Source organism: Brachionichthys hirsutus, chromosome 8 (assembly GCF_040956055.1).
Source record: "Brachionichthys hirsutus isolate HB-005 chromosome 8, CSIRO-AGI_Bhir_v1, whole genome shotgun sequence".
Lineage (NCBI taxonomy): Eukaryota > Metazoa > Chordata > Actinopteri > Lophiiformes > Brachionichthyidae > Brachionichthys > Brachionichthys hirsutus.
This window is the reverse complement of record NC_090904.1, coordinates 11,064,129-11,136,217: the sequence shown is the minus strand read 5'-3', so window position 1 is coordinate 11,136,217 and position 72,089 is coordinate 11,064,129. Positions and strand designations below refer to the sequence as shown.

The 72,089-nt window shown below is 45.0% G+C and overlaps 1 protein-coding gene across 3 annotated transcripts; it reads left to right on the top strand.

Annotated features, from left to right (window-relative positions):
• The first annotated feature begins 47,929 nt into the window (after positions 1–47,929).
• On the top strand, positions 47,930–70,353 carry chl1b (cell adhesion molecule L1-like b). Of its 3 annotated transcripts, XM_068742241.1 has the most exons (28): positions 47,930–48,029; positions 49,190–49,207; positions 49,765–49,873; positions 50,019–50,209; positions 50,776–50,898; positions 51,065–51,235; positions 51,566–51,592; positions 51,716–51,827; positions 51,924–52,105; positions 52,321–52,452; positions 53,065–53,205; positions 54,131–54,242; positions 54,495–54,661; positions 54,729–54,894; positions 54,988–55,112; positions 55,449–55,550; positions 55,811–56,008; positions 56,664–56,734; positions 57,614–57,836; positions 58,707–58,822; positions 59,290–59,494; positions 59,632–59,754; positions 62,434–62,610; positions 64,579–64,620; positions 65,349–65,408; positions 67,422–67,553; positions 68,650–68,722; positions 70,149–70,353. In XM_068742241.1, exons 1-28 carry the CDS (start codon positions 47,930–47,932, stop codon positions 70,351–70,353), a joined length of 3,603 nt encoding a protein of 1,200 aa, XP_068598342.1. The 3 variants fall into 3 exon arrangements, with proteins under 3 accessions (XP_068598342.1, XP_068598340.1, XP_068598343.1); XM_068742239.1 differs by lacking the exon at positions 51,566–51,592 and having other exon boundaries at positions 51,065–51,239; positions 51,690–51,827; positions 64,579–64,623; positions 65,358–65,408; XM_068742242.1 differs by lacking the exons at positions 49,190–49,207; positions 64,579–64,620; positions 65,349–65,408.
• The last annotated feature ends 1,736 nt before the right edge of the window (positions 70,354–72,089 follow it).

Sequence of the window (72,089 nt, the reverse complement as noted above, 5' to 3'; positions counted from 1 at the left end):
GATTTGGCAACCCTGGTAAAAAGAGGCAGCCAAAACAACACAGATGCAGCACAAATCTATCTGCAGGCCTTTTCGAGAAGATGCAAGATTTAGCGAAACAGCTGAAGAATCCAAAGATGTGTACTTTGGAAGAAAACCTCTTCAGAGAGTAAAAACTCACAATAAAGAATAAATAATAGGGCTAGATTATGATTGTGCTACTGCTTGATTGTCAGCTCCCATCCATCCATGGCACGCTCTTGTTTTTACAATCATAATACATTCCATTGAATCTTCCATTTTTTTCCCTGAAATGGGAATAAAGCAGTAATTATTACAATAATAAATACTACATTTTGACCTTCTAACTAAAGTGGATAACACACAAACATTTTTTTTTACTTTGAAAGCCTCTGCAACAGTAGATAGGTGGTCATAGCTAACAAATGCATCAGGATGGATCCGTTAGCATGAGCAGTCAGGGTGATGGGATGATCCTACGACTGAATGTCAGTCGTAGGATCACAATAGAAGTGGAAATCCATCACGTCTTCTCCACTCAGTCTACTCAGATGTTCACAGCATTAAAACAATGGCGTTTCCTGCAGGTAAATGCTGCAACCCTAGAACACTAGAAAAACAGATCTAGAAGCAGGGCGTCTGAAGTGAAAATGCATTGATCTAGCATCTTGTTAAAAGCTAAGAAAACCAGAGTTTCTACGATTTTATTTACCCATTATTAAGCCATTTAAACCCAAAACTTGTCTGGGACACACCCCACCTCTCACCCAGCATAATCTGGGATAGATTACAGTCTAATTGCAGCTTTGCAGTTTAACAACACGTCTCAGGTAAAGTAAATGCATGAATAAAAAAAAGAAAACATTTAAATGCATTGTCCACGTTCCCTTCCAGTGTTCTCCCCCAAGCAAATACACAGGCTGCATGCATTACATTTATCAAGTGCAGCACACCTGCGCGGGCAAATTTTGTGCTAATGCTAATGCATTTTCGTGGATGTGGATAGAGGATCATCATAATACAGACAAAAGCGCTGTGTGATCCGACACCAGACGGAAAGGTATGTGGAGCCGTGCTGTGAGGAAAAGGTCATCCAGTCTTTATTTAGGTGCCATCCAGATTTGTATCAGGATGGAGAGCACTGAAGGCTTTCCAGGGAAAATATTGGATTGGATGGTGGAGGAGGAGGGGGGGGGGGGGGCATCAATGGACAGGCTGGGTGAAAAATTGCACAATGGGCTTGTGGAAAAAGGGCGGCAATGGTGAAAGCTGCTGTAAGGACACCTTCCAAATGCTACTGGTGATAAAATGATGCACTAATAAGACTTGATAGAATCATAATAGCTTATTCAATGTTGCAGCATTATTCATCTCAGACTTTGCACAAGATAAAACACGTGGTGCCCATTAATTTGACCTTTTATTTCAAGTTCCACTCAATCAAGGACATTTACCATCTCCGTCCAAAGTCGTTCTGCTGGTGACAGCTATTATTATAATACCTTCTATTTGTGAGATCGCACAAAAGAAATCTGGCGCTATTGAATTCGTCTGCAAGATGAAGCCAGGAAAAAGAAAAACACAAACACAACAGAACAACCTGCTCTAAAAGCTTCAAAGCAAAACCCACATTGTCAGGATAAGCTCCATCGGAAATGTACACACTTTTACATCGACTGTGTAGTCGCAAAGACCGCTATAGCAATACTGTTCAGCCGAATACTGCATGGTGACTGACTTCTTTAGTAAAGAATGGCCGAAGCTGTTGAGGTGACCACACACCACAGGAAACGGCGTTCAAACTGACATCATGTCAAGGCAAGTCAAAAGCGTGCACACAGTTTGCCTTATTTACCGCGGTGTGATTGTTCTTTGAGTGGGTAGCAAGCTTCAGGGAAGTAAAAGACACGGCAATCACAATACCTTTTTAATCCTCGACATTTCCTTGACTAGCTAGTGTCACAGAAGTCAAAAAAATCTTTTCATTCCCCCTCCCCCCCCCCCACACGTCATGGCGAGATACGGTACTTTCATGTGACGCTGACATTTTTGTCATTATTGACACAAACCATAGCATTTCATCCTAAAACCAAACTTTCCTTGTTAAAATCACGTGCAAACTTTGAAGAGATTTGTCACGACAAAGAGTTGAAACGTTGTCGTGGCAAGAAACTCTGACTTTGAATTGAAGGGAAATTAAATGCTGTGGTGTGGGTTTTGGATTTGTAGGATGGTTTACAGTCTCTGCAGTGTAAACACGCCATGCTTAGCTCTTTAAACCAGAAAGCCAGTGCTCAGATTGTTAAAACAAAATGGGCGGATTATGCAAGGCAGCAATTGTCTTTAGGTGTTTATCAGTAAGATGCTGAAACACTAAAGCAAATGCTGGGAGGACATGAGCAGAAATCCAGTCGTCCCTTGCTATGTCGCGTCTCACGTTCCACGGATGCACTGTGTCGCAGATTTTCCGCTATATTGTGGGATTCTGCTGTGTGCATAAATGTTTACATTTCCATTACTTTATTGATAAAATAAGCATTATCTAGCCTAAGAAAAAGAAAACAGTAAAAGATATTGAAGAAAATAGATTAAAACACATATTACAACACATATACAGTATTGTAATATATAAACACAGTACCGGTAATGTACATATTGAATTAGAGCTGCGTTCGGAAAACACAAAGAGACGCACCTACGTGAGAATGCACACGGCATGCTATTGGCCGATGGATGGGAGACGGCCAATCAGAGCATGGTGTTCTGTATCCTGGGCGCTGATTGGCTCATTGATTGAAGCATCATTCTTCCAGCATCTTCCCTTGACACACCTCGCTCATCCGGTTAGCACCAGTCTCTTTGTGTCTATTTTGCGTCTGTGTTTTTTGTGAAAGTTTCATAAAAGTTTTGAAATATACACTAATGTTACCGTATTCGAATAAAAAAAGTACCCAATAAAAATATGGTGTTGTTACTGGGAGGTCCTGGAATGTAAGACCCACATAAACGAGGGACAACTGCACTCATTTTAGCCCAAATCAACATTACAAAGTCACTCTAAACCTAATCAGACTTTAAACATAGCATTCCTATTTCTGGAGATTTGTGAGGATTTTGGAAGGCACAGCCAGAATGTATCACGCCAACAGAAGCCTCAGACCAAACAACACTTCTCTGTATGGCTCCAGCTGGCTTCAATTAACAGTGTATTTGTTGTGTCACACTGTAAAGTACAAAAAAAGAAACTGTATTAACACTAAGTTGCCACTACACCACTTCAATCGCCGTGGCAATGTTCATTTGGTTGTAACATGTGCCATTGTAATGAATGTTCTCTGAAGAGGTCTTAGTATCAATGTCGTTACCTGAATGTACGTTTTTCATGGCCTCTTTTTTTATTTTATTTTACCAAAGAACAGATTTTGAAGACAACAAAACACATTTGAGCAGGATGGTTCTGGCCCAGGGAACAATCCATTAGATTTTAGGAGCAATTTCAATCATCAGCTGGTTCCAGAAGGGAAATCTAATTTAAAAATGTGAGATATGAGCAATTACAAGATGCTAAATTCATGTAGAATCTCTACATTGTTTGTACAAATGTGTGTGTGTGTGTGTGTGTGTGTGCGTCTGTGTGGCGCTGGCGACACATTCGGGGATGTACCCTAACCCTAACCCAAATTCTGGTTCTGGAGTGGATCCAAGGTAAAAAAAAGACCACAGAAGGTGCACTCACAGAGTTCGAGGGAAAATCAACGATTCCCTGCTTTGCTGGAGACTCCTGGGACCACCTCAGGTTCCTCTTGGGGGTCTTTGGATTCCACTTTGAAAGCCGCTGATTGGCGTATGTTTTATTTAGCACACAGCGAGGGACGTTACGGTCCACAAGCTTGATTCAGATTCAGTCTCAGTTGGCTTTTTTTCTCACATCTGCTGCGGACGCAGAATTCATTCAACGAATTATGCTTTTTTTTCTTTTTTTTCCCCTTCAAATAATATCTCCCAATGTATTTTTACACGGGACATTAGACCCTAGAAAATGGTTTGATAGCAGATCTAAAATAGTTATTGTCAAAGCATCACTCGCATATGCTTAACCTTGAAGCACGCACTTAGGAGCGAAGATTAACGGCTGCCATTCTGTTTGTATTTATTTATAAGCGTGCATACGTAACATATTATATGACATACTTCACATTAAGCGGTTTCCCTTTTTTTTTTTTTTGCGTATTTAAATACGCAAATTATTAGAATTCCATTATTCAACAGCCTACGCTCTCCTGGAAATAAAGTGATAGATGACAGAGGAAAGGGACGCACCAGCGTTTTTGCCCTTGGAAGACAATTTTCTTGTGTAATTTATATTACATTTTCTACTTATTAGTAATTATCAAGGGCCAAAAGGTAAGCAGCTGTGGCTCAGTGCGTGATGAATGGTGACTGTCTGTTATAACCTTTGCATGATTACAGTGTGCCGAACATCACCAATTAGAACCGTTTAACCCTCATAAAACCCGGTTTCTGTATAAGTGCCCTTTTTATAAATGTGCATTTTTGCCAGCTATTAATTTAAATACTGTAAGTTGTCGTATTTAAGCTCTGAGCCTCTGTGGAGTCTGCATCGAGCTCGAAAAGTGACTCGATCTGACCTCGTGTCTCAGGATTGATCTGTGGTAAAATGATTTTTTATAGTGATCTCGAATTTGACTGAGTCAAGCAGGCTGGATCGTATTTTCAAAATGACACTGCTGCGCTTCCTCCGCCTCAATACATATTCTGTCGCTGTCTTATTTTGTTTTTTCGACGTCGTATTGACCGGCTGATATTTAAAACTTGATAGTGGCTCTGCCATCAGCACAAACCAAGACGGGACTCAATCACGGGTTCCAGAGGGATATCAGGTTTGTGTTTTTTCCTTTTTCCATGCAACAATACTGTAGATCATCTCGATATTCCTTTAATATTCACATTGCAGGGTATTGGTTTAGATGATGATGCCTCTTTGCAGGCCTTGGGAGTATTTTATAACCGTGCCGGGCAATTCTAGCGCATCAGTAAATCAAACGGGTTGCCCAGTACTTATTGCCTGTGCTCTCCTACGAGGAATCTGACTCGGGGAACTTCTTCTCGTTTAGCCCTCATGCGTTTTGAAAGACAAGCTGAATGTCGGTTCAACGGGTGTGATGGTGGCTCCCGATGCACGCTCCCCCCGCCCGGCTGCAAATCAGTGTGCAACTCAAGGACGGAGGGCTCGACACGTTGACATGTGCACACAGCCGTGATTAGTTACCCCGCATGTGACGTATAAAGAAACAGCGAGAGTGAAAAGCAACATCTGTGCAACGATATGAAGCGTTAGATCCCTTCTTTATCCCGAGGTGCACATTTCTGCATTTAGAGGCGGCGGCGCCTGTGTGCCGTTTGGCCTGATACTAACAATGCGATTTAAATTTATAGTAAGTAGAAACTACCTCAGCTGAGGTCATCATGGGAAGCTGATTTGGCTTCAGAGACATTTCCCCGGTTGAGCCCGGCGTACACAATGCGGCTTCATACCGCAGTCTCTTTGCTGGCTGCAGTGCAGTGATGTAGGTGGACTTCCAGACTTGGCTCCTCATAGCCCGAGCTGGAAAACATGGTTCAAACATCAAGGAACATCCATTTTTGTCTATTCTCTTTATGTCTCCTGAAATGGGAAAACACAGCAAGGTGGAAAAGCCTCCTGGACACGGAGCGAGGAATCCAGTTCAGCCGCGCTGCATTGAGTCTGATATCGTCCGTCGGAGGATTGTTTTTGTGTTGTTGCAAGAGTGCTACCAGAACAGAGACAAAAAGTAGGTAAAATAAAAATCCAGGCAGGATCACCTTTGTTCCATCCTTGCTAAATATAAAATTTTGAACTTTGAACATGTTATCCTTTATGCCAACATCTGCTTGCGCTTTAAAACTCCTCGGAGGAAATTTAAGTCACTCGCTCTACCTCGAGAGGAGAACGCAGCAAAGTGGAATGTGTGTCGATGACAATTTGGGTTGCGATTGGAACTGTGACATGGACCTGCACGGGGACAACAGGCGGAGATTAGCATGACTTGAATGCTGAAAGTAATTTGATTCTGCACATTTTTGTAAACAAATCTATTCGCTCATTGTATTCTCTGTGCGTTCTTGTTTTAAGGGTTAAAATATAGCAAAGCTTAATTGAGCTGCTAAGGCGCCCTGGGGGGGCAAAAACAGATATGCAGCCTGACCCCAATTATGCAACCCTTCTTTAGCATTATTAGCATGTCACGCTACATTAGTAGACAGTATTGCTATTGGAATTTAATTATGTATTCAGAGTGAATTTTGTATTTTTATTTTTTGCAAATGAGAGCCTAATTAGGGCAATTGGGACAAACTATAAACAGGAAATGTGACTGTATTTTCTTGACAGTGACAGTCATAGAAATCAATCGCTGCCGAAGCTACACTGACAACGAGCGGAGCTCTGCTTGTCAGCTAACAGCAGCCCACGAGTTCGTCTTTTTTAACCAGCACTACATTTTTCATCGTCCTCCACATACCAGCGCCAGACGCGTTCATTAAATTTGAAGTAAAATCTCGGATTGCAACGCTGCACAAGTTTGCTCTCGAGCTGGTTGTGAGGAATTCCGTTTGTACTGAACGAATCTCTCGGGATTATTTCAGATGTAACCAGTTCTGTCACTAAAAGCTAAATCATAGCCTAAAACCGCAGGAACAGCAATACAAGACGAGTGCCTCAGTTGTATGTTGTACGATTTGTGAAATCAAAGTACGTACATTATCCTTCATTTTTACTCATTTCACGATCCTTTTTCGTTTTTGCCTTGTATGTCAGGGGGGCCTTTTTGGGACAGTACGGAAACTGACTTTTCAAAGGACTAAAACAGAACTTTTATTCTCTTATTTTCTTTTATATTCTCTTATTTCTCTTATTTATGGTTTCTCCAACATTTTGCCAATTTTTTACGTATAATATATTTTCACATGAAAACAATACTACTAGCACTGTACTGATTTACCACAACAAATCAACCTTCTCCACTTCACCCTGTCCTTTGCATCGTCCTCCCCAACACCAGCCACTCTCATGTCCTCCCTCACTACGTCCATGTATCTTCTACCTCTAGTTCTGTTCCCTGGCAGTTCCATCCTCCGCATCCTTCTACCGATATAGTCCCTGTCTCTCCTCTGGACGCGTCCAAACCATCAAAGTCTGGTCTCTCTGACCTTGTCTCCAAAACGTCTAACCTTCACTGTCCCTCTTATTGTCTCATTTCTAATCCTATACAACCTGGTCACTCCCGAGGAGAACCTCAGCATCTTCATCTGCTCCACTTCTAGCTCCGCCTCCTGTCTTTTCCTCAGAGCCACTGTCTCTAAGCTGTACATCATGGCTGGCCTCACCACTGTCCTGTAGACCTTTCCCTTCATCCTCGCTGACACTCTCCTATCACAGAGCACACCTGATACTTTCCTCCACCCGTTCCAGCCTGCATGCACCCGGTGCTTCACTTCCTTTCCACATTCTCCATCACTATGCAAAGTTGACACGAGGTACTTGAAGTCTTCTACCTTCTTTACGTCTAACAACATAGAAACCAACACAAAACACATTATTATGGGAAAGATATAGAGATTTATCTTTTTGTTTTTGCTGTTCTTACAGCGCAATCACTTCGGCCTCCTCTAACCTTCGGTGGGTGACACAGGCTGCATTACAAATTCCTCCTTGGGACAGAGCAGATGGAGTGAGCCGTGTAGCGTTTCCCTCTCTTTGGATTGCTGAACCATTGTTGTGTTCGCTCCTGCATTCTGGGAGCATCAAAACAAAAGAAAGAATGAACGCCTGGCTCTCTTCATGACGCAGTACTTTTATCCTGCAACAGGTTATTCACCGGCGATGTCTCTCCTCTCGAGTGAAGCGCCGTTCATTTGATTCGCAGCAGTTAAACACGGCCTACGAGGAAGCCGCAGCCCTTTCCAACTCATTTATCTGAAGTCTGTGATAAATAAGCATCAAACCGCCACGCCGTCTGCTCTTCGTTCCCGCCGCAGCCATTGGGCAGAAATGTTATTGCTGTGTCAGTTGTATCTCCCATTACCTGAGCTGCAGGATGCCACCACCGTGGCAGAGTCTCATCTCAGTTCTGGGAGGCCGGCCAGTTTTCAGCAGCGCGGCCGCTAATGTCTGCTGCGCTCCGACGCATTTACTTTTCTTAAAGGGTTGTCTCGGCCTGCATTGCGTCACTGTCTGGATCCTATCAGGCTATATTTGTCTGGCATGCTGTGAGTGTGAGCAAATGAATCCAATCCAATCCACAGAGATGCTCTATGACAGGAAATTATGAAAGGAAAGAAATTATAGACAGACACTACAAAGTGCTAAACTTGACTTTGATGAAAGAAATACTTGCAAGAAAACATTTTGAAAACTAACATTGTAAAACTTTACAGCACTACCTAAGAAGCGTTCAGTAGCTGTAGCGACTAGTTCCAGACTGCAGGCTGGAGGAGGGTAATTAATGTCCAAACGGCGCAGTGGTACAAACAGGCTCTCGGCCTGACACGGCTACGACGCACCAGCAGGCTTCATCGCCCTTCTGCTGTTCCGCTGGAGACACATTCCAGGAGACTGCACTGTTACAGCCCCCCTAATGAGCTTGGTGACTGTCAACACATTTCCTGAGCCTTTCTCTGCTAGCCAAGGTGCTTGCGCCTCCTCCTCCTCCTCCTCCCGCTAACCTGCTCCCCTCCGGGGGTTGCCACGGACTTTTACACTGGCTGCACCGGTTAATTAAACGGGAGGCCTTCTGTGGCTCACTTTTAATTTTTTGAAGACTGGCCTTGAGAAGTGGCTTTGGCAATTGTAATAATTGGTATATCTGCTGGCCTTGTTAGCAAGGCTGAAGTAGGGTGGCGAATGAGCTCCGGTGCCGTCATTAAATATCTGGAGCAGCAGCTGCGTGTGAATCACATGCAGATTCCGGACATGTTTGACATCAAGACACTTTGTTTTGTTTTTTTGTGTTTTTGGCAAGTCTGTCTCCGTTGCGTTTACAGCACAGTGTTTACGGCGATGTTAGAGACCAACAGCCTACAGCCTTCTCGTCGCACTCAGACCACGGGGTGAGTATTTAATTACCTCTAAATACCAAAAGAGGAGAGGACTAAACAGTTCTTAATCCATGCTGAAAGTAATGGTTCGCGCTGTAGCCTCACAGCGAGAAGGTTCTTGGTTCGAATCCTATCTGTTTCCTCCAAAAACATGCAATGTAGGTTAATCGATCGCTCCAAATTTTCCGTAGTGTGTGTGTGTGTGTGTGGTTGTCTGTGTCTGTTAGCCCCACAATGAGCAAAACAAGCAATTCAATTTGAAGTGAGTGGCAATAATATAAGAACAAATAGTTTTCAGCTTCAAGTAACCGCTGACTGTAAAAGCAAAAACACACACACACACAAAATAATGTGTTTCCAATTAGTCCAAATGAACAGAAGCGTCCAGACTCATAACGTACGGGCAGACAAGCGAGTGAAGTCAATCCCATGAAGCCAGAATCGAGTCCTTGTCGAGGTTTGTGTTCACCATTAAAAACACATTTATGACTACAGGGATTCAACCCAGTTTGTGTTTGACGTTTTTGCACCTCTCTGGGGAAGAGTCTACCGGGAGCGTGAGATAATATTTTAGCATCATTCCTGCAACAGAAAACGCAGATGGAATTATTTTGATTTCAAAAAAGCACTGTACACCAGAACTGTTTAAAAGTACAGCAGCGGCTGGCTGACAATTGATCTTTAAACTGCAATGCAAAACAACTTCAGAGGTGACGATGATTGAAATGTGTTTTCATATCCTAAGCTATGGCCAAATGTAGATGCCTCTCTCAAAAAAAAGACTTGCATAATTGCATGATGACAAAATCAATAAAGTTTTCTTGCATTTACCCAGTTTGCATAAAAATTATTCATTTTCTCTTCACTACATCTCAGCCGCTGCGTGCGACTGCGATGGTTTATTAACATATTCGAGCCTCATCTACAAATGAGAAAAGAAAAAAACGAATCCACAGATCTGTAAAAGATCAAATAATTAAATATCAGAGCCGAATTTTATAAGAACCCTCTGTGGTCCGAAAAGATACGCTGAGTTCTCTCATCTCCTCATCTGAAGATGGTGTCAGAGCTTTAAATGCTCTTGTCTGGCGGTGGTGATGTAAGTCTTTGAATTGGGAGATAACCTCCATGCTCCAGACAGCATCCGTAAAAGCGGGCGGAGGCATGAGCGGCAAACTGGGAGAGGGTTGTTGATGGCAGATGGTGTGAGGCGTGGGATTAGACTGGTATTGACACATGGCAAGAGGCTGCACTGGTGTGAAGTTTTGGGTGAGAGTGAAGTTCAGGGATCTTCTTGGGAATTAGCACTAGCGTTGAGTAGGAGTAGATTTACATGCATGTCTGCAGAATCTGCTCAGCTTCAGACAGTGTTTATACAGCACCTCGGGGGAGGAATGCTAAATGCAATATTTCTTTTTCTCTTAAAATAATCTAAGCAGTCAGCACTGAATACTGTATGGGTTTTTTATGCACCAGCTCTCCCTGTGGACTGAATTGAGCGCCAGAAGTATATATATATATATAGCAAGATAAATTACTAAGTAATCACTGACCAGCTCCTTTTTGTTATTGCGACCATAAAGTAGATGATACTTCTGCTGGAGTTCATGAATTACATTATTTGTTTTATACACTTTTAGTTTTATACACTGAGGAGCACATTGGAACAACTGTATTTTTTATTGTTATTTTTATTTTTTTACTAGGGAAATTAAGGACAAGAACCTTGGTCAAGGGCATGGGTACGAGTGGCTCTTGGATTCATCTTCCCAGTGTTAAATCAGGTAGTTCATTGACCCCGTGTAATACCCCCTGCTGACACAGTAGGAAAAAAGGGACTTATATATTCAGGAGAAATGGTGGGGGGTGGGGGGAATCATGGTATGCCCCAGCAGCAAGGCAAGCTCAAAGTCAAAGTGAGCTTAAAGAGAATATTGAATTAAAAGCATCACACTCAGAAGCACCGCCAAGCCTTCCTGTGGGCAGTGTTAAATAATTATACATGAGGAACTTCACCAGATAGTTCTTTTTTCTTCTTCTTACTGTCAGGAATCGTTTCAGCTGCGTAGGACAAGTACAGCCAGAGGATGGCGACTGAGGCAAAAAAAAAAGATGAGAGAAAAAGTGGGGTTTCCCAAAAGTTGTAATTCTTCACAGAACCAATAGAGGGAGGCAGAGTACAACTTTTACCAAAGGGCTTGTGTTTGAGGAGGGGGGCAGGGGGGCTGCTTTTTGTTCAATTAATCAATCTGTGACAGTCACCGATCTCTGAGGAGACATCTGAGATCATCTTTTCTCAACAATTCACCTTTATATTCCCATTATAGCCGAAGGATAAGGTGATATTAAACAGGAGGACAGGGCGAATACAAATCTACTAATGGAGTCCTGCTTTCTGTCAGAGCAGACAAAACATCGGAGGAACGGTCAACATTAAAAAAAGAATAATCATATGAAGGAATAAATTTGGAGAAGGTCACAGGTTCAAATCCAAGTTGGGGCATTTATGTGAGGAGTTTGAATGTTCTCCCCAATTCTGTCCGCGTTCTCCGGCTTCTTCCCTCCTCAAAAACATGCAAAAAAACGTGTGCTTGAATGATTGTCTGTCTGTGTGTGGCCTGCGGTGAACTGGCGGTTTGTCCAGGGTGTAACCTGCCTCTGGCCCATAGTCTGCTGTGATTGGCTGCAGTAGGTCCCGCCACCCGGATTTTGGATTAAGCCGGAAAAGGATTGAATGAATGCATGAATTGTGTCTCATTTCTCTTTTTGAGTCTGATTGGAGTTCAGTTTCCTTCGGTTACATCTAAACATCCTCTCAAATATTGGTTTGGTGGGTGTTTATCTCAGTAATAACTTTATTTCACACCATTTTTATCATCCTGCGTCAGCGTCAGAAGACAATTGGTTTATTCAGTGTTAGGGATGCTTCTACCACCATTTGGAGTCGACTGGTGTTTGTTCACAGCAAACGCTGCACAAATTTTCACCACAATCACTGTGGGAACATTTGAGTTTCCTGCAAGCAAACACAACATTAATTGCAGCGTGTAAGATAGAATCAAGAAAAATATTTCATTGAGATATTTATTTAATATTTTTTTGTCATTAATTCTGGACTACTTTGGCTTGTTTGGCATTTTAAAATTATTATTAAGGTTAGGCTTTAGGATTATGGGTTTAGGGTCAGGTTTTAGGCCTCGAGTTAGGGTTAGGTTTTATGGTTACGGTCTAACTCCAGCTGCAATCCTAATTCTAAACCCGACCTCTAACATTTGCATTTCTTTCGGTGAGTGAAGTCATTAAAGGGGGGGGGGGGGGGGGGGGGGGTTGTTTTATCTTTTTTGGAAAAAGGCCATTTCATTCCACTTATTCTTGGCACTGTTGGGAGAGGCCTGGAGCACATCCCAGTGCATCCCAGTAAATATCTTGGTCCATCCTGGACTGTTGTCCTGTATTGTCATGTGACTGTGAATAACAATCCATGCACACATTCACATCTATGAGGAATTTATAATCACCGGTTCACCCGTGGAACCCACAAAAGCATGCAAGAAGAGGCTAACTCTGCTAATCACTGACATCTTTTAGCATTTATTGACCCTGTTTAAGCGCCAACAGGCATAGAAATTGGTGAAAGTTGAGAAAAGTAATTAAATGATGTAAGCTCAGATACAAAAGTTGACTCTTGAATGCTAAAAACGGGCAGGAGGCCTTTGTCGATTAGTAAATAAAATGAAGCGGCTCTTAATTCTTCGTTTGAAACTGATATGCAGATACGATTAGAAAACGGATCCAGCCAGTTATTGCAGTGGAATGGTTACAATTGCAGAATTTTTGTGATCAACGTAATACTCAGGGCGTGCACTGAAGTGGTAAATAAGCAGACACAAGCATGGCTCGGGTATTCTATACAAAGAAGATGAGATGGGAGTTTCGAGGAGCGGGGTGAGGGGACTTCATCAGATCCTCATCTAAACACAAAGAGCCGACACAAAAACTCGATTACTGGGAAATCCAGGTCTCCTGTCGTGTGTTGGAAGGAGGGGCTGTGACTCCAAGATGATATCAAAGTCCTCTTTTCTTTCGCCTGATGAGGAAGAGACACCGCATTCCCAGAGCTGCCCCCCACCCAGGGCACGGTGATGTCATTCTCCTGTCACCACGACGACAGGAAGTCCCGCTGCCGCTGGGAGCTGCATGGAAATGAATAACTGGGGCGGACTCTGCCGGGGGATTCATCAGGTTTGGCAATGAAGCTGGTCAAATGGTCATAATGGACAGAGGATGCATTAGCAGCTTCCCGGATGCTTGACTCGATATGTGCTAAGATATATCCTGTGATGATATCTGTGCTGCCTTGAGTGAATGGATATTTCTTTTCATTAGTCTGGTGTGATGTCATTTGGAATTCATATCGCAGTATCTGAAGCTACTCTGGGCGTTGGGTTGGCGGTAGAGTTGTTCATCTCTAAGGCTCCACCCTCCATCCTCTGGGACACAAAAGACAAGCAACTCATTCAGAGTATTTTTGGAATTGCATGGAAATGAGAGAGTGTGGAGTGTGTGTGTGTGTGTCCACTGAGAACTTTGTTGCAGATATATTTATGTATTTGCTGGTGTTTATCTATCTGTGTGTTTGTCTGACTGTTAGCAAAATAACTCAATAAGTTACAGCTGGCAAATACAATAAGCTTAATCTGAACAATTAGCTGCTAATGCTATCAAGGACTAAAATAAGTGTATAAATGCAGGGTATGACTGTATGAGTACTAATGAATAAGATGTACAGATAAGATGTTCTTCCGAACACTGTCTATTTCTCACTTTTTTGTACGTCTGTCTGTCTTGTTGGTTTCAGGTTTCACCGCGGTGTAGCACAGCCCTCAATGGCACAAACTAAGAAATATAAATAAAACATAATAGGCTAGTCTGCCAAGAGGGCAGGTGATGGTCACGATCGCATTAAAAATAAATTGCATAATGACTCGAACAATGACTGACTTTATAAATGTAGTCATTTGTGAGCTTAAATGCAGACACGGTAAAGTGGGGGGGAAAAAAAACATGACAAGATTGTGAAAAGAAACCATGAGGTGAGGTCATTACAAGAGCTGGGGTGGGTGGGGGGGAGGGGGGGTCGGAGTGTCTGGCCCCCCCGTTGACATCAACATGGCCTTCTCTGTTCTCTGTCAAAGTGACATCAACCAGGCCTGAATCACTACCCACTGGTCTCCTGATGGCGCCTCTGTGAATCCCTTTCCCTCAATGTCACCCTTAGTCCCCCCCCCCCCATAGATCAGATAATGTGTCCACATCAGACGTGTAACAAGATCCAGGCTGTGTCTTCCTGCAAACAGGGACACAGGGAATAATGGCATGTTTGCAGGAGAGCTCTGCAGACGCTATTGCTCATCCAAACAAACGCTTGACTGTGAGCCAAGCTCAGACAACATCAAATCATAAATGTCCCCATTCAGTTGCACCGGAATTGTGTAATATTTCAAGTCTTGGCTTGAACGTGCTCATGTGCATCAGTAGGACATGAATGTACAGAGGAGGAGAGGATTCTATCTTCTTAGCTACTCCAGAATATAATGTGTTCTTCCTCTCTTATACCCAAACCAAAACATGATCTCCACTCCGGAGGTACCAACTGAGACTTACGCTGCTATCAAGGCTGTTCTAAATCAGTTAAAACCACCCTTTATTTCGAAATTAAGGCAAGACTCAATGGGGAGTTATTAATTGCTCTGTTCTCATCGCCTCTTCTGACTGGGAGAAGGAGGTTGGAAACTGATAATAGTGGCGTCGGGCAAAGCTTCTGATTCCAGACAAAGATCGTGGCTCTGAAAAGGTAGACGCAGCGCTAACGGCATAATTAAATTCCCTTTTTTGTCACTTGACACATTTAATAAGCCGCGATAAAGCAGAGTTCATTATCTTGTATTCGCTCATGCAAATGTATTCATATACTAGCACTTCATAATTAGGCAATAATCCTATATTCTAACTTCACACCATATAAAATTGTATTATAATTATGGCAGATTATGGGAGATTTCATTTGGATTAATTGGGAGACGAAGTCGTCCTGTATTAAAAGAAAAAAAAGGAAACAAGTGAAGACAGAAGAAAATGTGAAGAATGATTTCTATTGATTTCCATTGTTTCCTTTTAATTAGCTGAAGGCTGTGAGTCTTGATTAGATTGCATTCTGGATCTAAAGTTATTGATTTGTTGGTAGACCCCTTTAAAGCCGCTCGGCAGGTTATTAACAATCCCTCACGGTCCCCAGTGGGCAGCGTTTGCCCTTCTTCCAAAACATGTAGCCACCCCCCTCAAATGGCTCCCAAAGATGATTTAATTGCAACAGACAAAATAACGCCCCTGTATTCCCGTGGGCAAAATTCTATTACCTTGGTATGCCCCTCCCACACTAGTGCACTGCTCACACCTTCATTTTTCATGCTGGAATGATAATCCAACCTCCAGGGCAGGCTGAAAGCGTGAGAAATACTATCCTATTTGCAAAAAAGAACTACGCCTCTGTTTGACGCGTTCCTTATCCGCAAACAGATGATGCTGTTTATCCTGAATAAGCAAGTCAACAATAACAAATTAATATACAAGCATCGCCGTGTGTAAAATGTGTTTCCCGAAGATCTGATACGGCCGCGCCTCTCGACCCATCGTCCTAAGTATGAGCTGAAAGGCAATTATTTGCATGATCACACAGCCATTGTGTTACATCCAACCACACAGAAATGGAATTATCTAATGGAAAATTATTTCAGAGAGGGGAAGATCGGGGACTCGGCCTCATCTTTTCACGGCGCAGAGGGGTTAGTTGAATTGTCGTGCAAAGATAAACGGTTACGTGAAATCCGGGGAAGAACCTTAGCTCTTACAGTTGGTGGTCTTACACAAGTGGGCTTGTGTGAGCTGGTAAATACATCACATTTACTGCTATTCTTACCGCAGGTAGCTCTATTAATGCAGGAGGGGAGGGAAAGCTCTCCCTCCCCATCTCTTCCTTTGTTAAGTGATTGACGGCTGTTTGCCGCCAGTCTCATATCTCAGCTCAAATTTCTGAGCTGTAATATTTGGATTGCTATGGAAACTGTTACCTCCTCCCCTCTAAACAGACACTGGGGGGGGGGGGGTATCTCCCAGTGTTTATTGGTTGAGAGGATGTTCTTTGTCGCTTTCAGAAAGAGGAAATGATTCCACGAAAGGCAAAAGATGAAGCTCTGCCAGCAGAGCGATGCCTCGTCTCTGGGGAGGGAGATCCCACGCACAGAGCTGTCGTCTCCGGGAAAAACGCCCTCTCCCAACCTGCTGCTGATATTAATTACGAATCGAGAGCTACGGCGGTGCCTCGGGTGCTTCCTGTGTGACGCCAGGACGGCCTACAAGGATGCTTCCCAGGAGGGGGGGGTACAGATGTTCTTTCAGCAGACGCTGGGTTGCATAGAACAGTGTTATATATCGTAGACGTGTTTTCCTGATCGCTGCTGCAGGTGGATTGTAGGAGATGAGCCAATGGAATTCTGACAAAGACCCTTCATGCAGCAGTTGGTCGCCGCCCTCTATGGCCATGCAGCATATTTTATAACTAACAGACCCATTAATTGAACGCAGTGCCTTTTAACAGTATTCAAGCGCAGTTAAAATGCACGCATTGTGTTGGGTTTGCTGTGCATTTCCCCCTTTGCGGTCGCCTTCTCAGGAGAAACTTAACTTCCCTGCACAGGCTGCGTTACGCAGAAACAAACCACCGACTGTGCCAGAAGAGGCTGGAAGAAGAGCAACCGATGGAGTCAGTGATTCATATCACTAGACCCCCACAGCCTCAAAGGGCTCCTTCATTGATATGAGAAACACATGTTAACTGCGTGCCATTGCACTAGACAATGCAATATAACACATTAAATCGCCCCCTCCCCCCCCCACCATCGTACAGTCTTCAAAGAAATACCAGCAGCAAGTGTGAAAGGATAGAATCAGAACTCGCTCAATGGGAATTACTGCACATGTAAAGTACTTTGAAATCGGCTTTAGATAAATAGATAAATAAAACACTGTGAAGCTTTCTTGGAGTCTTTTGACGGCCCCAATCCGTCTTAATTTTTGATGAAAGCCTACGGGCCGGCTGGTATAGACAAGCAAACAGCACACAGCCTGCATATTTACTTCCAGCTCATTTATTCTCATTATGCTGCCTTGCAGACGTCGATGAGGGGGATTTCTACCCCACAGTGATATTCCCTGATATTCAGACAGAGATGTGGGGGGATACATCAGGACAGAAAAAACAACAACAAGACGGAAGAGGGGCGATGGGGGGTGCATTAATTCATTCATGCTCAGGCAGTGAACTTTGACACCTCTGACAACGTCGGGTCTGTTTTCAAAGCTCACTTTGACGGCACCAGCTCATTCTTTTCCACTCGCTCAGTCGCCATTGGAAATTTCAAATTCCGTGCCACGTAATGAGGCCCGGCCTGACTAGCTGGTGGGAGCTGCTGCGATTTCATATATTAGATTTTGCTGCCTTTGAGTAATTGCATTTATGGCCAACAAGTCACCCAAGAACCGAACATGTCAATCTCGGACTGCAAGTTTGTTGCATCCATCCGAGCTTAGGCTCACAGTTTTTAACCTGAGCTTCTGTAGCATGAGAGACCCGAGCCCGAGGCCACTCTGTCACATTCATTTCTTCTCGATGGGCTAGTTCCTGTTGAAAAGGAGGAAGCAGATGTTCTACCGAATCTAATTTGATTTGATGGAAGCACTCGCTACAACATGCACCTCAAAGATATCTCGTTACACCTCGTTCTCAGTCGAGCCATTGTGTAATCCATTCAGTGCGGCTATGATACTCTAAAATCAGGTTATTTGGAGTCAAGTCAGTCTGTTCATTTCCCTTCTCTGCGCAACAAAGAGGTCTCAGTCTTTCCTTTGTGGTGCATGTTGAATGAAGCCGAGGCCGCCGCAGACAGAGTGGGATGACGTCTTGGTTCGTAAGGCTGCGTCAAATAACCCAGCTTATGTCCTGTTGCGACCTGCACATGGGAGCCAGCCGGCAGTGGATTGACATCAGATATCAGATGTTTTATTCAGACTGTTTGGAATAAAAGTCTTTCTGAGACTACATTCAAAGATACATGGACGTAGTGAGGGAGGACGTGAGAGTGGCTGGTGTTGGGGAGGACGATGCAAAGGACAGGGTGAAGTGGAGAACGTTGATTTGCTATGGCGACCCCTCACGGGACAAGCTGAAAGAAGAAGAAGAGGAAGAAGACGAGTAATTGTATTATTTAAATGAGGATAACATCCTTGCGAGCTGTACTCACATATGTCCAGTCTTCTGATCATTTTATTTCTCTAGCGCCAGATCCTAACAGAAAGTTATCTCAAGGCCCTTTACACGAGTAGCAGAGAAAGATAAAACCCAACTTATCCCGCAAGAGCAAGCACTTTGGGGGCAGAGGCAAGAAAAAACTTCCCTTTAACAGGCAGAAACCTAGAACAGAACCTAAGACTCATAGTGGGAGGCCATCTGTCTTGTTGCATTGTTTAAACCTCATTCTTAACCCAATCGCTTGGTACAGTTAGCTGAATACAAGCAGACTTAAATTCACATCCCGAGTCGTCGCTGACAGACAATGAGCTTCCGAGTCTGACTGGAAATGGTGAGGATAGAGGCCCCTCCCACCGCGTCATTTCCAGGATTTGTGATCTGGTCCATTTCTGTCTGCGGCGCTGAGGTTATTTGGCAAATTGATTTCTAGCTGACCTTTACTGGAGCCTTCTCCGACACAGAGTTCTTAATGATCTTGTGCTGTCAGAGGTGCTGAAATCACAGCTCCCTACAGAGGCTATTAGCCAGCCATGCACAGTACAGCATTATGATGACAGGAGGGAGCAGCGTCGATACGCAACAGACTGACACAACAGGATGGACACTTGTTTCTGGCTTTGTGAATGTTCCAAAGATTGAATGGAGGATCTGGCTGGATGTGTGGAAGCACGGAAAAACGGTCACAATATTGGTTTTGATGTTTCCCTCGGATGTTTGAATGAGTCATTTTCACCGGAACATGTAGGATAACCGCCCCAAGTCCGATACAGCTGCTTACGTATTAGCCAGGTTTCATGAAATATTATTGAACGGTTGTTCAGCTACACCTCTGAGAAAACTTGTAGAGACAGCTATTGCATGCCTACAAAATAGTATAAGAATTATACAAAATAGATTGTGTACTAAGCACACTTTCTGCTATAGTGCAGGCTACCCTAGATCCGATGGGATTATTAGTAGTTATTATTAACTAGTTAATTAGTAGCAGTTAGTATAGTAGCAGCATAGCTATTAATAAAATGCTCTGCTGTGAAAATCAGATTTAGTAGAGGAAGCTCATCAAATGTCGTATCATCATCGAATTTCATTCATTTCAGCTTTCTCTATCAATACTGGCTTAATGAAGTATAAAGCTAATATAATCAATACTGGGATGTAACTGCACGTAACTTTATTGTCGCAATAACCCGGACTGATTTACGCTGAATTAAAGTGTTATTTTCACTCATTCATATTTGAACAACACCTCCTGCTGCCGACTCCTCGGTGCTCCCCTCTGCTGCGCCTCTGATGCTTGAGAGTAATGCCGCTGTCACTGTTCAGTGGGATGGGGGGTGAGGGGGGGGGCACGTTAACCCGGTCACAACGTGGGGAAGTTGTTCGCGATTTTTCGGCGTTGCCATGGGATAAAACCTATTGACCGCGATAGGGTCCCTTCTTTTCTTTGAGTCTGTCTTTGTGGAGGAGGAGGAGGCAGAAACCGCTATTACTTTTTCTTCCAGTGTGTGTGTGTGTGTGTGTGTGGGAGGGGGGGGGGGGGGGGGGGGGGGGGGGGGTGCAGCATCCGAGGGAGGCGCTCCGGTTCAACCCAACTGCGAAACGAAGCGGCGTCACGTTAACAGTTAAAGCTCCTTCATCCGCCCTCTGCGTCTTCCAGCGGGAGAGGAGAACTCAACTTTCTGAACGGCTGCCCCCACCAGAAGGTGAGTTTTTGCAATTCCACTGTCTTCATGTCGCCCGTGCGGGAGAGAGAGAGAGAGAAAAAAAACGAGCATTTTCACGTGCATTTTCAGTTGTTGCACTTGTTGTTAGATGGATTTACGCGCGGAGCTCTCAGCTTATCAGAGCCTGGGTGCGCACCTGCCTGCACGCTGTACAAGGTGGCAGGTAATTAAATATTAAGATTAAAAAAAAGGGGGGGATTCTGCAGCTGTGACTCCAGTTTTTCACGAGTGGAATAATAAATAGACTTTTAGTTTTGCGCAAGCAGAGCTCGACCGGACTTTATAGGAGGCAGAGTGATTCTGTCCTGTAGTTAATTAGCATTGACTGTCATTCTGAGTGTCCTTATCAATAGAAGTGCATGGCGTGTGATCTGATAATAACCACGGATTGTATCACACTTATTTCCCTCTGCGTTGTACATTACGCAGTAATGATATCAGCCCGCTCCTCATGCTGAATACTGAGCAGCAGAACTGAATCATAGCGCGTCCCCGAGCCGTCTTATCTCCTAGGTTACTGCCAAGCAGACATGCACGTCGCTTGTTCTAGCGGGCGGAACGCATGAGCGCACTTCTGCGTGCTGATTGTTTAAGCGCAGCAGTATTTTTGGGCGCAGATTTTATTGTCGGGAAACTACACGTGTCCTCTGTGCAGAACTGTTCTCGAGGTGTGAGGCGGGTAAAGTGGTGCTTTGAGGTTTTAGGGGAAGTTCCGAAAGGTTATTTTAATGGGACAAAAGCACAGAAAACGCAGAGTCGATCAGCACAACTGCTGTTTTCAGACAAATTACAGCGCATTTCTTCAATTCTAATTCTTTACCACTTTTTTTTCTGTCGCAGGAGCGCTAAGCATGCGTGACGCGAGATCAGAATGAATGATGAGGCTCCGATGAGCGCGATTAAAATCGTATTACACTGATGTTTAAATATGAAAACTGGTGCTGTGTTTGTTACTGTTGGTAATTGAGGGGGACGCGGATGGAAGAGTTGTGCGCGAGGCTTGCGCGCACGACGTGTTGCCGACCGCAAAAGCCACATCTCACATAGTTCTGTTAGTTCACCTAGTGATTCCATCAATATGAATATTCACGAGCATGCAGATGTGCCACACGGTGCGTGGAAGCGCCGCAAGTTCGCGTGTTCTCAGTGTTGTTTCTTTACAGATCAGGCCTTTGAGGGGAATCCCTAGGAACTAAAATATTTCATAGAGCCTCCCCTGAGTTGGATCTTTGTATTCTTTTTGATGCTTTCCTGTTTGCCTTCCCAACACAATCAGCTCAGTCTATTTTTTATCTGTGACATAATTTGTTAAAATTAATATTCTTGCAAACCCACCTCCACTCTTAAATGGTGCCATGCAGCAGTGCTGCCACTCCCAACGCTGGGCTGTGTGATGTTAGACACGAAGACCTTCTGAAGGTCAAGCTGCTATTAGGGAATGTAATCATCTCAAGTTGCTCTTGAAGAACTGCAGCTACTCAGTTTATCCCATCACGCCTGGCTATAAGCAACTCGCGTCTCCGGTGTTCCTGGCCAGAATTATCCTACATCAGGTGAGTTGCCTGAATTAAATTACGAGGCCAAAGAAAAGAGCCTCGAATGGCACTTGTCATCACACGTGGTCCCCGGCCTCTCTGTATTCAGGGCAGTGGCGCTTTGTTTTCCAGAAGTAGGTCGAATGCTTCTCACCAAACAATCTGAACAAGAGCCAGTAATGGGACAAGTAAAGTGTCCACCATGTCCCAGCTGGTCCATGTCAGCCGGCCCCTCTCGCCACTTAATATGCAACCCCGACCTGCGGCATTTCATGGACTTTTGTTATCCTGTTGATCATTTAGGCCGCAAAAGTGCAGGAAACTGAACGTGCTTTGTCACTGTCGAGAGTCTCATTCTTTATAACTCAGCGGTTGTTGATGAAACATTCCGGTTCCATATTTCAAACTCATACTTTTATAGGTTATTATTACAAAATTGGGGCTGTACAAGGATGGTATGCCACATCCTTTATCCGCCAATGTTCCTTTTAACCAGGAAAACACACACCAACCCTCAGAGAAAGCAGCAGAGGAGAGATCCCGACATGCGATAGATGTTGTTGGACAGAAACCACAAAGGCGGTTTGGATTTAAAGGCTGCAGCCGTCAGAGATGTGTGATGTCAGCAAAGACGGTCTCTTCAATTGGCAAGGGTCACCACAGAAAAAGGCCTCACAAGCACAGAGAAAGAGGTGGTTGTGGTCATTCCTTTTGGCTAATGAGGACAGTGCCAGCGCTAAAAGATGCATTCATGATGCTCAACATTGTATGCCCTTCTGGGATCTGCAATAAGAGCGCACAGTGTTGCATATCAATGAGGACTTACGCTGCATGCTATCTGGCTCATTGCTACAAACTGAGTGATAAAAGCATCTTCGCTTGCACCTCGCTGTGGGGTTTTGTTTTGTTTTTCCTGTCTGCAAACCTTTAATAGATTCAGCGCGAGGAAGTGAAGTGAAGAGCTGATAGCAAAAGACAGGACTGGGAATCCTGCTTGTGCCTCCGCTTCCAGCTGTGTGTCGACACTTGCATGTTTGTGCATGCTCCATTCTCGTGCATGAATGACATTGTGGTGTGAGAATGAGTCACAGAGGCAACCGTTCGTTGTGGCCGGAGTCTAATCACCTAGCCGTTAGCAAAAGCAGAATGAAAGACTTGTGTAGGTGTGGCCGAGGCGCCCTGCCCAAGCGACGCGTCAGTGCATGTTGAGCTATAGAAGATGACAAATCAAAGACTCCACTTTGATCTAAGTGGTTTTGCATCCGATTCATGCTTGGGTGCATGTTTGTGCATTTAAGCTATTGCGAAAGGCTTTTTGTCCCTTGTCAATACCGGCATTTTCGGACGGAAATTGGAAAGAAGCAGCCGGCCAATAGTGAATGCGAAATCAATAACATCTTTAAAATTGGTTTTGGTATAAATGGCCAAAAAGAAGGCACTCTCTCTTGGAAGATGCGATCTTTCAGATGAACCATTTAGTAGAGGGCGTAAATCTAAGCTGTGACAATGGCAAACGCTGCGTTGAGACATTTGAGCGTCTTTCCTCGGAAAGCCTGGCAGATCTGGCTGGAAGGTGTGAAGCCCGGCGAGCAGACAGGCCATAATTGAGGTTCAGCTCAGGCTTGCAGCACTACAAGCAATTACAGTGACAGCTCGTGCTCCCGGCGCCGCGGGCAGAGTCGATAGCGATGCAGCGTCGTCGTACCTGAGCACTCCTCTTTCATGTTTTCCGCCGTTGACGAACCGGAAAGGCCCAGCAAGCTCTGGAAATATATTTGGTTACATGAAATATTCATTTCCTCACCTGCTGTCTGGCGGTATGCATATTTAGTCACCAGATTTCATCTCATGATACCTGTGACTGGTTCAGAGGAGACTGGAAATGATTCCCCTCCTTGCAGCCTCTCCTGGGTGGGGGGAGGAGGAAGAGGAGCGGGTGGTGTGTGTGAGGATAAGAGGTGTTGATCATCAGAATCAAGGCCTATTTCTTATTTAACAGGCCACTGCATCACTAGGGACTTGATCAATGGCTTCTCGCTCTGCACGGACAATTAATCATAGAAGTTAATACTAAAGGACAAACCGGTGGAAGGGTCACCGTTATCTCATATCTTCAGCGTTCTCTTCCCAGAAGGAGGGACTGAGAGGCCAGTGGCCTTCAACACACACACACACACACATTCCCACCTCGGCGAGTTATTTTCCATTCCCTGTGGAGCTGAGAGATTTTTTTTCTCCCTGCAGGAACATTTTATGAAGACACATAAGCTACAAGATGCACAGACGTTTGTCTTTAATAATTGATCAGAAATCCAAGCAACAGCATTTACACATACACACACACTTAGGTGTTGTGCTTATATTGTTTTCTCCATTCTCCTTGTGTGAATGTTTTTTTTTAAATGAGAATCTTCCATCTCCTCTATTGGAATCAGTGCATAGCGGGTGATATATTATTTTATTTTGTCTCGTTCGGCACCCACGTAGTAATTTTTTTTATGCCCAATTAATCAATTTACATTAGGCTCAAACCAACAGAGATCCGGTGAGACAGTGAATGCTCTTTATGAGAATGCTTCTATTCCCTCCGTGCATTGCTGTCGGCGTCAGACTTATTGTCCGACCGCATTGTCCCGACTCGCGCTCAGATTTATCGCCGCTACGATCCTGTAAATTTGGTGTTGGTGTGAAAACCCCGGCGAAAAGGGCAACGCAACCATATGGTCCTCCGAGGACAACAAGCAAGGCAAGTTATTGCTCTCAAGTCACCGGGATAAAAGGATGATTTCCATTTCAATCACGGCCTCTATTTAGGATAATTCAGGCATACAGAGGCACATCGAACAAAGAACGTTGGAATAAAAGTGACAAATGTGAAGAATGGAACAGAAGAGGTGCAATATCACAGGCTTTGTGTCCCATGGAGGCTATTGTGTGTATGTGTGTGTGTGGTTTTGTGGATAAGGTTGCAAGGGGACCCCAGGGACATGAAAGTAAAGGGAACCGAGAATGAGGGCGGACAAGAGTGACAGGCAAGGGACGTAGAGGACGCACTTGAAATGCATCTCGTACTCTGATTCTGGTTAACTGTTAATTTGATGGAATTGTCCATCTCATTTTCCCCATTCCACAAATTGCATGCATTGTCCAAATAGCAGCGTACGGTCCCCCAACCGTATGGAACGGGGGCTTTCCAATTTGATTATAGAAGCGGGAAATATTTATTTTCCATCTCTGACGCAATACTTGAGAATTCCATGCCATAGTGACATAAAACGATCAAACTTTCTTTAATTGCTACTTTTGCTACTTTGATTTTGTATTTGGTTTAACTTTCAAAGAAAGTCTTTGCATTATAGCATCCACCGAGGACAATTCCCAAGCATTTTACATTTTACTGGTATAAAGCGAACCATGTTCACTTCATTTTTTTTAGTGCTGATTAGTACTGAAGGGAATACCATTGATTGACCCCCAAGGAGGGTATTTGGTTCAGTTATTTGTTGGATTATTGATGATTTCTGTAAAGAATTGTGACCAGATTTGCAGCAAACTTTCTCCAAAGATAGAGCCTAAAACATCCTGGAGGTGACATTTAACTCCAAAATGCAATCTGTCTTAGTGGACTGACGGCACCAGATCCAACTCCTAAGAGGCCGGGATTCCCATCCACTGAGCTGAGCCGCCGAAACATTCCGACATGTCGAAACAGCAACAGCACAGGAGTAGATAGGTAGATTTGTATGTGGCAATGTGGTCTCGCAGCCTGTCTAGGGGAGAGGCGCTCCATTTCCGGGGGCTTCCTTTGGGACCTCATTACACAGTGCTGGGCTTCTGTTGGGTGCTGCAAGTGGACTGCTGGGAGCCCGAAGCCAGTGTGGCTCCATGCATGTCGATTCGGTGCGAACATGCACGCCCGTCTGCTTTGCATAGCAAGGCTCTATTTACTGGCCCAGTGAGGCTTGGATTCAAACAAAGCACCATCCTCCAAATTTAATATTAGAGAGGAGATCAAGCATGATTGCAATCATCAAAATAAAGTGGATGTGCTTCTGAGCGGATTTTTTTTTGTCCCAAATCGTCGTTTAGCTCTGATCGTAGCTGGATGATGTGCATCCAACAAATGACCTCATCCTTATGGGGATAGACTGCTCAGCTCGGCCCTGCAGCGTGCTCTCTTATTGGCCATTAGATCCAACATTGGCGCATTTTGCTGCAAGTGTGCCGAGGTCCTTTTTGATGTGTAGGAACTTTCATCCCCCCCCCCTTAACCAGAATTTTCTGCAGTTTTTTAATGCTGCTAGAGTTTGTGAAAGTCTCGATTGTCTCCCTTTTGTTTATTTGACAAAGTGCCAGAACTCAGCATGGCCATTTCTCAATGTATTCTCCCCCCAGACAGACCAAATGTCGAGGCAAGCAATCTTGCCAAACTGGTAAGAATCCAAATTAATTCATCAGCTTGGGGGAGCTCCACTCTCCAGTTTTACAAGTGTGACCCACACACCACCAACCCTAAACTGCAGGCCTCTATGACCTCATTATTCTTTCTTTTTTTTTTTGGGGGGGGGGGGGGGGGTAGTAGGCGAGACATCTTGCAGAGCACATTTTTACAGCCTAATATCGGATTGCAAACGATCTCACCTTGTTACATTTTCTGCTGTCGGAGTTCTAGCGAGCACTGAGGGACCGAATCGGCCGACAAAACGAGAGTCGCAAAGCATGATTCCAGTTAGACCAAACGATTATGATGTTGAGGTTCGAAAATAGCTCGGTGGTAAATTACTAAGCAAGTCACAAATGGGCTCAGTCTCACCCACACGGGGGGCCAATGGCCGGGCTAAATGAAGTTTAATTGCATGAGTGAATCAGTTCAGGCTTTCCTGACAAAAAACAACTACTAGAGAAATTCTAAGTGGAGCGCTTACTGTGAAATGCCAACCGGTTTAGCAGCCACTATCGTTTGGATCCTTTTCCTTTCAGAAAGCATCATGCAAGCGGTGTCACCTAGATGACAGCGTAGAATGGAAGCAAAGATTGTGTTTGCATGCCAGCAGCAGTGTTGTTCTCATATACAGTTGTTAAGCGTTTGACTTTTAATTAAGCTCTCTAAGGAATATCTTAAAGTAGCATCCATGCGTTGTTCATTTGCGTAAATATTGCAAGGTCGCAAGGGTCACATTTATGCAGACCAGACATACGAATAAAGAATATCTGTAATAAAGGCAGTAAAGCGAACTTTGCACAATTCACAAGCTAAGAAGAACTCCCTCAAGAGAGTCGTGCAAGAAAACAAGGATGGCATCGTTCTGCCGCAGAGGCAACGTGTGATTAACAGCCCCAATGCTAATTTCCTGCATCTGTGTATTGCACATATAAATAGGGAGAAGATGCAGATGTTTGTTTCCGATGAATCTGAAGATATAAATAAAAACAATACTTTATAGATAAGAGTAGAGAACTGCAACTCAGTAATAACTTACTTAGACAGTTCTCATTTGTAGGACTCCTACTCCTCCTTTCTTTTTTTTAATAAACTAATATGAAAATCTAGACTTGATATATCTATAAATATATATAATTTTGTGACTCACCAGCTAACAAGTGCTATTTGTTTTGTTTTTTTTGAGGGGGGGTTATACCAATATTTCATTTCAAAGCCTTTTTCAGACAATACAGCTGATTTTTATTATAGGCAACAAATAGAGATTGTTCTTCAGCATGAATAAAATTGCTTCTGTTGGCTAGTCTTGGATTTGTGCGTAAATCTGGTTTGAGTTAATCACATATTTCTTCCTCAGTCCAGGATTCACAGAGGTGAAAAAAATATAAAGAATAAAAATTAATCCATATCGTTCCAAGCCAGAATTTTCCAGCTTTGTTAAAAGTCCGTACAAACAAAACCCGAAACACCGTTTCAGTGTAGAGAGCTTTGCAAATTTGAGATGGCTCAAAGGCTCAAAGGCTCTGAGAAACAAAAACAGATCAATAGACGCGATCCCAGAGAAATCCTTCTTTGATATCCTGGGCTTCAACCTGGAAATGCTCCCATCAGTTTTTTCTTGGGCGACATGCAGAGCAGGATTTTTTCGTTTTGTCTGGATGGATGCTTCTTTCTTTGCGACTTACTGCTGACCCTTCCCGTTTCCTGTGGAGTGTCACCACCAAAAAAGGTCTGTCTGTCATGTCCCCGGCAAGGACGTCTTCTCCTCTACGAGATACTGCAGTTTGTTGTTTTAAACGTTTGCATTTGCATTTAAATTGACTTCACGCTGCCTTGATTTATTTTCTGGAGTGAGTGAGAGTTGTGACAGGGGGGCTTTGCCGCTAATTCTCTTACATCCGTAGCGAGCGTGATAACGTAAGCGGGATTATTATTTGGCGAGTCTGAGTCATAGTTTTCCAAACGTAGACCACTCGCGTCCCTCAAAACCACAGATTAAACTCTTGTCAGTTTCTGCTGAATGACTTTTTCGCCTGAATTAATTGGAGCGATGGCGTCATCTTAATTGAGAGAAAATTGAACTCACGAAAGCGCAAAACGGAATAGCTTTTTTTGCATTTTAAACAAATTGCTTCTGGTTTCAGTGCCCAAGTGTCAGTGTTCTCTTGTACTTAAGGTGATTTGCATGTTCCATTTTTTGCAACGTTTTACACCGGCTGCCATTCCTCTGCATTTATTCGGGCTTTGGACCGGCTCAAGAGAGATACTGCCGATGCTACGCTAGCTCCTGCTAACCGTGCAGCTGCATTTACTGCTTCACTTTCGGCTTGTCCCGTGAGGGGTCGCCACCGCAAACCAACCTTCTCCACTTCACCCTGTCCTTTGCAGCGTCCTCCCCAACACCAGCCACTCTCACGCCCTTCCTCACTACATCCATGTATCTTCTCCTGGGTCGACCTCTAGCCCTGTTCCCTGGCAGTTCCATCCTCAGCATCCTTCTACAGATATAGTCCCCGTCTCTCATCTGGACTTGGCGTTAGTAGACTGAGTGTTCTCTTGAAACACTTCAAAACTCCTTGACGCTGCAGATTAACATGCCTTCACACTAAGCTGCATCGATATCAACCCCTAAGGTCAAACGACACCTGCTCAGTGAATGTTTCCTCTTGGAAAATACATTCATTATAGAGAAGCTGATGTTACGTCTGTGATTTATCAACCTTGCAAAGACATTTCAGCAGGGGGGGGTCATGCTAATGTGAGGACCCTTCTCCTCGTGGGATGACAGATTGACGCAGGGCGTTGGCAGAGATCCCTTTGGGAAGCACGTATAATTGACACCATTAGCCTTGAGCTCTGTCAGTTTTCTGACAGCTGACGAATTCACGTGTGCCCTCACTTCACCGTTGATAGCAATTTTCGCCCTCCTGTTTCTAAATCATTTTACACCTCGGTGATCCCTTCCTCGCTGCTGCGTGGACCAGCTGAGCCACAGTTTGCACCGCATGTCATGGATTTGTGGTTAATCTTTTCAGAGTGTGAAGCCCCCGACGAAGGTCTGTGCAGGACTCTTGGAGCTCCTGGGGTGCATATCCTTGTCTTCTTGTTGAACCTATGCTGTATGGGCCCCCAGGTGCCGCTGAGTGGCGTAACTCACCTGCTGTCGACACATTAGGATCACATCCCCGATCTGTGAGGTGTCCCCAGTTCCCCATTTGCAGGACGAGCCGAAGTTCCAGATGGCTATGCAAACCTTTTCACCCCAGGTGAAATGGGGTGGAAAAGTTTGAAGGTTGCAAACAGGTCTTCCTCTACTTGACTGTGTCAAATACCTTTACTGAAATGCGGAGGCCTCTTTAATACCTGAGCCCCTCTTTTATTACGCACCACCTGCAGTGCGGTGGGATTTTAGCTGGGGTCGAAAGTGTGCCAGAAGCCTTTGCTGTTAACCCCGTGCATTGTGTCGCATAGAGCAGACTGCCTTCCCCTTCACTGAGCAGGGACATATGTTGCTGGCTCTCAAAGAAGCGTCATGCAGATTTCGCAAACAGCGCTCAACTTTTCAATCCGTGCACAGACCTCAATTTTCAACACTTTAAGAGAGAAAAGCTGCAACTCCTTTGGGCTGGTTCCAACTGTCTCCGTGTTGAAGTAAGCAGCATCCTTCATCTCATCACGGCGTAAGAGAACTATTGGATAAGAGCGAGGAACAATCCGTTGTGTGCGGTGTGGGTGGGAGTGCGTCTCAACTTCACAAAGACACACTGAGGCTTCGTCCGTAAGCTGACAGAGGCGCACGAGGATCACAGTGACGACGGTGGGATTCTCTGGCAATCACAGCAGCCGGATTTTGATCGGCTGCACAGGGAAGATGTAACGCACTGGCGGGGATGCCGTCTGCACTTCTTATGTGAAGGCACAGTTTGCGAGAGCGCTTAAAAATCTGTACAATTGTGATGTTTTATTTAAATATGCTGCTGCTGTCTCTCCAAAAAACAATTTTGCGTGTCAAATTTCGGCAACATCTCTTGATGTCTGCGCATTAATCTGGATTATATATCGCTGTCAAAAAAGTGATGCCCCCCCCCCAAACCTAATACCTGGTCGACCCAACCTTACAGCGCTGTGGAAGAATTTTGGCGCTTTGTCTTTGCAGTATTGTTGTAATTCAATCATGGACACAATCATGGGTCGGGGTCTCTAGCTCACCCCTGAATTTCACCCGGATCGGATCCAGAATTAGGTAAGAAAAATATATTGTATACTCAATTTATGGATTCAAATATAAGTAAAAATATTACACTTCAACGCTGATTCACTTTCACTTTTCATGGTTGGTGTCTAAAGATACCAAGAACAATTTAGAACCTCTTGATGATGATGCAGATCACCATGTGGACGGTGTAAATCTGATTAGGAGGGGAATGAGCTGCTTGGCGGACGTGTGGGTTCTCTGAGTGCTTTTGATTATCTGAAACATTTACATGCGAAAAACACCCCCCAAAAATAGAAATCAGGATGGCTGCAAAGACCTTTTCCACAGCCTTGGTAGAACAACTTTGATTGAAAGAATCTGTCAAATAAAAATCCTTGCCACGTCATTTGATGACTCAAAAGACAGAAGAATAAAGACCATGTGGTGTGAGTAATAGACTTTTATGTACCGTCTATGAGGTGATTCATATTGCAAATGGCTGGAGATTGCAGATGAAGTCACGTCAGTCTCTCGCTTTTCTTTGACTCGATATGTGGGTGCACAACTGACGAAGCCAATCATGAGAGCTCTAGGTGGGAGATCTATTATGATGCTCATGCTTAAAGAGAACCCACGCTGGCTACGACAGCAACCAGATGTGGATTTGTGTTGCTCATTAAGTGGTATCGAAATGTTCCTTCCTGACACAGCCTCAGATTTATACGTTCCTGCTGCTGTGTTAAAGCAGGAAGCGGAGTCATTAAACCGGCGACACGGCTTCGCTGCGCTGTCTGCGCCAGTAAACAACACGGAATTTGAGAGCCGGGATTGGTCACTGTTGTGTGCTGATTTCTTATTGAGTTTTCAAGTGGTGCGGGAAGAACCAGAAAAATTAGCTCCCGACTGGGAAGATTTAGATGAAGGCGGCGTCTAGTTGAGACAACTGGTGCACTGGTGTAATCAGTATACGGGTTTCTGACTGTGGTGGCTGGGTCCAGTCCCACGGCAGAAATCACAGAAGCACGACAGATGAGATTTATCATTTTATTATTCGTGTGTGGTATAATATTTTACTTTGTCATGCTGGTTTAGGTCGGAAAAATATAAAATAACTGTCTTTAAATCATTTTGTGGGTGTGTGTGTTTTAAATTAAGACCATTAAAAGTGTGAATGTACCAGAGCAGCAAGTCTGTGCTTTCTATAAATAAAGCTTGAAAATTCTGTTTAAGCACACTGTGCAATAAACTTCAGCTCGGCTTCTTTATATCGGCCATATTGTCCCCACACTCACGTCGAATCCAGAGGATTTCCCAACTTGGATTTGGGTCAGAGTGGGAAGCATCGTTTGAATCATGCAGATTTATTTGTAGATACTCGCTCTTTGAATGAACTGCTTACTTTTATAACAGAAAGATGCAGCTGGAGGTTTAAACAACACTGTAAAGCATTCACACAGAATAAAAACCCGGAGTGCATGAAATGCATGTTGTTCTGGGCCACTTGGATCCTGCCTCGATGTAGGCAGGCTACCCTATGCAAGACATGTGGGGGGGTGGGGGGTGGCGGTGAATCCTTCCCCGCCTGGTTCACAAAATGCAGAGCACAGCAAGTCCACAGCCATCATCATTAGAGATCTACTGCTGTGGACAATAATGGCCATCCCCATTCTGCTGCCTCAACACATTCAGAGGGCTCATCTGAGACTTGAGGGTGCGAACGCATGAATTAATTCAAGAGAGATGAATTCGCTGTCCCTCTTCTGGCTTTTGGAGAAGGATAGAGCGAGGAGGCATCACAAGTGCGATGGTGACGCCCTCCTTCGTTCAACAAAGGAGGCCAATTGGGAAGCTTTTCCTCGTTAATCTTCATTTGGAGGCCGGCGTGGAAGGTCTTGTTTCGTGGTTTCAGTTTGTACAGCAGGAAGTGCCAACGTGAACCTGCGGGATGGGGCTAATCATTTCGATGTGCTATTCCTCGACTCCAAATTGCATTTTAAGATATTAAATATCCCCGTAACCATCTTCAAAAGGATAAGGATCCCACATTATAATGTCCAGGAGGTCGCAGATTTCAGTCAAAGGAAGATTTATGTCCCACCATATCGTCAAGAAAAGTGTTAAATGCAATATTTAAAAATCAATACTGGGGGTCACAAAACGGCACATTCGTCAAGTTTGTTTATTGGTTCACTCACGGTGTAAAGCAGGACACGACATTTTCATTCCAATTGCATCCGAAGGCTCTCGTAGTGTAGCCTCCCAGTCTTTTGTTTTTGTGGCAGCGGTATGGATTTCCAGACACCAAAATGAGCCTTTTAGAGCCTACAGCCACTGTGCTCAGCTCCTTCCCTGGATTTCGGCACAATCGCTCCCTCCTTCAACTGTACACTTCTGAAATCAATAAGCTTTCGCAGTAATTTAACTCTGGTCCCCGGAGAGCTTGCAGTAAATTCGCAAAATATCACATGTGGGATTAAATCAATGTCGTTCCTTGTTGCTCCAGCAGGCAAACAGGCTGATTCATTGATGTCATGGCAGATACTTTATGTTTGTGTTGCGTTCTTAGAATTTTATTCCATTTCAGGTCCAACACAGTAAAGACAGTAGATGCACACAGACAGCCATTTAGATGCAACAGTGATGAATCCAGTATAATTTATTTATTTATTTTTTGCAAATAGGGCATTATTGATAATGATTAGATCAATGGCTGTTTAGTGTCCTCTCTGATCAACACTCTCATTCCAGGAAATCAATCTCCCCCGTATGGAGCAGAGGCAGCTTATTGGGTGGAGCCTGAATGAAACAGGATTTTTATGGACCAATCCTTATAATGACTTTGACCCTCTGCCATGATGTCATCCCAAATCTTCAAAATTATATATTGAAATGAGTTTTGCCGAAGTGGCAAAATGTAGTTCACTTTCCATTTTCATCAATTTTCAACCACCGCAATCTGAATTAGCCGCTGAATCCGCATGCATTATGGAATGAGATGCGGTCATTAAAAAAAAAACATGGGCTTTGTTAAAACCTTCTAAATTGAAAGCAAAGATACCAGAGAGTGAACAGCCTCTTGTAAACTAACCACACTTTCAGCTGTGGCCACAGCACGAGATGGGGATCACGGATCAATCAGAACTTCCGCTAATGGCGCCGACAGCAAAAAGGCTCGATTCTATCAAAGCCTCCCTCAAAAACATTGAAAAGATCCATTCTTAACAACATCATGCCAGGTGAAGGGAAACGTATGAGTATTAAGGGTCTGTTCTAGAGTTCTGTCCTCATGTATGTGACCCAGAATGGTTCGATTGATTTATTCTATTTGCCAACGCAGCGATGTTTCAGTTTAGGTACGGGAAACGGCTCTGCAGAATGTCTATCTGTTGTCATTGTTTGGTCTTCTAGAAACTCTTAGATGAAGTTTAAAAGACAGAAACATGTCAATATTTATTGTAAGTGGTATATTTTATATGTTAAAATACATATAAAAATCGGGAACTGTGTACAATTAAACAAAAAAAAAAGCAGCAAAATGTTTTCCAAGAAAATCGACTGTGGAAATCTTTCTCTATGCTGCCCCAAAACAGAGCAATTCCTAAACCTCCCTTTAATAGAGTCTTTCAGGGAGGCACAGGAAGAGGAACAAATGCCTCTATTCATCCCCGTCCAAAATGCTAATGCCTCCGGCTCTTAACACGTTTATAAGAGTTCCCATGTCACGACATATAGCATAGTCCCACCCAATGGCCACTGTGGCTGGGGAGCGCATGAAAGAAACAGACACATTAGAGAACATGGCAAATATGACAACAAGACTGCCCGTTTCCCGGGGAACAGGCCGTCTCATTCCCTCCTCTATTCTCCTCTGGAAGATTCGTGCAAGCGTGTTATGTCACGCCGGACGTCACGCACGACGTTTTCCTTCACAATGACTGCAGCCAGTCATCACAAGCCGTGGCATTTAAAACATCTATAAAAAGTTAGCGACGAGTGCTTGTGTATCTGGAACAGCCCACACACACCAGCGTAGTCTTTGTGGGCAACAAAGTGACCGATAGGTGCCGATGCACATTGCAGGGGGTGTCATTGAATTCCGGTAACTATCTGCTCTCCAAATGTAAGTGATGGTAAAACAAGGCTGGCGCTGGAGAAACGTTTTACAAGCAAATAAATGAAGGGCAGGCAGGGTTTTAAAGATTGTACCGGCAACTAATTAAATATTCCTTATCTGCATGGATGCCGCGAGGTGGTCTGCAGAGCTGATCACAGAGCCCGAGCCCCGTTTGAATTGATATTATGTCGGCTGTTAAAAATGTATTCCGATCAACATTGGGAACACTTTTGATCTCATACTAACCACTTTGTAGGATTAGGGCAAGATAAAACATTCTCTCCATTCCATCTTCAATATGCCATTTACTGACTGAAAGTGGCTGCTTCAAAGATTGACATTATGAAACTATTCTGAGGATGAGATGGAGTCGCTGGATTGGACTCTCATGGGCAACATCAGAAATGGACAACAGTGTAAAGCTCCCAATAATAAACCTTAAATCCTTACATTTCAGCCTTTTAAAAATGGGAGCAAAAACGATGACAATGCGACCAGTAGTTCAGGAACTGGAACTGTTCTGTTTCAGGTACTATTGAATTCCACTGTTCCCTTTTAAAAGTGATGGATAATTTTCTACATGCAAATAAATGAAGGACAGGCAGGAATATAATATTCCATGGCAACTAATCGTAATAGTGCATGAGAAAGTTGCCCCATTATGTCTAAATACCCCAACCATTATAATTATAACAAAATGTTCAAATATTTATCGCTGTGATCATGAACAAGCAGAGTGCTATTGTGCCACAATAACAATCGCTTCCTTTTATACTGAGGCGATGCTTTCAGAAATCCTTTTTGATGACCTTGGTTTGTTGTCCTTGCCAGTGCTTTTCTTGCAGCGTGCACAACGTGGGTCGATCACGCCACATCACTGAGGCGGATTCTGAAGTTTGAACAGAGAACGGCATTGTCTTTGCTGATGCCTCTCAGCCCGAAGGAGCTAATCGCATATTGTAAGCATTCGTGTGGGCTGTCACGAAGCTCCCGCTGCTGTATGTGTAAGAATCAGCACACCTGATTGCCCTGCAGCCACATGGAGCTAGCATGTCTGCTGTGCACACGGATCGCCTTCGGCAAAAGCCGTTGCTGGGACGTGATCCCAAAAAACAAAACAGTCCTTCTTCCTATCTTTTTCCAAGGCTGTGGGCACGGAGAGCTTGGCTCAGCCGGTCCTGCTGAAGGTTCGATTTTATGATTAAACAAATTCAATTTAAGCCCACTGAGTGCAGATGCTAGACCGCAGCATGGAAGCTAAGTGCTGCTGCTGCATTAGAGCTTGAGTTGGTACTGAAAAGCTGAGGATGCCGGTCTCCTCTTGCATGAACCACTTGACACCTGAGTTGACTCCCTCCTTGCTCATTTGACCTACAGAGCTTTAGCTCTCAACTTCCAAGTGCAGTATATAATAAAACTAAATGCATATTTTGATCAGCCTTTCTTGACGCCACATCATTGTTTTACCTGTCTGTCCGACTGTTAGAAATATAACTCAAAAAGTTACAAACGGATCTTGATGGAATTTCCAGGAAATGTTGGGAATGTTACCATAATGGTTGGTTTTCATGGTTAAGGAATCTAAAAATATAGACCAAATAAATGTAGGACAATCATTTTTGTGCGCTCTCAGAGTGTTTTTCTTTTATGGGCTGGATTAGTAAAACTTGTTTCAACAAAATGACTGAACGCTCGACATTGTCACTGGTCATGCTCATCGATTCCGATCACAGATTGCATTGATTGGCCTCCACAGGGGTCCTATAATCTTCCACGCTCAACCTCACTCTGCTGTTAGGTATCGAGCTGTGGCATGCAACGTAGATATAAAAAAATAAAAGTTACAAAGCCATCCCCAGCTTGTTCTTTTCATTTGGATCGCATTAAGAGAATATTCATGTATCGCCATAAGAGGAGCTCTTTTATTTGCTTTGTTCATTGCCTTCCGGCATCAGAAAGCACCAGGACCTACAAACGTGTGCTGACATCTGCAATCAATTATATATATATATAAATACAAAAGTTAATTCTCCTCTGTGTGACTTTTAGAAAAGCAAAACGCAGACCTCTACCCACACAGAGGACACAAAGCTATATTCTGTCTGATGGGGCTTTTGATGTTAGCTTGACAAAGGCACCAACTCCAAAAGCCCCATTCACTGGACTCTTTTTTTTATTTTTCTATATCCCATGCATCCTTTCAAGTCATGAAAAGATAACTTTCTGGGTGTGCCCTGTGTTTCAGTTTGAAGCAAGCATCCTTTCAAGTGGAAACGCACTCTTGATTGGGCGAGACAGTCCACATCCCTCACAAGGGTTTGCCGTGGGCCAGATATTTCAGGTTACCTACAACATCCCGCGGTTACGTTTCATTTGAGCATTTCCATGTTTTAGGATCGGTTATTTATTATTACATTATAGTCACCAGCTGCTGCCGCATACTCGTCCATAAATTTCTTAATTTATTGAGAAGTACTGAGGTTGTAGGGAAATACAAGGTTCCACAGCCCCCCCCCCCTCCAGGCACAATAAATAGCTTATATTTATTTTAAATGGTCATAAGACACCGCTGCCCTGAATGTCCAGCGCTGTTCTCGGTTGTCCTGGAACATGCATGTCATAAAAAAATAACCAGACGCAGATGAGCGCAATCCACCAAGCCAGAAACTGCATTTGCACAGAGTCCAGGTACAGAGACTTCTGCGTGTGGGTTTGCACCTCACACCAGCTAACTGGCTTATCGGTACCACGCGCCGAAAAGATCAAGAACAGTGAAAAATAAAATCTAAAACTGTTACAGTTGGGGCAGAGAAGCAGAACATAGACATGAGATACAGAGGAACACGAGTTAGAAATTAGGAAAGTGATCATAATCTGGTGCCGGAGCATTTTCACCTTGTGAACGAGATCCTGATCTCAATGTTTGTTTGTTTGTTTTTAAATCTGGTTAAATAAAGGTTAATTAATAATAATCAGCAGGACAGGGTCTATATAGCAAACATTTGTAAGTAGTAAATGAATGGCAGGTGTGTCTCCAGGTGTTCAGCCCACTCACCAGCGGCCACGCCCACCGTGCAAGACAAGGAAAAAAAACAGTCAGAGAAGCAGATCACAGTGGATATGATGGCAACCATGAAAGAACCCAATGCGTCAAAGTTTATAACACACAAACCTGTCTGTGTGAAAACCCCTCACCTCTAACGCTCCCCTCCCTCCATCCCACCGCGGCCATGCAGAGGGCTTTAATTTGTTTCAAATGTCGCTCTGCCCCCTCATCTCTCGCTGCACATCCATTTGTGACGGATCCCACCGACGTTTTCCACAGCAGGATTAACTGCGAAGAGGAAACGGCCGCTCTGCTTCACTGCCCCCCCGAAGGGCTGACCCCGGCAGGCCACTCCTTAAAAGGCCATTAGATCCTTCAGGCCTGTTATGAGTGGGCATGCAACTGAATTATCTGCCCTGCTTCCCCTTGTCATAGGACTATAGGCGGAAAGAATCTTGTTTTATGGAAATAATTAATCCCACGTAATAATATTGAGGAGACTTTCCGGTGACTTTTGAGTGTTTCCTAATGAACCCTTTCCGTGAGGGTGGCCGATGATGGAAATGATCATCTGTCGAAAAGAAGCTTTCAATCATATTCCAACCGAGCCAGCCTCTCTTGAGAAGGGGTCGGGGTTGGGGGGGTTTGACTCATGTATTTGTAAGATCAGCTGTGTGTATTTGTGTGTGTTTGTTTGTGCACTACACATGTGTGCTGATCCCTCCAAACATTTGGAATGCTGTGTGTTTTCTTCGGTGTATCTGGAACCGGAGCAAAGTCCGGTTACCATGCCGACACATTTTTTTCTACAACCGCATTTTCTTAATGAATTCATTTCAAGCTTATGTGTGCCGCTGTAGTCTCAGTCAGCTGTGTACACACTTTAAACGGGTGTGGAGAAGAGCTTTCTTCTTCTTCTAATGCTTAAAGTGACCTGAGGGAAATGGCTTATTGATTCCCGTGGGGCGCGGGGGGGGGGGAGATTAAACTCAGGTTTAAGTGGACACTTATTCTGAAAGGTTCACGTCTTCCACTTCCTCTTTCGATTCATTCGTTGCTTCATTCATTTCTGAGAATGTGGCATTGCATCTTCCACTCGAGCTGAGTCAAACTTGAACGTGGAACTATTCTACGATTAGTAATACAATCACGTGTTGCAGGATTAGTGTAGCCGGGAGTGTAGCAAGTGCTCGCTTGCTGATTGTTGCTGCCAGTGATTGAACAGACGTTGTTGTGCACGTTGTGCTCAATAGGTGCGTTAATCCGGCGCAGCATCCACTGATCACTGCCATGATCTCCGAGAGCACCATCTGTGATGATGCAGCAGCGGCCGGTAGTCTGGCTGAGTGAGCAGGACCCGTCTGCTCCGGTGCCTGACTGCCTTTACGGGGGGACAGAAAAGACCTGGAACCACTTAAAGCCTCAGAAGTACAACATTAAACATTTTGTCGTCCAGACATAACATAACGTGTGCACATGTCCCCTCTGGTGCTGTCGATTAGTTTGATTTACGCATTGTGCGATATTTGTTTCTGGATCAGTTACTCTGCTTTGTGCCGCGCCAAATGAATCAGCCGTCAACGGGGATCTGGAAATAATTATCCATGCGTTATGGAGCCACTGAAGAAAGAAAAAAGTGGGCATTTTCATCGTTGGAGATTTGTCGTTTGCACTCTCGGGTCACGGATGACGCCAAATTCAGTTTTTAAGATGTAATTCTTGACGGGGGGATTTGCATAAAATAGATTAAAATGCATAAACTCGGGGCAGCAGACGGCTCCACCACGCATCCGCGCTGGACAACTTCACACCGACGCCTACGTGATCACTATGTAGATGCGCACACCTGTCGCCATGGCAACTTATGAGCAAAGCCATACAGAGAACTGCATTGGTTTTCATTTGGATTCAGAGCTCAGAGAATACAGCACTTGGTATCAGCCTGTGGCAGGTTGTGGCACTTCTATCTGCAAGCGCCAGGTTAGAGGCTTATTGACCTTTTTTTTTTTTTGACAGACTGACTAGCAGATGATTTTTGGGCAAATGGGCCATGCGCCCAAAGTTCAATTAAAAGCCACACACTGTGTCTGCTCGACGTATTTGCCAAATGTTCCATCGGCCTGAGCTAAATCTTCTTGCTGCCTCAGCATCTGGGTGTCTCGGATACAGATGGCATAAAAAAAGTCACCTAATAACTTCAACATGACGGGGCCAAGGGGATGTTTCCGGTTTTGTGGAAGCGCACTCTGCTAAAGTTCGAGGTTTGAGTGGGGCCGTGAACTCACCTGCATATTTTTTTTTTCTTCTCCTGCCGCAGCACTGAGTGAGCGTGGGGGTCGTTGGAAAGGGCAGCGCTGCTTTCGTTCTGAATGAGACCGCTGCCGTTTGTGCTTTTCCTTTCATTCAGCTCGGTCTCAGCAGAAGAGGGAAAGGGGCGGTACCATTTGAATTCCACTGGCACGCCACGTCTGGAGACCTTTGTCTTGTTGAGGTCAGATAACATTTTGCCATTGCTGCTTGGAGGAGATAAGACACGTGTCATAAATTAAAGAGGTTGTAAACATTCTACGGTGGATTATCTCCTTTTTTTTTTCTTTCTTTCTCAAATCGACTTTTTAAATGCATCCAATTCAAGTGAGCTCGCCACCGGAAAATCACGTCAAAAACCGGAAAATGAGGTGTGACGCATCAGACGCGGATGACGCTCTGTGGCAGCAGAACAGAACCCCGGTCGCGTTCCTGGTCCTATCCAGTTGCACGACGTCCTTCCCCTTTGTCCTGGTTTCCTTGACAGTGTCTTGACAATTGGTTCTAAGTGTGAATGAATGTTTTCCATTGGTAAGTCATGTCCAGATCATTGAATCCACCGGGCTGGAAGTGTGAATGAGCCGGAGTAGCGGAGAGAGAAAGGGAACGAGGCTTTCCCCGGGCCAGTGCCAAGAACAATGGCAGTTTTGTTTTCCTGCGTGCACGAACACTAAGCTTTTCGGAACTGGCAGCCCGCCCCGGTACCCACCCATCTCCCTCCAGCTTCCAGTCCAGAGCTGTCCGGTCCCGGAGCACTAAGTATTTGTGCAAAGTTCATAAGGCTTCCCTCTGTTTGTGTGGCCATAATGGCAGCTTCCATCCTGTTGTAGCTCAAAGAGTGCTTCTGGGGGGCTGAGGGCCTAGCGCTGGCGCTGCAGAGGCGGGAGCGTTCTCAGTTCCTGACTTTGGCTCAATGCTCTCGTCGTGAAAAAGCCAGTGCGCCCCCCCCTGCCTGATAGCTCAGAATCTAAGCCCCCAGAATCAGCTCTCTCCCTTCATTATGTTCCCCGTCTGCCTTTTAAACCCAGCTTGTTAAATAAAGACCTCAAGCGGGAAGAAAATAAAAAAGAAAAAGGAACTCTCTTCACTTAATTTACGCAACGAGCATCAGAAAGTTAAAGATCATTGGTTGAGATGAGTCTCTTCTACTGAACTATATATATATATAATATATATATATATAAACTCATTCATAGCAGATTGTTAAATGGAAATAGACTGTATATCTATAGATTTATTTTCACCATTTTCACCGCCACCGTTCCCCCCACTGTCAGCATTTGTGAAGCCTGAGCGATAACGACCTTGTTATATTGGTGGCTGCAGGTTCCTGTTGAAGCAGGTTGGTTGGTTTTCCACCGGAATTATTTCCCCCCCCATCAGCATAATTCAACCATGACCCTTCCCCCCCCTTTCATTTTCTGCCTTTCTCCCAGTTAAAGTCCAAGTCTCAGACTCTGGTCCAACGCCATACATCATCCAGACTGGTGCTGCTTCCTCCCTTCCCCCCCTCATGTGTCATGGGAGAGAGATTGCAGGGCCGTTGTGTGTGTGTGTGTGTGTGTGTGTTGTCTTGGAGGAAGGCTCTTATTCTTATGTCCTTTCAAGTCCATCTAGTCACGGAGTTGTAACCCCGATCATGTGGTGGAACAGTGAGATTAAATTGAATTTGGTGGCGTATTAAAAACACCTTAAGAGAGGATGCTTCAAAGCTCTGACAGCAGTGGGCTAATGCCGGGGGGCGGCGGCATTAGCCCATAAGGAGATTCCCACAAGCTGACAGAGGAGCGTTGCAGCAGAAGCCAAACTTAACAGATCTCCACACAGCAGGTGATCTGCGTCCTCTCCCGACTGTAATCGTCTCGTCTGCGATTGATCAATTCAAATAAATGCCCCCCCCCCCCTTCGCCTTCAGATGCAGCAAGAATCTTTCACGACACGGAAGAAGTGGGGGAACTCGCATTCCTGCGCTCTCCTTTGTGGAACGCTAGTGAATAGCCTTTACATCGGGCTTTACGAGGATGATTGTTGGTGGCTTAATGAGCGTCTTTGCCAAGCTTGAGGCTTTGGCAACATATGTGGCTCTGTTCCCCTCAGTCTCCCGTCGGTACGGCAACGCAGAACTGGCTCAGCACTTTCCATGTTTCTGACAAAATGGTTTGATTCCTTGAACTCGGGGTTTGTTTCATTTTCTTTCCTGTTTCATCGTGGATGCGGATTGGAACAGCTCCACGTCGGGTGGGGGCCAGGGCCGAGGAGGAAGTAGCATCCAGTAAGTATCCCATAGCAACTTGGGCTGTGTGAAGCTGTGACGGCAGGTTTCAGGCATGTTTCTGGTCTTTTTTTTTCTGTGTAGGAGATGCTCAGAGAGACATTTACTGGATCTTCTTTCAGGGGGAGAAAAGGAAATACATTGTTAAAAATACATGTCGGTCAATATTCCTGTGTTTTGTGAACGTGAAACGCTTGATGTGCTGCAGCGTACAGCAGGAAGGGCTTGTGTGTGATAGTAAAAATTATCATTTTCATTATTAGACTCGTTACTTTTCATGACATTATATTCAGAAAAAGAAAGAAAGATTGCTTTCATGGGATGTCCTTAAAATTGCCCACATAACTTCCTCCAAATCGCATTGTCGGAGCTACTTCAAACCTTGAAACTGTTTCAACACAGATTTATCATTAGAGTTTTAATGCAGGGCTGTTTGTTTCTGCTGTGGTTCACTCTTCGTGGTTTTATTGGTTTCTATTGTTCCGTTCTGGCTCTGTTCCCCTCTTGTATTGTTTTTCCCACCCATCCATCCATCCAATCCATCTTCTTGTGGATGAGACGATCGTTTCATCCACACGGACACTGGCGGAACATACAAACGCCGCACAGATAAGATTTGAACCTGACAACTTCTTGCTGTAAGGCGACAGCGCTAACCTCTGCGCCACTGTACCGCATTTTCTTTTCCTACCCAAATTTGTGCAATTGATAGGATTTAGCCGATCTGGTCATTTATTTCTCTCCTCGATTTTCCGCGAGATGCTACTTTATATTCTTGAATGTTCTCAGATGACAACTGGGGGTCTGCACAGGGTGTTTAGCTTTTGGATTAAACGGCAGTTGTTCCACTGTTATGTCCACAGAGCGTTTTCCTTGTCATATTTAAAATACTGAGCTCCTTTGCCTCCCCTCAACCCCCCCCCCCCCCCACGAGCCACACAGATATCCAACATCTTTGTCAAACTGCTTACCCTGTAGCGACAGTGTCCAGACACCGGGCTCCAGCACGGAACAGGAAATTCAAATGTCGAGAATCTCTCATTTCATGAGGTGAAATTATATTTTCGACAGCATGCATATTGAACACCTGCAGGGATTAAAAAAATGGATGAAGCAGCAAAGGCATTTCTGTAAAATGTTTGCTCTGTGCGTGCTGCAGGGACATAAGAAATTCTTGGTTGTTGGCATAAATAAATTGCTTTGGGGTGTGATGGAGGTAAGGATTTGGGGTATAAGAGCCATCCATCATGTCCTTGCTGTTGCGCGGTTTCGTCTGGGGAAATTGCCAACATCAGTCAGACGTAGTGAATGAATGCGGAGAGGAGCACACTGTGTTAGTTCTCAAAAAATAATATCCCCGCAGTCCAACTTGTGAATTGATCTCTCGGCTGGCTCCTCGCCGAGGATCACACGCTAATATGGTTATTGTCCCTGGCATGGGGGCGGGGGGGGCTCACCTGTGGGACATCAAAAAGGAGCAGATCAGAGAAAAATCATCATTAGAAAAAAAGGATGTGTTGCACAAATGTGCAGCGCTTTGTTTCCAGCCTTTTCTTTTGCTTTAAACATTATTAACAGGTTCAAAGCTGACAGCATCTGTTAGCTCGTTTTTAGCCGACAGCGACGCACACATTCAGGCGGACGATTAATCATCACGTCACCTCCTGATCAGTAACGTGGATTCATTCCCCTTGTAAATTATGCAGCACATTGGAACTGGATGTCATAAAAAATTAAAATGGAGATGCTGCCTTCTGTTTAAATCGGTAATTCGTTTTGCGCCTGAATAGTTTGAGCAAAGTTTCGTGTTTTGCAGCTTTCACGCACACACATACACACACACACACACAGACACAAAAAAGAGCCACTAATTAAAGGCTGAGGAAAGCCTTCAAGCTCTTTGCTACCAAAAGAACGAAAAGCCTTCATAAAAACGTACATTTACGCACTGACAACAACAAGGTTGTGCAACACCCACAGCTGGTCGCCACCAGAACTGCGTATGGCGCGAGGTGTCCCTCAGGGTCACGGGGATTACCTGTCCTTATCATCCCCATTCCTCCACACCCCAGAGCTTCTCCTCACCCCACTTCCAACCTCATCCTGCCACCTCCGCTGCCCCGCTCCGGCTCCCCTTAATCCCTCTAAAGCTAAACAGACTCCCTTAAACTTTAACGCCGTATAACCGGAAGTGTCACGCTGCCTGAAGTGCTGTAGAATTGAGTTACATATCAATTAGATATTAATTAGCTTATTATTTAATATTAGTTCTACGTCCTAAACAGGATTGTTTGTGATACATTTTCTTTCTTGTTATTAACATTTTAATAATGGATGAGTTGCACGGCTAAGCTTGTAATAGAACACAATAGGTCGGAATGCGATCTACTTTTACTATAAGATCAACGCGGGGAAAAAAACTTTTTGAAGGAATTTAATTAAGCGCCACATAAAACGTTTATGGAGTATTTATACAGCCGTTGTTCTTCACTGAGATGCAGACGGAGCTAAATGAGCAAAAGCCACATTAGGAATGCGAGTCAATTTCCGCTCATTGTTAATCAGCTCGGTCGTTGTTTTAATTGTTCATGAATGGGAATCAGTGTGGAGGCATTAACGGGGCTGCGAGAGGCGAGAGCAGAGCTGCCGTCTCCCCGTCTCAGGTCTTTAGCAAAGGGAGTCTATTAATCCAGTCTGACAAGACGAGGATCTTCTAAATCCTATTACAAGGTCGCGCATTAAACTACAGTGCAGGCCCGCACTTTGCAGGCTGTTGCGTGGAGAAGAAGGAAATGGCGCCAGCGCGGGAACCTTCGGTTGCGAGCTGTGAATGGTCGCACTTTGACCCGCCCATGAGGAAGGTCGGTAAAGGTCAAGATGCTTGTGGAAGAATAGCTGGTCCCCCCACCCCCCCTTTATTTTATTTGGTTTGTTTATCTGACTGTCTGCACAGTGATTGGAACACACAGCAGCAAGCGAGTCGAGCTGGGTGATATAAGCGGTACGATGGCTGCTCGCTGTGGTCGATACTTTTTAACAGCTCGTCCAGTCCCGTCAGTCAAAAACACACCGACGCCTCTGAGGGTTTCTTTTCTTTTCCTCTGAAACTGAGCTTTTAAATGTGAAGAAGGGTTCAAAAAAGAAAGGAAGAAGAGTGTCACGATCGTGATGAGGCTCTGAAAGGTGACGACGCTGTAAATGAAGATTGCGTATCTTTTCGGGGGGGCTTTTGGGTGTGTGCGTGTGTGTGCTGTATGAGAAGGTGTATGCAATAAATATAAGTGTATAGATACGTATACATAGGGGGAGGTGAGAGGGTGTGTGTGAATAAAGGTGCATATGGGGATGTATCTATGTATAAGTATGTATATGTATTTATATATATATATATTTACATATATATTTATATGGATGCGTGTGCATGTCTAAGGATATACTGTATGTATATTTAGGTCAGTGCATCTTTGCATCATTTGGTCGAGGCTAGCGCTTTGCTGTTGTTGACAAGAGGCAGATTTCCCTCGGCCCCCATCGATTCATTTCCCGCTCGGTGCCACCTCCGCCGTGGCGCCTCTGCCCCTCCGAGCCTCGGCTGAATGAGGTCAGGGTTCATGTTGAGCTTCCCACAGTGAGCAGCTTTTAACCTCCTGCCAGCTTCATCAGTCCCCGGCTGGTGTGATCGCTGCTCGCAGGGGCAGAGGATTAAGAACAGCCTGGAGTCCGTAAATCAGGCGAACCCTGAGAGGAGGCCCCTCTCGTGTGAGTCGCACAGGTCCGGTCCGCGCCGTACCCTGACGACTTCGATGTCAGAGATCGCTCGCGGCCGTCGAGCCCTCAGAGTGGACCTCCCTCGTCCCAGATGGCAGCGGCCAGGCTTCTGCAAATGTCTCACAAGGGGAGGACAAATTAAATCAGAAGGCGAATGATCATGCACAGCGTGAACGTAATCCATCTGAAGTTGCGTTTGGGCGGGGAAGGATTTCTGTTCGCACAATAGGGCAATGAGAACACATTGTCTTGAGGGAATTGCCCCCACCCCACCCCACTCTATCCTCTTAACAACAAAGCACCATCTAATTAGCTCAAAGCTCTCACCTTTTCATTTTAATCTGTGTGTAGCAACATAAATCTTTGCGTCTGTGGGGGAAACGTGAAACAAAGCGAAGCCTGATATGTTCTCCGGATGACTCTTACCTCTGACACACAAATCTTCAGTGTGACGTAAAGTCAATAGGTCTGAATTGTGGCCGAGTTGTCGGCGATGCAGCAGGTGGGCGGGGCAGGGGTCAAGGGTTGTTTCGGAGAGGCCAGTGCCGAGTTAATACCGTTAATGCGAGGCACGGTTGAAAAGTTCAGAGTGCACATTCATTTGAAAACCGATCTGCACCGACGGCGTGGAAGTGACTCTTTTATTCCCCGGTCAGTTATTCAATCTCACGGCTGAGGGTCTGACCTCGGCGATTCCCAGAAATGCTAGCGACAAGGTTAGAAAAGAGATAAAAAAAAAATCAGACCCTCTCTGCACAGCTGGATGAACACGGGTTAGTTATAGCAAAACCAACACGCGCACATTCTTTGGCGCCAATCGGACCCCCTATCACCGCCGATGCAGTGATTGGAATTACTGGACCGTCATCGGGACGCTCTTTGCATGTTAAACCAGCTCTGTTTCCCACGAGCGGCAGCAAATCCCCCCGCAGACCCCCAGCGACATTGTGCTGTCTCTAATGTGTTGCTATTATTTGTTCTTTTTTTTTTGTTATTATGGCGCATGTTCACAGCTCAGGTAATTACGCCAACATGACCTCTGGAGCTGGGTCAGAGCCTACATGGAGCGCTAATGAAATAACACTCCAGAGGATTTGCAGCGCCCTGCTGCAGACACCGTGATTCCCATGCATCACTCTGCTCGCTCCGCCCTCTCCTATCATTCCGGAGCGACCCTGTGCTCATTATAGTCTCGATTCAGGTCCGTTAGCTGGAAAACGATCCGACGCTTTGAGCTCTGCAGCTCATCAGGATGTGAATGCAGACTACTGACTGTCTGATTGTTAACTACGAGTGCTACGTACTTCCCAACAGCCCTCAGGCTGCAATATCTGTAATAATAGCTAAATGCGTAGCTGCATCGCTAATCTCTTTGAGTCATTGTCATCAGAAATATGCAGGCGGGGATCAAAACAACACTGTGATTGAATTGAATCTTAGCTTGGATGGTAATTTTGATTTCAATCTTAGTTTGGATTCAGAGTGAATGCCCCCCCCCCCCCCCCCCCGTAACGCTGAGCGTCTGCCGCGCCTTGGTAAATCCACAGCCGCCGTCACGTGTTTCCGTATTCCCATTGTCTGGTGGAACTACAGTTCCTGCTGCACACACCTTCCACAAGCATCAAACTACAAAACAAATCCAGTCCCATGGGAAAAAGTTGGGGGGGGCGGGGGTGATAAAGAAGCTTTAATGTGAAGATGTCAAAATTTGAACAAGTGCAAACCGAGGTCGCTTGTTTGATGCAAATCAAAATGCGCGGCGTTCCCGGTCGTGCCTGGCTGAGCAGAGCGATCCAGTCTGGCTCCGAGCCGCGAGGGATTTCCCGTGTTTGGGGTTTGCCTTGTCTGTCTGATGGCGTGTGGGCGGATTTCACGGGGGCCTTTTATACTGTACGCCTGTGTTGCCTTCTCAGGTGCCCCTGATCCTGAGCACGCCCAAGAGATGAACTGAAGGTGCAGGGAAAAAGAAAGAGAGACAGAGAGAGCTCATTTCTTAAAGGCATCCGAGAAAACACTGTGGAAGCCATGAGGCTGCAGAGGAGTCGTGGATTGGTCGCCATGCTGGGCGTGGTCACCTGTGTCTGTGCCTTCCGGGCAACAGCAGCCGTTGACATCCCGTTGGAGGGTGAGTGTTGATTTGAGTGTTTGTTTTCCGCCGACTGTTTTCCCATCTGAACGTTTCCTCCACGCCGTCGGCTTCAAAAGAAACAAAGAAAAGGAAAGTGAGAAAGACGTTATTTGTGTGGAAACAACCGTATAAATCTTTGCTCGCAAAATAACCATCATAATAATTTGAATTCCAATGCGCTGCTTTACAGAGTAAAGGAGAGGAAGCGCCTGAACTGAAACTGCTGTGTCGGCTGATGAAAAGACAAAAAAGCTCCAGTGAAATGGGCTTCAGTGCGTTTTTCAGCTTTGCCTTTCGCTGAGAAACATTTTAACTGTCACAACCCGAGTTCCCTCCTCACTCATGAAATTCTACCAGCTCAATACATGCATAACAGAAGAACTCACGCAGATTATTCTTGACGTTTTGCGAGTCTGGCAATTTAGCAGATCGACTCTGGCGATGTGACTGCGGTGCCCACTCAGCTAGAAGGTCAGCGGTTCGATCCTGAGCCCCCCCTCCCCCCCGGCCGCCTGCAGCTGGAATGTCAAAACAGAACCTCGATACGCTCCCCGTGCGCCTTCATGCTGGCCCGCAAAGTACGAGTCAGTTAACCTTTTAAATGAAACACTCTTTCTGACAGACTCATTATGAGCCACTTCAAGGCAAGCCATTGATGAAGCCATGAAGGAACCGGGAGGTGTTGTAGAAGGACTCTTATCTAGAAAGAGACAATCCCTAATTCAATTTGAAGTGTCCTTAAAAAAACAAAAACACCTTTTGGGAATTTAAAAGGAGAACAAATAACAGCATATGTGGCTGATAGGACACTTGAGGATTCTATGAATTGAATCTACTTGCAGCTATTATCTTGTCTGAATTAAGTTCCCCCCCCCCCCCCCCCACCCACACCCGTCCCCACCTTTTTTTCGTCGGAATCTCATGTGTCCCCGTTTCCTTGGAAACACGAATCAAACCTCAGTCGTATTTCTTAAGGTGCTTCAAACGGGTTTATAGATCGTTCAGGGAGAACGTCGCTCTGATGCCGCCTCGTGCTCGAGACTCATCGGTGTATAAAGTGCTTTGTAGAGAGGATGCTTGTGATGCGACGCAGTCATTACCAAACTGACTGTTTGTGTTTTGTTTATCTCCCCTCCCGGCCGCCGTGGATTTAGTAGTTTTAGCTCGTGTAAACAGTAAGTTCACTCTGCCGCACCATAGTTGCTGTTTAGCATCATCCTCCACTGTCTTGTGTTCGTCTCCTCCTCGCAGATTTACTTTAAAGCCACATGCGTTGCCTCTAAATATCACCTAATATTTCTATTTTAGTAATTTCATAGCATGTCCTCATTTCCTGTCACTCAAAGCTGTTAATCCCCCCCGCCCATATGCTTTTCATCGCATCACAGCCGTCGGTCATCCCAAAGTCGAGGGTTTTATGCCAAAACAAGTGCAGCAAAATGCTCTGCCCAAAAAAAAAACGTTTTGGGATACAACTCTGCATATATAAATTGTATGGGGGTGCCCGACCCCTGGGGGTCAAGGGTCTCCATATGAATCTGTGTGGGCTTTGCAAGCGAAATCTTCCCAACAAAAATACTGCTTTTCTGCCTTTAAGTTGAGAAATCCGAGAAAGAACGTTTATATTCCATACGATGAGGAGCCACAAGCAGATCTTGCTTTGTTTAGAGGGGGGGGGGGGGTAACTTAAAATACAAGACACCTACACAGCTCTGCATTTCCGTTGTTCCAGTTGAGCAGATGCCCACCATCACAGCTCAGTCGCCCGGCTCTCTCATCGCCTTCCCTTTCGATGAGAGCTTCCCCGTGACGTGCGACGCCAAAGGGAATCCCGAGCCGCAGTGAGTACCGAGCGCCGTTTGAACAAATGGCCCTGTTTGTGTTTGGATGCTTTGGTTTGAACTTTGGGGGGAAACGAGAGCAGGTTGCAGGTCGTGGAGGTGGATGTGGAGAATTTAAAATCTGCATCGCCTTTTTGTCATGTAGATTCAGATGGACGAAGTATGGAGAGGAATTCTTCCCCTTCCTCGACCCCCGGCTGATGACGGAGGAGAATTCTGGGACTTTTGTGATACCTAATAATGACAACCTGACAGAGTACCAGGGAATCTATCGCTGCTACGCCTTTAACAAACTGGGGGTCGCCATGTCCGAGGAGATTGAGTTCATTGTGCCCAGTGAGTACCGTACATTTTCTTCTTTCTTTTTTTTCATGTGTGTGTGTTGCAGTTCTTCCAGACAGATTCGGAGGCATCAGTGTGTGTGTGTGTGTGATGAATGCACCTCTCCATTGTTAGCTGCACAGTGTATTGGATCAAGCAGAAAGTCATTGAGCTTCCTGAGCGCCCCGCCCCGCCCCGCCCCTCACCTCACCGCACTTCATCTATAGCTCTGTGTTGAAGACGGCATCACACAGAATCCAGCGTCTCCATCATTTCCTTTGGATTTTTATTTATATTTGCTTCTCAATCACCGCACACATTCTCACAGAATATCCTCCCAATGGAGGGTCCGATTGAACGTGGCTGGGCTTCAAGCATCCAGCAGAGGTGATGTGTGTCGGAAAGGAAAAACACACCACACGCACAAAGAAATTTAATTTAACACCACTGAATGTTGAAAAGATTATCTGGCCTCCCACTGAATTCAAGAATGGTATTACTGCCATCTTATGGAGAGCAAGAGAACTGCACGCTGCACTTACTGAGTGTCCGTCTGCCTTAATTTGCTTCCTTGTTTCTAGATGTTCCAAAGTTTCCAAAAGAGACTCTTGATCCTGTCGTGGTGGAGGAAGGCCAGCCTTTCACCTTGAACTGCAATCCACCTCAAGGAATTCCTCCCCTGCAGATCTACTGGATGACAATTAGTAAGTGCTGCCTCATAGTCAAGATACCACATATAAGATGCATATATTACTCTATTAAAGCACCTTAACATGACCTCTGACCTCGGACTCTGCAAGGTGTTAAAGGAGAGGCGACACTCTGGTTTTAAAGGCCTTTAAATGATGCAATCGATGCCTTTTGCCGCAGACCTCCAGCACATAGAGCAGGATGAGAGGGTATCCATGGGCCTGAATGGCGACCTTTACTTTGCTCACGCTGTGGAGAAAGACAGCAGGAGCGACTACTGCTGCTTCGCCGCCTTCCCAAGAATACGAACCATCGTCCAGAAGACCGCCATGTCCGTTGTCGTCAACACAAGTAGGTTGGCGCTCCCGTTTCTTCCTCAGGCATCCTTTCTGGATGTCATTCGCTGACTTTCCCTGTGGGAAATGACTAAAATATATATCCATGTCATCAGCAGGATGTAAACTTTGATTTGTTCTCAGCGTGCCATTCATTGCCGACTCGTTCGCTTGAAGCTCGTATTCATAGCTGCACTTCAGAAGCCATCCAAGCGTCACTGCATCTTGTTGACATTTCTTTACTTTTGTGTTGTCAATTTGATTTTGTTGATGTTTTTTGGTTGTTGTTTTTTTTTAACTCATGTTAAGATTTTGTTTTGTTTTGTCTCATCCACCTCCATTTTAGAAAAAAATTACATGAGTCCTGAAACCGGTGAGTGTTCAGATCATGAAAAACGCCTTTAATTAAAACATCTTCAAACATCTGTGTGCGTGAGGATTCCGCGTGAACATAGATGTATAAAATCTAGAGGTGAAAATGTCCCATTTTTTGCAGCCAATGCAATCCTGGAGCGAAGACCCTCTTTTCTGACGCCCTCTGGTGTCAGAACGGAGACGCTGATAATCAAGGGCGAGGACTTGAAATTGGAGTGCATCGCTGAAGGCTTGTAAGTAACGCTGCCATTTTACATTCATTAGAGGTGGTCGGAGTTTTTACAAGGACATGACTGAGAGTTACTCATTTCCCCGACTTTGTCTGTCAGCCCAACCCCGCGGGTCGAATGGGTAAAGATGGGCCACCAACTCCCAATGAAAGCAAAGCTGGAGAATCATGGGAAATTGCTGATTGTACCGAGAGCCGAGCAAGAAGATGGCGGGAAATACATGTGCAAGGCGAAGAACATGCTTGGAGAAGCGTCGCTTTACTTCACAGTGACGGTCGAAGGTAACGACAGCATGCTTTGAAGTTCATTCAGAAATGAGCTTGACTACAGTAGGTGAGACGTGGAGTGGTGATGATGATGATGCAGCGTAGAGGGAATGAGCAATGAGCAACGAGATAGCTCTGCTGCAGGATCTATCTGATGCATCCAATGCTGCGTCAGCCTCCGCTACTTCATGACATCTGATGATGATGTCCCGCTGATTGTGTCTTGCCAGAGCCTCCAGAGTGGGTTTCCAAGCCCGAGAGCCAGCTCAGGATGATCGGTTCAGACTTGTCCATCAGGTGTTCGGCCAGCGGAACGCCTCAGCCGCTCATTAAATGGAGGGTGAACGGAACGCCTCTGCAGGGTCAGTGGCGCGACGGCCTCGCTTCACACGCACCTCTTTAATTTGAGCCTTTTACAATGAACAACATGTTGAAATGCTTTACTCTTGAACGCAGCGTCATGCATTTTGTATATGGAGGGATTATTCCCCCAACGCAAGAGGAGGCGTTTTGTTTGTGAATTCTCCTATTAGTGACCATTAAATTATTATGAGTGGAGAAACTACACCATATTTTATTTAGAGGCGCTCCAGAGTCTGTTTGGGAGATAATTCTCTATACATGAAAAAAATAAAGGTGTGGAATGTAAAATTCTCAATGCGATGTCGGCTCGGTTTGGGGCTGAAGATCAGAACTTTAAAAAAAAGGGGGGGGGGGGGTTGAGAGTCGCAGTAACCACTGAGCAAAACCAGTGCGACCTGAGTTCCGACTCAGTGACCCTTATGTGCTGCAGGGAGGGGTAAACCAGTGTGACTCTAGCAGCCAATAAAGCACTTTAAAAATGTATAGACCCGGAATATATAGAATATAGAAAAAAAGGGTGGGGTGGGGTTGTTGAAGTTTTTACCAATTTTTAACAAACGGTAGCGCTTCATCTATGGTGAATGACTGAATCTACCTTTGTTTTATTACAGACGCTCCGGCAGCCAACAGGAAGGTGTTAGGCGACGCCTTGATTCTGCACGAGGCCGAGGCGTCTGACAGCGCCGTCTATCAGTGCGAGGCCTCCAACAGACACGGGACGCTGCTGTCGAATGCAAACATTATGATTATGAGTGAGTGCAACGGGTTTTAGAACGCTCGCGGTTTGCACCAGTTCATTTTCACATTTTTATCAAGCAGCCGAATTGCAGTTTCTGTTCTTTGTTTTTTGCCGCGAGCGTTTTTGAGTCTGCCGGCTGAAGCCGGAGAGACGGTCTCCGTGTTGGCGTGCGCACACAAAGCGGTTCTGGGATCCGGAGGAAGCGCCGCCGTCTTCAAGCGGCGCCCTTTCATTCAAAGTCGCGGTTCTCCCCGAGGAGCGGCAGGAATAGTTCTCTGTCATTTACATGCTAACAAGGTCCCACTCAATTCCATGGCGGCGACCGGGCCATAAGACAAACATGTGCTGCTTTACAAGTGCAGATTGAATTTTGGGGGGGGGGGGGCGCTAAGAAGAAGACAGCGTGTTACTTCCTGTCGCTCTGCACAGACATGGGGACATTGTTGTCGGTGACACCGGAGTTAATAAAGCTGGGCAGTCCCTGAATGCCACGTCCCAGCGGCGCCCTGTGTCAGCAATTAGGAGAAACAGACCATTTTAATGAGATGCTTTGGCTACAACCGATAAGGTGCTCGCACTGGGCGAACTCATTTCTCCATTGTTTTCCTCTTTGATTTAATATTCAGTGAAACGTTTCCCACAACCTGACAGCTGAATTATTTCCCAACACGAAGAAGCAGACAATGAATGCACAGCGATTTTAGCCTCATGCCCGGACGTTATCTCGCCTCCCTTCCCAATTTCTTCAATATATATATATTTTTTAGCTGCTAAAATGCAAACAGCATCACCGTCAAGTCTTTTTATTTTATTATTGCAATTAAGTCGGAAACTAAAGCTGCCACGGGCCACATCTGGCTCCTCCAGGGTGGAACCAGAGCAGCCTCTTCTCTTTAAGCTTAAAATGACAATTGGATTCTCCTTGCTCGTCTTTACAGATCTCCCGCCCACGATTTTGACCGCGGAGGGGCTGGATTACTCTGCTGTGGAGGGCAAAGGAGTGATAATGGATTGCAAGGTCTTCAGCTCTCCTCCATCCGTTATCACTTGGTAGGTTTGCAGCCGTTTCCAACCCACCAGCAGGGAGCAGTAGATCTGCACCGGTTGATGCGTGCAGCCATCCGACATGTGGATGGATGCAGTGTGTTTTGCTGTTATTCCTTTAAAACAGCCCCGTCATAAAACAGCAATGTTCAATGTATGTCCTCTGCTGCTAAAATGTAGCATCCATCCAATAAAGCATTTAATTTAATCTGATCTGGACGAACTTTGGGACTTTAATGGAATTCTCTTTTGTTCTAGGCGCAGAGGCGACTCCAATGGACCCATAAATGGACCCCGATTTTCAATTCACGACAACGGCTCGCTTGAGATCCGCAAAGTGGAGCGGGAGGACACGGGACAGTATGCGTGCTCCGCTACGAACATGGAGGGCTCGTCAGCCATTGGCGCGATGCTGTATGTGAAAGGTAAATGGATCTCTTTGTGAAATGCGTCCCGGTTGCTGAAATGTACCTAATATTGCATGTGCGGAAGACCCCACTAGAATAGTGACGCCCCCAGAGAACCTGCGGACCTTGATAGGGACCACGGCCCGGCTCCTGTGCCTCGCAGAGTACGACAGATCCTTCAGCAGCGACTTCAGGCTTACGTGGGAAAAAGACGATGTGGCGATAGCGCTGAACGACACGGAAGATTCGGGGTACGGTACCAAACCGCGCTCCTCAACGGAAAACTCATTTCACGTCGCTGTTTCGTCCGATAAATAATGTGGCTCTATCTTTGTTGTCAGGAGATACTTTGTGGAGAACGGCATCCTCCACCTCATCAATGTGAGTCACGGAGACCAGGGCGTCTACACCTGCGTGGCCAGGACTCCATTGGACCGGGACACAGCCTCGGCGCTGCTACTGGTGTTGGGTGAGCAAATACGGATATATGAACCGCGGTTCTGTACCGAGCCAAGGCGCCGCACCGTTGTTTGAGGCGTCCATAAAGGGATCACGACGTGAGGAAACCCGAACACACAGACTGCGGGTTTTATTCGTGCAGAACTGTGTCTGTAAAACACCCTTCAGAGATATTTTGAGACGTTCTAAAAGTCCAAAGCAAATAGCGTCGGCACTATGCAGCGGTGCGGCTCGTTCCACGTCCTCTAGCGCTCGCTGGGATTCTATTGGACGCATTTTTCTTTTTTTGAAGACAAGATTGAAGTGTGGGATTTTTCCAAAGCCGTGTTGTCGTGATGTTTCCCAGATGTCCCTGATCCGCCCGAGTACTTGGTGCTCTCTGAGCGCAGGAGCAAGAGCATCAAGCTGAAATGGAGCCCAGGCGACGAACACAACAGCTCCACAACAGGTGAAGACGAGCACGCCACAACCAATCACAGTTGCTCATGGCCTCATCTGCATTTTCCAAGTTTGATGAAGTCATGTTGTGCAATGCGAATCGATTATTGATGCATACACACCTGATTTATTATTATCTCCACAAGGAACATGCAAGCCATGGTTGGAGGTATTTTATGCACGGCTGGTGCCGGCGGTGAAATAAATAATCACTTCACGAGAAACAAAACAGTAAAGTTTTTCTTTTGTTCTCTCTCTGTCTGTCAACAGAGTTTATTATCGAGTTTGAGGAAAGCCAGTGGGAGCCTGGAAACTGGAAGGAGCAGCTACGAGTACCGGGAAACCATAACTCTGCCATCCTTAAGCTCCACGGACACGTGGACTATCGCTTCCGAGTGTCTGCTGTTAACGCAGTGGGGAGGGGTCCCTCCAGCGAACCCACCGAGAGATACAAAACCCCCCCGGCAGGTCTCAAGCCTCCTCCTTTCTTTGTTACCGTCACCAAGGGGGTTATGTTTTTGCCGTCGTTTATCTGTCTGTCAGCAAGATAACTTGTTACGGACAGATCTCAATGAAATGTTCAGGAAATGTTTGGAATGTTACCAGGAACAGATGATTAAATTAACACTTTGCCTTAACACGATTACGGGGAAAACTGCAGGATGGATCTTGATGGGAAAAAATATCTGAAGATGGGTCTTGGTCTAACTTAGATCCCATTAAATGTTGAGAGCGATCCGGATACCCGTCTGGACACACACAAGAAAAAAATCTGGATTTTCCCATTTACTTATAAACGGATTCAATTTATTCACGAAGGATCACAGTCATAAAGGGGTCCGATATGAACTGTCATGCAAAATGTCTTATAGATCGGATCCAGAAGGAGGTCGGGGAAAAAAATATTCAATTTCAACATTAAAAACCATGAACCGCTCTCTGAGGGCTGCTTGAGCTTTCCACGCTGGCGCTCTGAACTAGGAAACACTCAGACCGTGCCCCATAATTGAATCCATTTTTGTTGAAAAACTGCTTTCGTGTGTGTCTGTTCACCTGAGGTTTCTTCCACTAACAACACCAACAAAATCCATACCCCCCCCCCCCCCCTCCCTCTTTTCTACAGCTCCTGACAAGAACCCTGAAAATATCAAAATCGAAGGTCATTTTCCACACGAGATGGATATCAACTGGGAGGTGAGGGAATGCGTTTGGTCTTTTATCCTCTTACAGCAAATTCTTCAACGCCTCCGCCTGTAATCTTCGGCTTGTGGATTTGGGAAGTCAAAGAATTTACTGATAATGGTGATGAGGTTTTAGCAATATTTCATTGTCAGTTACCAATAGAGAATGAAAACTAGGAGCGGCCCACCTTTGAATTGATATTCCCGGGTTCAGATCTTCAGAAAGAAGCGCTACGGGGTCACCCTGAATGGGTTCCCATTCAAAGCGGCTCCTTTTCTTTGATTAGAAACAGAAAAAAGCACCGTGAATGGGCTCTTTATTTCTTCTTTTAACCTGGACAGTGATAGATTCCATTTTATGGACGGAAGATACACTTATTACCTGATACCCTTGTCATGGTAACGCAAGGCTCATGAGTCCATGCGCTCTCCCGCCGCTAATGATTTGCTTTTGTGAATACTGGTATCTCGTCCTTTTTTTCTTCGTTTTCCTACTGGCCTATCTTTTGAGATGATATTAATCTTTTCATCTGCGTAGCAAGTCAAATATCACAGATGAGCGTTGCCCCAGGAGTCAGAGCGGGCTGCTTGTTCCATCGTTTTAACGGATAGCGCGAGAAACCCGCCGTCAGTGTTTCAAGCGCAACTCAGTGAGATAGCTTGTCATTGTAATACCACAGAGGCAGCGACATCGAGTGTCGAAATACAACGGGCATCTTCATCAACTGTGAACGTCTCCATAGAACTATTAACAGGATCGGTCTTCCTTTTTATGCTCCCACTAAAGGGGGGGGCGGGGGGGGGGACGTATTGGGTTACCATTGCCCGTCCATCCAGTAGCGTCGGAGTTGTCTCCGTTATTGTTCTTCTTCCTTTTCCTTCCATTAATCAGCCGTTGCAACCCATCGAGCACAACGGCCCTGGTCTGGAGTATAAGGTGAGCTACAGGCGGCAGGACATTGAGGAGGACTGGAAGGAGTATATGGTGAAGAGGCACTCGTTCCTGGTGAAAAGCACTCCCACCTTCGTGCCCTACGAGATCAAGATACAAGCCAAGAACCACCAGGGCTGGGGTCCAGAGCCCAGGCTGGTGACTGGCTTCTCAGGAGAGGACTGTGAGTATTGATCCGTGTTGAAGACAGGCTTCCCAAGCTGCAATCACACCTCTTTAAAGTGAAGGGTTCCATGACAGCTTCATGTCTTGGGAAGTCCACGTGTTAGCAATAATGGCTTTCATTGTGGTTGGTGTGTCTTCTAATGTAAATGGGAAAGAAAAGGAAGTCCTGGATCTGCACCTTTTGCCACATCCATCCCAAATTTTAATACGGTGTGCCTTATCGTATGCAAAACCTTTCTGCCGAATTTCACTCTGTGAAGCAGATTTTGCATAAACAACCTTTTTGTGTTTCCAGCTTTGTTCATTCATTGCGACATCGCCAAATCTAATCTTTTGCCATGCATCTAATCAGCTCGCTTCCTCCATCCCATTAACTTAAACCATTGTAATGCCAAAGGACAGCAAGCTTTACTGGCCAACGCTGACGGCCACAGTGTTCAGGTGGAGCTTGGTATTCTATCCTAATCGACTCTATAATATTGGGCTCTAATTGACAGTTTCAGTTTCCACCTTTGCCACGGCAGCATTTACAGCTTCTCAATGGAAACGGCAGTACAGATCTTTATCTCTTGTGTCCAGCTTCCTTCTGGATTTGCCCCCAGGACGTCACTTCAGGTCACAACTCTTCCCGTTGCTGTAGCCCCTATTCAAATGTGGTGTTTAGTGCATAACAGTAATTACATCCGTAGCTGTGATTTATTGTTTTCACTGTGTTCTGTGACTGTTAGGTGGAGGCGGCGTCAGTATCAGCCCCGATCCCAGGTTCCTGCAAATAGCTGATCACTGCGCCGCGTCATTCGTGCTGCTAGTATTTGCCTTTGCTCGACTTGTTTTCAACTCACTGTGGGCGTGATGTTTGCCATTGCAGTTCCCTCTGCTGCACCTGATGATGTTGCTGTGGAGGTAATAAACAGCTCGGTGGCCAAGGTGAGCTGGATGCGAGTACGCAAGGACACGCTACATGGACATCTGGGAGGATACAGGGTAATAGCGCTTTGCGCACTTTGCTTTGTGGCAGCTGAAAAGGGAAGGGCACTGATCTCTGACCTCGCCCCTTATTTAAATCGCAGTGGAACCTCGGTTCTCAAACGACTCGGTAGTCGAACAGATTTTCAGAGTTTGAACACACGAGTTTGCCGAGGTGAACCGAAGACACGCGGAACGAAGGTGGAGTCTGCAATAAGTTTGAGTCGACCTGCCATAGAATTTTTCATATTAATTACACTTTAATGTGTTACCTGTTGTTTAGATACACGTAGTTACATATTAATATAACTGTAGGCATGTAAATGGATATTTACGATTAATCTAGTTTCTTATGGAAAGTATAGTTCCGGTTTTCAAACAGTATTACGGAACGGATTCTGTTCGACAATCAAGGTTCCACTCTACGTACAGAGTCGGATGTCTTCCAGCCACTGCTTAGGTTGCCTCTCGGTTTCTCATTGTAGATAAGCTGGTGGCGTCTGAGCAGTCTGCTGGACTCAAAGAAAAGCCACGGAAACAAAGAAACGCTAACGCTCCCCGGGGATAGGAGCCACGCCGTGCTGCCGGGACTGAAGCCGTTCTCAGACTACAGCCTCATCGTCATGACCTTCAACGGCCGAGGCAACGGCCCGGGCAGCCATCCCGTCAACTTCAGGACCCCAGAGGGAGGTAGGATTGTGGGGGGGGGACAGCACGACGGTTATTGATCCACAGCTACTGAAGAGAAAATCTAATAATAGCCTTCAAAACTGTGTTGCGGAATTCAACTATACCTACTGTGTGTGTTATCACCTTTGACCCTACAGTCCCAGAAGAAAATCCTGTTTTCAGTGTCACAGATGTACAGAAGCACACCGTGTCTCTTCTCTGGGCTCCGCCACTGGAGCCTAATGGGATTGTCATCGGTTACCTCCTGGAGTACCAGCTCGGTACGTATCGCAAAGCTTCATGTCTGCTTGTAAAGATATAAGATGCAAGATAATTTCAAATACTGGAATGCATTTGTGAAAGAAAGAAAGAAAGAAAAGAGGCCTTTTAGCATCGCTGATGATCCTCAACGCTCGAGGGAAAATCATTGCGTGGCCCCAGGGTCACGGTGAGGTCAGAGTGTGTGTGTGTACAAACAAGTCGCCAGGGTGATGCATGGTGAGGTCAGAGTGTGTGTACAGACAAGTCGCCATGGCGATGCTGAGGCCAGGGTGAGGCCTCCGCATCACACCCCGTTAAGGTCCAGCCCCGGTCCTTTCCACGGGGAACATCATCACCACGGTGTATAATCCCAGGAGAAGTGAACTCACCCTGCGTGTGAGCGCGCCTTGCTGTCCTTCAACAAAAGTCATAACCAAGCTAATGACCAGCTTGAACATCTTAGTGTCGCATTTCCCGGCTAATTGACTTGGATTCGGTGACTGAGCAAAAGGGCCAAGTGTCGTGTGGAATTTCAGGAGGAGAACGTGGCCACGGCAATAAAGCCGATGGACTCTTCCGCGCGTGACTTTTTTCCCGAAGCACCCTTAAAGGAAGTCGAGTGCGAAATGTTGAGGGTAATGTAGCCAGATGTCAGCAGATCATCAGATATGGCAAGAAGCAATATCTTTCGTTGCAAGGCAGCTGTTTCGGGGCTCCACGCGTCTTTTACAGCAGCCTTAGCTTCACATGATATACTGTAGGTTTCATAGAAAGGCCAGTTGTATCGGAACATTTGGATTGAGGATTGGAGTCATGAATTCATTTTCCTATAACTTGATCTGTCCTATGATCCTATGCTACAGCAGATCACCGAACACAGTTTGCTGCTGAAGGTAACTTGGTTGAGTGAAATTCACGTCACTCGTAATCCATTAGTATTGTTTTTGTAAATGATCACCTGCTAAAAGTTTAATGAGCGACTTAACCAGGTTCTCGGACAGATTTTTATTAGTGCATGTACCCTTCCAGACTAGATTCTCACCCCTCCGCCCCCTTTACTGGATACATCCTTAGTACCTCTCGCAATCGAGTGGAGCCCACATTCTTAAAGGGCTCCTAACCCACTCTAAAGCCTGGGGCACAGCAGGCCAGTACAGGCTAAACATTTATTTATCCTGCCTCTCAGGAAACGAGCCACGCCACTCGACAAGGCAAGATAAGCGTGTCACGAAGGTGAAGCCAAAAGCTCACAGTTGATCCGTTGTGTCCTAGTTCTGCTCTTGGTTCACAGTATTTGACCATTTCACACTTGAAGTATGTGTTTTGCTGCGTAGTAGACGAGCTATAGCTTACAGCAGGGGTCTCAAACGGAAATTACCTGGGGGCCGCAGGAGGCAAAGTCTGGGTGAGGTCGGGCCACAGCAGGTATTCCACCAAAATAGAAAGATGAATGCAGCTAAACATCTGGCACAAGCATATCTTACTTTTCCAATTTTATGAAAAAGGTGGCGTCAATATTTTTTTTAATATCACCGGTACCCTCTTTTCAGCAGTTTTAACAATCGAAAACTCAAAAGACATTCCTTTGCTCAGAGATATTTGGAGATACTGTCGTCCGAGAGCGGCAGAGGAGTTGAAGTCTGCAGCCGGTTCTCCCCAGAAAATTGTTGGACACCATCGGCCCAGCCCGAATATTTCCAGAAGTGTGAGAAAGTGTCCTCAGACAGCGTCGAAACACGATTCCAGTGTCTTTGTCTAGGGAACTCTGGATGGCATAATTTATCAAGCATGTTTTTACCCCCTCCCGAAAAAAAGACAAAAGCCTTGATGTTTGATAACAGTAGGTGGTGTCCAAGAAAAAAAGAGGAGCAGACCAACACAGTCTTGACATAGATTTTTTTTGCTCTAACAAGACGTGGCACCTTTTTCTTAAGAAAGGTCGCCGCAGCACCCGCTGTGTTTGTTTTTTTGCTGCGGAGCATAAATGCCACATCCCTGAATACTCGGCTGCTTTCTGTAGTGAAAATTATATCCCATCACAGCGTTCAAAACGGAGACAGCGGCAATAAATTACAGTTAGGAATGTGCCGGGGACTTTTTGTGTGTTCGTTAAATGTTTTGTTGATGTCAATTATTATTATTTTTTTAAAGGTTGTCAAGCCAAAGAAAAAGTGTTCGTGTCAAAACTACAAAGCCGAAATTACATGTACTTTTACTCAGCCTCATTGGAATTTCTTGTTATTGTCAGATGGAAGGATTTTGTTTCAGCCATAATTTGACTTTAGTTTAAATGTTTTATTTGTTAGCGCAAAGTTGCAAATTTTCCCTCAGCCTTGCAAGTTTAAATATCTTGAACATCAAGATCCTGTGGCGGCGGTGTAGTGGTTAGCGCTGTTGCCTTGTCGCAGGAAGTTTGTATGTTTTCCCTCTGTCCGCGTGGGTCTTCTCCGGTTTTCTCCCCCCTCCAACAACATGCAATTTATGTCAATAGACTTTTCACGTAGAGTGCGCGCGAATGGTTGTCTGTCTATGCGCGGCCCTGTGATGTGCTGGCGATGCATTCAATGTCATTTTTATTGAAGCATCACAAAATCCTACAACTGCCCGTGTCCCAAAAAAGCTAAAGAATCATTTTAAACATTCTGGATCCAAGTCAGTGAGTCTTTGTTATTGCTCTTTTCTTTTTTTTTTACTCCCAGCCAACGACACAGAGGAAGCGGAGCCACTTCAGCCAGTCGACATCAACCCCGCAGCCACCACCTGGATCCTCCGCGACTTGGAGCCGTTGACCAAATACAAGTTCTACCTGCGTTCCTGCACAATAGTGGGCTGCGGCCCGGCCGTCAGCGATGAGTGCACCACCACCCTGCAAACAAGTGAGTGATGGAGGGTCAAGATGGGTCCTGGTTAATAGGTGTGCTGTGTGTGTGTGTGTGTGTGTGTGCGTGTGTGTGATGGAGACAATGAGAACCCACCCTTACAGTTTTGAGAAGCAGGTTCGCCGAGCGGAGTCGACGTAGGCGACGATGCCGTTTCACTATTTTTCAAAATGGCACTGAACTAGCGGAACACGATATACGCTCGGGCAGCCAAGCTTTTCATATCTCCATGTAAGTAATTTTTGTGGATAAACAATTCCATACGGACGTACTGGAGGTTTTCATTTGTCACTGTCATGAGCGAGCAAGTGCCTATTGATTGCACAGAGAGCGTGAGCTAGGAAACAATCAGCTGAGAAGGAGAATTGCTTTGAGCAGGAGGGGAAACTAAAGCTATTCAGACTGAACTTATGTAATCATGGAAAGACTTGGCGGGTAAGTAATCATAATGAGCCGGCTTCTAGCACGCAATCTTTTTCTTTTCAATTTCATATGATTCGTCGAGGATTGCACGCCATACTTCGGCTGGCTCCGACTCAAGTCAAGCTTCTGTGAGATTGTGGGTGGCGGAATGAATGATTGGATGAGGAATGAAATGTGGGGGAACGGTACGTGGATTCACCTGAGCGTCGCTGAGATGGACCGCTGTTAGAGATACTGTCAGTATAAATGATTGGGTGGTACTTTTAATTCAAATGCACCCTGAATGTCATTCAAGTTGTTTGATGCAAAAGCAAGACAGGACTCACAGACGTCTGCCGAGGCAACTCTGTTTCCCCGTTATTCCATTGCACCTAAACGCACCATTCCCGTGATGGTTTTGATCCTTAGAATGTGTTTCCTTGATTGGGAGAACTTCCCTCTAGAATTTAGATTGCAATTGGCACAATATAATATGCCAGAAAACCACATCCAGAATGACTTGAATCAGAATACTTTTTTAATCCCAGAGGGAAATGATATCCAGATCATACAGTGATGTGTGGTCAGGTTAGAGTTCATCTAACCTGACCATCCTGGTCATCTTTATCCAATCATCATCATCAATGAGAATCACAGCTGCATGTTGCCTCAGTTTTTCAAGCGGTCACCAAAAAAGGAATCAGAAAACTGCTCCATCTCACAGTGATAATTATTTCTCCTGTAAATGCGGTGAAAATCCATTCGTAGCTTTTTGAGCAATCCTATTCAAAAAGGAAAAAAAAACTGATTACAGGTGTTCAATACTCGAGTGATTACTTAGCGGTACCTGGAACAATCCTCACAATCAGCGAACAGAACATAATTAGCTCCTAATTGCGTTTTTATTTATTTATTTTTATTTAATGCTGAAAAGAGAGAACACTCTCTTTTTTTTTTTTTTTTCTTCATTTCATTTTCTCACCGCTTATGCCGCTATCGGGTCGCGGGCCAAGCTGGAGCCAATCCCAGCAGTCAATGGGCGAGAGGCAGGGTACACCCCGGACAAGCCGCCAGTTCATTGCAGGGCAACACAGAGACAGACAACCAGCCACACACACACTCACACCTACGGGCAATTTAGTGTCACCAATCAGCCTAGGCTGCACGTTTTTGGTGGTGGGAGGAAGCCGGAGAACCCGGAGAGAACCCACGCAGGCACGGGGAGAACATGCAAACTCCTCACAGAATGGCCACAAGCCGGAGACGAACCTGCGACCGAGAGAACACTCATTTTACATAATATATTGAGTTGCAATTTAATGGCGCGGTTACATGTGTGGCACACACAAGTCTTGAGCACGTAACTATTCACAGCATCTGCAGTGTGTGTGTGTCTGTCTGTCTGTTATTTGTCCTCTGCCTGCTTCGTGTTTCGCCACTGAAAAGCGAATCGCTTTGAGTGTGGCTCTGGCAGCGTGAACCCTTAACGTGTTTTCATTTCTGCTTGCACTGTGTCCATTTTTGTCTTTTTCTTTTGTGTCTTTTTTTGTGTTTTCCTTGCAGCTTCCACTTTGGCTTCCACTGCTGGCCTCAGTACGTTGATCTGTTGTGTATGTAGAAAATGTGACACGTCATATCCTTGATAAAAAACAAACAAACAAACATCTAGAACTTACTCGATTTGAAAAGGAACTATTCGATGTTTCCTGTATGTTGTTACGATGTGTTTAACCATCTCGATCCTCCTTTTAGATAGTGGGTGCATGCTCTAGATTTAGAACTCTGGATCTAGCCTCGTAAACGACTTTTTCTACCTGTGTACATTAAATGATGCCAACCAATCAGCTGCTTCGGAGAAGGAACCCTGACTGCTGTTTGCCCTTTCCATCAACAGGATGCCTCTTTTCCTGATTAAAAAAAACAACTTCCTAGATGTTTGTGGCTTCGCCGTGAATATGAATGCTAATGAGTACCTAATTATAAACTCATATTAATCTTGGATCTCAACCGATTGTAAATTATTATTGACTTTTATCCTAGCAACAACACCAGGCTGATTACAACTCGAGCTGAGCAAACAAGAGCGTCAGACACGGCAGCTATTTGTCTTTCTTCATTTTAATTGTCTGTAAAAGAAGATTCATTCGGTATCAGTTCATCAACTTGAATTCTAAAATGTTGTTTTTCCTTCTCTCGATTGCGTTTCTGACACGTAGACCTCGAGATTAGTTACTAATTTTAGAGTTGAACCCGAAGCAGCATGTGTGCTAATAGTAGAACGTAGCATCCCGAGCTCAGATCCAATGATAACATTGAGGTTTCTTTCCTTTCAGGCAAGTCAGCTCAAAGCACTCCAAAGCCCCCGGTGACCAAACCCACTCGCCCCACCATAGGTAGACCTGCAGCACATTCTGAGACATCAAGCCACAAAGTGAAGAGAAAATAAATAACTTTGTTGGGTCAGCCGTTCGCAGAAAAATGGAGATACAAAATACTTATATATTTTGTCGGCTAATTGGTTACTGCAGCGTTTATTTATATATTTTATCTCGTTTCCATTGGAAACGGGATGGGATGTAAAGTCACAGCTCAATTTTATCGCCTGACAAGCGCATACTGGTTTTAATTTCTCTGCTGCACCACGGGGGAAATCTACCGTGCAAGATCTATATTCCGAGCCGACAGTGTAGCTGTGGAGTGCAGTCACTCGAAGGGGACAAATATCTCTAATTGTCAGTGATTGATTTGTTGGGGCCTGGTATCACCCCCCCCCTAAACACGGCAGCATATTGACCCAACGGTCACCTGGCATTTCTGTGTAATCTTCAAATGGGTAAACAGCAACACCACAAGAGGTTGTCTGAGGCGGCTTCCGAGATGAGAGGGAAGCGGGACATTTCTCCTGGGCTACGGGAAAGGCGAGCGCTCATACTGGGAGTGTGAAATTTGCAGGACACTGAGATGAGTGGATAAGTGGAATCTGTTGAAATAGCCTATATCAGAATATTTTCTGGCCTCAATTTATGAAATAAGCCCCCTGGTCTTTGAAGAGGTGGCTACCGGGGGCATGGGATCCCTGCTGAGCGAGCAGGTGCTTTCTGCAGCATTTAATAGCACAGTGACAAAACCGCAGCAGCCTGCCTTCGGGTATTCTCAGTTCAGATGTCAGTGGAAGACATCGTGCAGCTCCGATCATTGGGATTACCATAGCAGCAGACCAATCCATCAACATTAGCCAGGGGTTGTCATTTGAAGCGGCCACGATGTCCGTGTGTGTGTGCGCTGAATTCTCACCTGGGCTAATCACACACCTGAGCGCGAGACACAGCAGAAGATTTGCATGTTTGCCATGGGGGGGAGGGGGGGGATGAAGTGGATTTCACTTTGTTGACTCGCTCAGACAGCTGCTGTCACAACATACCTTTCCCGTCCTAATGATGCTCATCAGTCACCACATTATTAGATTTTTATTTTCCACAGTCACGCAGGACATTGTGTGAAACATACAAGTCGAAGGACAGTCTTGCTTTCAAGGGATTTTATACACAGTAATACCTTGACCTTGAAAGGGGCTCTCTTGTGTCTTCCATGGAAGGTGAAGAGCAACACGACGGCGCTCCAAACGCTTGTGATGGCTTTGATTTGCTGCGTCCTTTCCTAACCCTTCTCTGACCATTTTTCTCATCTACTCTCCCATCAGTCTCCGTTCTGTCGGATGTAAGATCAACTCTTCGTCACAGCTTTGCTAGGCATAAAGCTGCAGGCATAAAGCTCACATTTTCCATCTCTGTTTGAATAGACCGTAGACTAGACGTGTGTCTTTTGTCAAATGGTCCTTCACATCTTTTCCATTACATCTGCACTTCATTGGATACCGGCATACTTCGTCTCATGAGCGCTAACTCATCCCGATTGTTCACTCTCTGGAAAGGTGAGGTTCTCTGGAAGATATCAGAGGCCTTAAGCACTTCAGAGACTTTCCACATCATTGACCACCTGGAAACTGGTACACCGCCCGGCTCATTCCGAACAGTGTGGCTGGTAATTCTCGTATATTTGAAGATGTTATTGAGTCGGAAGATGTGAAGAGGAACTAAAAACTAGCCCTTCGTGACATTGCAAAGAAGGAAAACCTCTCACAGGAACACCCAGGACTTCCTTGAACCACCATGCCGCTAGAATCTCATTGAGGCGCCGTGACTTGATGAGGAGAATTACATTTGTAACGTGGTTACAAACGTGGTTAATTAGACAAGCTGGATTAGCTGTTTAATATTCATATTGGATGCTCCCTGTCACCTCCTGCGTTTTTGGGTCAGATGGTCTTTGCTGATGGTAAACATTCAATCAATGTCCCGACGAAAATACCAAGGCATGTCAAAGTCACGGGGCTTTGTCCTTCCCAGGTCTGGCCAGCATCCACGGAGGAATATCCAGCCAGGGCTGGTTCATCGGCCTGATGTGTGCCATCGCTCTCCTCACACTCGTCGTGTTGATCGCCTGCTTTGTCAACAGAAATAAAGGAGGGAAGTATTCAGGTAGGCGCTCACTTACAAGCGCACACACATCATCCCGCGTGAATACTAATTGCTGCTGTGAGCATCATTATATTCCCATTTCATTGTTTGTTGCTATAAAAGAAATTATAAATCATCCTAAATCTCATTATAGGAATATGTAAGCTGATTTATTGTATTTATATTTTTCAAGCCTAAGAATTATTGTAATAGACCAAAAGACGATGCGTGTTGAATATTTATTGCAGCGAACATGTGAATTTTGCATTATTTTTTGACACGCGGCAGCAATCTAAACAAAGTTCAGCCCACAGCGGGACAAAATGCAAATGCTGGACATGGGCTTGCTGCGCCTGCAATGATAACATAAGCTCTGTGGGCTCGCAATGTTATTCCACCTATCGGGGACACAAGAGTCTTTATCGCCATATTATTCACAGCTAATGGCCATCAGGTTGTTGTCCGGGCAGCGATCGCTCGGCTCGTCAGCAGAAAAAGAGCGAGACGCAGCTCCGCTCTTTGGTTTCTCATTAACTTCTCATTATACCGCAGCTTCAACAACGGCTACATTCAGTTGAGCTGCAGCGTCCAGATATCAGAGTCGATTTTCTTTTGTGTGGGTCTTGTTTTGTTTATTTCATGAATCTAACATTTCTAGAAAAAATAATTTGAGGAAAGGTGCAAATACGTTGCATGACTACATTTGGACACGCGTAACTTATAGTCCTTGACAAAGGTCTTGCCCATTATATGTTGTAGAAACAACAACATATGACTTTTAGGGGATACATTGGAATCAGAATTGATTTATATTATTCACATTATACACAAAATAAAGTCATTATTTTAAAGTCTTATTTCATTTGGACGGAAAGGGGCGTCACGGTGGCTCAGCGGTTAGCGCTGTCACCTTGCAGCAAGAAGGTACCGGGTTCAATTCCTATCTGTTTGTATGAAAGCAAAGAAAGGTCAAGGTGCCCGAGGATCGGCCAGTCCAGTCACCAGATGATGCAGGAAATAAGGGACTCAAACCTATCGGATCAATAGAACGGTGATCTTCATTTGCTTCTCTCTTCTGTGGAAAGCACTGCTATCTCTTCCTTCCTTTTGTGAACAGTCAAAGAAAAAGAGGACCTTCATCCAGATGTGGAGTCCCAAGGCATGAATGACGACACATTTTGTGAATACAGGTAAGCACATCCCTCAGAGCGCGACTCCACCCCTTCGTTGCAACTCACACGCAACTACACAGCCTGAGAGCTTTCTCTTCTTCCAGCAGCCGATGCATTCCTCTTCATCCTCACTAACTCTTGTCTGCGTTTCTTCCTTTCACCATAAAGACGACCCGGCATGCGCGAGGTTCCCGCTCAAGACATTTGACGACCCAGAGTGACTGGAATGTATGTGATGAACAGCTGTAGCACCCCTGAGCTGTTTGGACATCAGTGTCGTCAGAGTAGTGGCACATTCCCTTAGAGCACCTAATGGTGCTTAGCTGCAGCGTTATGCCGGTGATTGTGACAGAGATTGTATCAGAGGGAGCTGCAGGATCTGTTCAGTCGTTTTCCATTGAGATCCAGCTAAATGCAGACTGGCCAAGCACACGGCAGGAGCCAATCAGTGTAATTGAAAGCAGCTCATCTCCAGGGCAGTAATACCTGGGTACATTTCATTAATCCTTTCGAGGTCCTATTCATAATGGACTCCCACTGTATGAATACCAGTGTAATTCTCCAGATCAGTGGGATCTGCACAGCACAACGCATTCTGATGTGACCAAATTCAAAGTGTCTCAGCGTGACAGGAGTAAAACTCCAAATACCAGAGATGAAAATATTAATATTAACAAGTTTGGGATGCAACGTCTCTCTGAAGCAGCGTTGTGTGTTTTCTTTTTTGTGTAACTGCTTGCTATTTTTCAAACCAGTTTACTTTTTTCTAGATGGCAACAAGGTGAAAACGCGTCACAAATAAATATCTGCAATCGACAGCGTGTCGGTTCAGCTCACAAAAATAATTTTCAAGGAAGTGCAAACCAAACATTTTGAGAAATTTATTTCTGCGCTTTCGATTTCGATTTCGATTCCGCACCGCTCTTACGCATTTCAAAGCGATTGCTAGCTAACCTTAGCTGTATGCGTTTGTGTACTTTGATTTTTTTTTGCATAACAGTTACAACCAACACTTAATTTGTGAAGTGCAACCTATTTTAATTGACTGATGGCTAAACCTTCAGTGAACAAAAATACATTTAATGTTTAATTTGGTGCAAGCCCCCCCCCCCCCCCCCCCCCCCGCCAGTGTTCAAGTCCACAAATGTACTTACTTAATCATATGAAAACAGTGAACGTGTTTACAGCAATGCCCCATCAATATCGCGTTTCTCTCATCCCTATCGGATGCATCGACACATGTGTAGCATGAGGATTAGTTTTATCAGCTGTGTCTGTGTGATTGTCTCCCATTGGTCAGCCAGATGTAAATCCTCGTCGTAGGGGCTAATCGTAGAGGCAGTGATAGATCAAGTCCGCATCCCTCCACCCCCTCCAATCGTGCATAGAGTGGTGAAGCCATGGGTGAAATGAGGTGATTCTAAATCCTCTGTGCGTCTTGCAGTGACAATGATGAGAAACCACTGAAGGGCAGCCAACACTCGCTGAGCAGAGATATCAAGGCAGGGGACAGCGGGGACAGTCTGGTGGACTACGGCGATGAGGACGTCCAGTTCAACGAGGACGGCTCCTTTATTGGCGAGTACGCCGGCCGGAAGGAGAAGAGGGTGTCCGGCGAGATCAAAGGCAACGTGCAGACCCCGGCGTGAAGCGACGGAGGGCGACATCTGACATTCCCCTCCCGGACAAGCTTTCTATTTCTGGGAGAAACAGACATTATCCATTACAAGCACAAGGCGCCCTGTGTCAAATGCATCTGTACACTGCCACTCTCCCTTTGTAAACCTCTGATCCGTCAGGTTGCAGCAGAATGACCGCTACTAAATACTGTTTCTATTTAGTGTATATTGTATGTGCAGTGGTTCTTTTTTTTCCATAATTATTATTACGCAAAAACGATTTTAGAGAGCTTGGAGTTTTGTTTTTAATTTGCATCACTTCTCCTGAGATGGTATTTGTACAAATGCCCCCCCATCACGCGTCATTATATTCAGCTTTGCCTTTTCATGCCATACAGTAGCAGATCACAGCTTAGTGGCGATATCAAGTTGATATTTTTTCAATTGCAGCAAACATTACTGACATTTTATATTTTCAATAGGCTCCTTAAATATGATGTATAAGGTGTGTATGAAGGCTGCGTATTAACTTATTTTTTACAGTGGTTTCGAGGACAATTGCAGAAAATACCCTTACATATTTGTAAACACTGATTCTTGAGTCATACTTGTGATGTTAGAAAAAAAAAAAAAATAGTTAGTCTCTTATAAAATAAAAAAATAAACTTACTATTGTTACAGCCCATTCTAGATCACTGTCATTTTCTGATTCCGATTAGATGACTGATGTATAAATAATTCGGTGTTGTTATATTTGCGCTAGCTTGCATTAAATCTTCAAGCACAATTCGGTCCAGTTTATAGACAACAAAAGTCCCTGGATTAATTCAGAACGTAACTATTTACAGTGGAGTTTCAAGACGCCTGCATTGACTTTCTTTCTGCGGGTTAGATGAGAGAATTGACACCAAATGTTCAGTTGCTAATGGGGAACTTAATAAATGAAATGTAATGAAGTTAAGATTAACCACGTTGCATCATTATGACATCATCAGTTTTCTTTTAATTAGCAATGCTCTTCCAAATATGGGACTTTGCAGTATATGACAGTATTTGTACACTGATTTGTACTCTCAATGATCCATAGTAACATTATTCCCTTTGTTTGAGTGGCCCTTTAAGACAAAATAAATAGCATCTATAACATCACTTCTTCTTTTTTGTAATCAGATTAATATAATCGGATATTCCTGACATCTGCTGAGACGCATTGTACCATAATTGTTCTGCAATTTCAATATCATGCCATTTAAAATACAATCATGTGCTGCATTAATGTCTGCAACATTTTCACAGCATTTGCAATGTAGTTTTGAAGTCAGTCACCGCATGTTGAGAAAGTTAATTGGTGTTTTGTTTTGGATGTCATTAAATTGGTTTACTTTCTTACATCCAGACAATGTTTTATTTGGTCTCAGCCATCACGGGCAGAAGATTATTAATGCTCTCGATGTGTGCGCCGTCGTTTCTATTGCTCCCTCAGGCGAGGACGAGACTGAATAAATCTCTACCTCCAGTCGGCAGGGAGATGTGACTTGAGAGAAAACAGTTCCCTTCGACACGTCTTCATTCCCTCCGAATGAAATGGAAGATATTTGACAAATTGTCCCCATTCGTGGTATGACTTTAACAAACGTCACGCCAGGGTCAAGCCTCCGTCGGAGCCTCACGCTGTGTTTGGTTGGTTTGGCTGCAGAGGAGAATCATGAGGAATGAAATGAGTGGGCTCAGACAGGCCCTGGATCATGGAGGGAGAACCGTAATCA

Coding starts and splice junctions, on each gene's coding strand:
- chl1b (XM_068742241.1), top strand. CDS start 47,930: ATGAGGCTGCAGAGGAGTCGTGGATTGGTCGCCATGCTGGGCGTGGTC. Junction 52,106..52,320: donor CTTCACAGTGACGGTCGAAG/GTAACGACAGCA, acceptor GTGTCTTGCCAG/AGCCTCCAGAGTGGGTTTCC. Junction 55,551..55,810: donor ACACAACAGCTCCACAACAG/GTGAAGACGAGC, acceptor GTCTGTCAACAG/AGTTTATTATCGAGTTTGAG.